Genomic DNA, 71,925 nt, shown 5'->3' with positions numbered 1-71,925 from the left:
GGTTCGGGGTTCGATGGTTTTTTTTGCTTGAATCCGATCGGTGATCAAATGCCCTTCATGGGACATCTTACTTTCCCTTTTACAGGCCAAGGGAAAGCACGGGCTACAGCAAAGGAAAAGAGAAGAATGAGAGGGAGAAGAAGTCCTTTAGGATCGTCGGGTCCTTCTCCTTCATGCGGGTCCCGCCGATCCTATAATTGTCAACAGGGGTAGCTCCATGTCGTGGCCCTATCTGTCACTGGCGCCATGCGCAGGCGTCGTCTACTGGTCATGGCGCTCCACTCCATCCTGGCGGATGTCGTGGTGAACTGACACGCTTGTCAGTGTTCGTACGAGGGTTAGATAGAACAATACCGGTACGCTCGGCGCTATTCTTGATGTGATCCTCAGGTATGGACCGTTGTAGCCGCGGGTTATATCTAGGAGTGCCAGTCTTTTCCCTAGTGTCAAAGTTTTGACCCAGGCCCATACGCCTGGACCTAGAGTGGTTGGCGGTGGTATGGAACCCCATCGGGCGAGATGGAGCGCACACCTGAGGGGTCGGGCGAGGCGAAGCCTACCCCCAGAGGTCAGGCGAGGCGGAGCCTGTGGCCTCGGGGTTGGGGGAGGTGGAGCCTGTCCCTAGAGGTCGGGCAAAGTGGAGCCCGCCCCCAGAGGTCGGATGAGGCAGAGCCCGTGGCCTCGGGGTCAGCGAGGCAGAGCCTGCCCCCAGAGGTCAGGCGAGGTGGAGCCCACGGCCGTGGGGTCGGGCGAGGTAGAGCCTGCCCTCAAAGGTCGGACGAGGCAGAGCCTGCGGCCTCAAGGTCGGACGAGGCGAAGGCTGCCCTAGAGGATGGATGAGGTCGAGCCCGTGGCCTCGGGGTCGGACGAGACGGAGCACGAACCCATGGGCCGGGTGAGGCGGAGTGAAAACCCAAGGGTTGGCACGAGGCGAAGCCACGGCCTTGGGGTCGGGTGGGGCAGAGCCCGTGGCCTCAGGGTCGGGCAAGATGGAGCCCTCGCCCAGAGGTCGGGAGAGGCGGACTTTGCCCCCAGAGGTCGGGCGAGGTGGAGCTTGCGCGCCTAGGGGTCGGTTCGAGCCGTAGTCGCGCTCTTGACTGCTCGGATGAATCAATGTTGATGGTCATTAGTTCCTCCTCTTCGGGTACCCTAGTATTGGTCCCCGACAACTGTGTACTTATCTACTCTCAAAACAAATTATCCCATTGGTTCAAATTTGATCGAAGATTAAAATCCAGACTAAATTCATCCAAGAAATGCTTCTGAAAAGAATAAAAACTAATTCCCAATTAGACTTTTCATGTGGCCCAATGTTGAAATCGGCCCACGGCCTGCCCGCGCGTCGCGCACCCCGCATCCCAGGCCACAACCTAGGCCTAGGCCGGGAAACTCCCTACTCGCCTAGGACGAAAGTTGGCTCGGTCGTCCCTGGCCATCCATCTGGACGGACGGTTGTCCAGCCTTCTCGGTGGAATAAAACCGCGGCCGGTCGGCGTCCCTAAACCCTAGACCTCACTTCTCTTCTCCCCCCCCCCTTTCCCTTAGGGCTGCACCGGAGGCAGGCGATTTGTGCAGTGGTTGCCCGTGGTGGCCAGAGGGAGGTGGCGACGTCTCCCCCAGTCCTGCTCACCGGTGCGCGCGCTCACCGTAGGGTGAACGCGCCACCGTCGAGCGGTCTACCGACGGTGCCCTAAGCGCGCGAGGTGCGACAGAGCGACGATGAGCCGACAGTTCAAGATGTTCTTCCCGTGCGACGGCGGTAGCGACGGTGGCGGAAGGACTCTGGTAGGTCCTTCCTCTTCTCCGTCCTCTTATCTAGGGCTAGGGTTTCATCCGAATCAAAAATTCGAATCACCCCCTTCTATTTTCTTCCCAAACTAGATCTACACGCTAAACCTGGCTCCGATACCATTGTTAGACTGCTAGGATCAACTAGAAGTAGATCTAGCGGGTTTATCTTCACAAAAATTGGGATAAAAGCGAGTTTTTCCTAGAGAGAGAACTAGAGGGAGAGAGGAGGTGCAGAGGGTCAGACCATCGGGCTTGGGGGAGGAAGTGGTCATGGCGACGGTGTCCGGTGATGGCGGTGTCCCGGCGGTGAAGTCCAATGATGGCGGGCTAGTGTTGAGGACAGTGGCAGCGTAAATCCAGAGGCGGTGGAGCTTCCCGTTGCTGTTAGCGCCCCCTCTCGATCGGACTAGGGTTTGTACGTGGGGTTTATGGCGGCGTTGGTGAACCTCGTACTGTGAGCCCTGACCCCCCACCTTCTTTATATGGCGCTGCGCGACTGGGACTCACCAACCATGATTTAGTTGGACGCCCCCGATCAGAACGCGGATCAAAGCCCGACTCGACCGTTGGGCCGAGTCGGAGGAGATTCACACTAACAGTACCAGATCCTGGATATCTTCTATGAAAACAGCTCGTTCGTAGTCACCAACGTCGACCTGTCGTCCGGTGACAAATATACTTATTGCAATCTCACCATCATCGGCAACGCCTCCTCCGATCTGAGCGCTGCGCTGTTCAAAATTAGCAACAGAAACCAGGAGCTGTTCTTCCTCCGCGATTGCCAAGGCCAGGCACGGCAGCTGCCTCCTTCTTGGGCACCAGTGAATTGTGACGCGTAAGACTTGCCCAACTCGTTCGCCTGGCTTGCTGGGAACTACAGTCCCGACGACAATCCGAAGCAGCTGCCAGGGAACTGCACAGTGGCGTCATTTATGCCGGTGCTGGGATACCAAGGGGCGGTGGCGGCCGACTACGACCGCCTAATGAAGGGTGGGTTTCTCCTAGAGCACAGCTACACGGCAGAGGATTGCGCGCCGTGCGCGTAGAACGGCAGCCAGTGCTCGGTCGATGCCGGCGAGGACGTCCTGGTGTGCCAGTGCTCCGATGGCGTCCACGCAGCGGCGGGACCTTGCTGTGAGTTCAATACCATACAAGCTACCTCACCCTCTTGCATTCCTAAAATGTTCCTCGTTTGTTTATTTGTTTGTTAATTGGAAAATTCCCTGCTTTTGCATATTATTCATCTCACATTGTAAGTCTAGATATATTCCTTGTTTTTGCTAAAATTTACCTCGCTAATCTCGAAGTAAATTACGTGAAAACAAACACTGCACACTTGTGCAACTCTATTACAAGATCGCAAGTTCAACAACAAGGCAAATCATTATAGATTGCGTATGGTTGATGCCAGAGATCACCTATTAGTAGAGCCACTATACTAGAGCAGTTATTATGTCCACCACAAATGTGTAAATCAACATCCGCATCCAGATCGTCTACGTACAGTCTATGTGCCTGTAAATTGCATGAAAGTGGCCATAAATGTATAATTAAGAGCTTTTGCCCCCCACCCCAAAAAAAAACAAAAAAAAATCCATTTGCAACTATAGTTTTTTTCCAAGAAAAGCTAATGATCAACCGGTTAATGTACCGGTTGTTATCAACTCTATTTTGGGCCATACGATGCGGAAGCGACAGCCTCCCCACGCCCTGAACCGATGCCACATGCCACCGCCCACCACCTCCACCTCGTCCTCGGCACCTGCCCTCATGGCCGTCCCGTGACTCACCACCTGCTGCAGCTGCACCGCTTCAGCATCAAGCAAGCAATCATGCTGGTGCGTGCGTCCCTGCCAACGTGAGCACTGAACACCCAATCTCTCCTCTCTCACCTCCTTTGTGTGGATTTGTTTTTTTTTTTTTGAAATTTTTGAAGAATTTGTGAACAATTTAACATATATCTCTCCGATGTCTGGATCCATAAAAATAATTTGTAATTTTTTAAAAAAATTGGCATATATTTGTATTATTCCCAAATTACATCACTCTATGCAATAAATTACACCGAAGAAATAATTATAAATATAGTAATAAGGCAGTGTAAATATAGTTGTAAGACAGTGTAAGTGCATGAGAAAAATTTGGTTGATGAGAGGGACTAAAACAACCAGTTGTTGGTTAGACATCTCCGACAATTCTTTCACTCACAAGTAAAGCATACTCCATCCGCACCAAAATAAATAACTTTATAAGGTTTTAAATTTATCTCAAAATAAATAACATTCTACATAAATAGGAAACATTGTCTTGTAATGCGGTAGATATTCATGGATGCATATAAACGATAACTGTCAAATACTTAAAATCCATGAAATGTTCTCCGGGAAAAGAAAGGAGACAACAGTACCTACGTCCTTTTACAATGTTGTTAATCTGTCCAAAAATTTCTAATGCTTAGTTATTTATTATTGGATGGATGGAGTATGTTCCCACCTATGTGGCAAAATAGCTATTTCCAGCTTTGTAAGAACAGATTTCGCTGCTAGGAAATTGACAGAAACACATTCGTTTGAGAGAGAAGATACGAATTAAGTGATTTTTTTTGTGGCAAACACATCAACATAAAGCAATTGTGCAAATTCAGGAGTACATGAGTTCCGTTGAAAAACATGCTAAGTTCTATGTGAGCGGTGGCTAATTGTGTTTTTGTTCCTATGACGGTGGTGTTTGGCATATTTTTCCTTCTTAATTGAGCGGTAGAACTCCTGTCTTTACTTTGAAAGAAAATCTTTTTTAGTGGCCGTACCGTAGCACGCTTTTAGTGGCCTACAGCACAAAAGGGCTGCAGCCGTCCTCTCCTTTCTCCTCTCTTCCATCCCAAGAACAAAGGCGCGCGTTTGGGTCCTTCCCTTCATTGTTAAGGCTGCTCTTCACCATGAAGCTAGCGCTTGGATTTTGAAGAATGGCTTGATCTTTTTGTTTTAAGGTTAGTAACAAACATCTACTTCTTTGATTTTGTTGCTTAATTAGCTTCGCTTTGATGGCTACATTGCTTGATTCTTATTCTAGTTCTTTCTCCATTCTAGAGAGCACTTTTTCAATTGGACATTTGTGCAAGGCTCAAATTGTGGTGAATCCATCATTCAAAATGTTGGTGTCTATGAACACATTTAAATTTCTAGCTAATTATTCCATGGTGGTCAAGATCATCATTGTTAGTATGTGATGCTATAATTGGTTCTTAGAAGTAGAGTAGATTCTTTTACAATTTGTTGAGAAAATTAATATATGTGTCACATAACAACGCATTGTTTAGAACTACATTGTTGTTCATGATCATGCCTCCAATTTTAGACTTTTTTTAAAATTAGTGTCTCCATTTTTACGTGGCATGGAGTAGAATAATTGTTCTTCATTATTGTGCAATAATTTTTTTATGGGGCTGCGTTTTTTAATTTATATGGGCATTGTTTGGAGCTACATTGTTGTCCATAATCATGTCTCCAATTTTAGTCTTTTTTAAAATAAGTGGCTCCATTTTTATGTGGCATGGAGTAGAATAGTTGTTCTTCATTATTGTGCAATAATTATTTTTTACTACGATTTTTAATTTACAGGGCCGGGGCTACCAATTTCAATTTTCCAATAATTAGTGTAAAATAATGTTTTCCAAATATGGTACTTTCGAGCCACAATTGTTGTTCATGAAGCTCGATTTCTTATTAATTCTCTTATAATTAATGTCTCAATATTTTTTTGTGCAGAGATGAATCGAGAGTGGATGCATATGTCCCGAACGGACAAGCGGTATATGCATGTCATCAACTAGTTTATCACCGATGTCAAAGCCCATGCTAGGAATGTGAACCTTGTCTTCGGCCCATGCAAAGATTGCAAGGATCAAAGGAATTTTTGTCAAATTAAGTCTATACGATCGCACTTGATTAAAGGGGGTTCATGCCAAACTATATGATATGGACTATGCATGGTGAGGTTGGTGTGAATGTTCCGCAGGAAAACGATGATGATGTGGACATGCCTGACGTAGACATCCACGATGCTGACAAGGAACCCGGTGTCAACATGGAACCTATATCCACAGTTAATAATGTGTTTAGGAACACGCTAACTGACGACACCGAGGATAACGTTGGCATTTCTCAGCTACTACGTAAAGTAGAGATCGGATCTCTTAGTGAAAGATAACTGAGAAAGTTAAAGAAAATGAGACAATATAACAAAACACCATTGTATAAGAACTGCCCAATGAGCAAACTGGAAGCCGATATGATGTTGTTAGAATTCAAATCGATAAACGGATTGAGCGATAAAGGCTTCGATCAGTTGTTAGGTATAATAAGGAAAATGCTCCAAAAAATGAGTTGCCAGAAAAGACATACTTGGCCAAGCAAATGATCTGCCCCATCAGCCTCGAGGTTGAAAAAATTCACGCGTGTTCCAATGATTGCATATTGTACCATGAAGAAAAATATAAAGACATGGACAAGTGCCTCAAGTGTGAATCTCCACGGTACAAGGAAGGGCCGTTAGATGAGGTTATCAAGACTAGAGGAGGTCCCGTAAAGGTCGTTTGATATTTCCCTATAGCCCCCTGGGTGCATAAGCTGTTTGCATGTGCAAAGTCAGCCAAGCTGTTGCGCTGGCATGGCCAAGAGCGTAAGAAAGAAATAATGATGAGGCACCCCGCCAATGGGCATGACCGGAGGACTGTCAATACTATATTCTATAAAGACATCGGTGAAGAGGTAAGGCACCTTTGGTTTACTTTGAATACAGATGGGATGAATCCTTTCGATCAGGTTAGAAGCAATCATAGCACCTGGCCAGTGACGCTCTGTATATACAACCTTCCACCTTAGGTCTGTATAAAGTGGCCATACATCCATATGCTACTTTCTGATGTTTAATTGAATTTTCCCACGACGTTACCGATTAATTATAGGTTGAACGGAGTCTACCCACGAAAAGATCCAAAATAGTGTCAAACTTCTACATAGGTTCTCATGTGCCCTAGGGATAAGAATTTCGTGGAGGTCGATGAAAAAATCTATTGGGCCCAAGATGAAATTTACCCTCTTTTGTCTCATTCAGCACACAGAAAAATATAATAAATAAATAACTGATTAGAAAAACCTAAGATCCTATGTGGGGTCTTACTTCGGGTGTATATGCTTGCCAAAAAAAATTTAAACCATTTCGACATAGGAATACATATGCTTCTATTTATTCAGTATATAAAAGTATTTTTTTATATATATAAACATCACTTTCGGTTTAAAAAAACAATAGTGATGCTGGTTATCACTGTCGGTTCATTTTGAAAACCGTCAGTGATTTATAAAAAAATTAAAAAATTTGTGACAGCCCTCGGATTCGAGCTTGGGTCTCGAGGACCAAAGTTCTGTATCTTAACCACTGCGCTAGTAAAGGAGGTGTGTCAAGGCTAATTTTATTTTTTCTTTTTGACCTTTTAGAGCGCTTAATAATTTATAAAATTAAACAAAAAAATTGGGTCGCCTGGGACTCGAACACGGGTCTCAGGGGCTATATTGCGCGGTCTTAACCGTTGCATCAGTCGGAGGATTTTAAAAGAAAGGGAAAAGATATGCTACTTAACCCGTAACCGCTGCACCCCCATCACTATCAGGTCCAGGCATGGCCCGATAGTGATGTTGCCTCATCACTATCGGTTTAGACCTTGCAACTGGCAGTGATGAGCCATTGTGATAAAAGCAAGGCACGGGGTGAAATTTTCCAAAGTCATTTCAACCCCGCGCCAACTCCTCCCCCCGCGCCGCCGGAGCACCACCCCACGCCGATGGGCACCACCGCCCCTCGCGCACCCGTCCACCGCCCCCGCGCCGCCATTCCTAGCTCCACACTTCTCTTCTTCGACGTCGACGCCCGTGCGTCCCCTCGATGTGTCCCCATTAGTCCCGTGCCAGCGCCCACGACGCCGTCCACCACCCCATGCCGGAGCACCGCGCCATCCATGCCCTCGTTCCTTGTCCACGACGCCGGCCGTACCCCTCCTCTACGCTTGCACTCCCACCACCGAGGCCTCAGGAGCACACGGACAGTTGCTTCTCCACCCCCCCCCCCCCACAATGAGTGCGTCGCTCACTGCCCACTATGTGTTTGATGAAATGCCCGTTAGGTTAGCCGAGGCCAACCTGGGCTCTGCCCCCCTTCCTTCTTGCATAAGAGCTTCAATTGCATACGAGCTTCAATTGCATACGAGAGTAGATTGTGGTGGAATGAATTGTGCGTGTTTTCATACCGTGGTGTGAATTGAAAATAATAGTTTGTTAAATTTTGTTGCCCGGTTAACATGCACCAGAATTCGAGTACGACAGTTAAATCAAAGCCGCTTGGTATAATATAGAAGGTGTAAATTTGCAGTACATGTATTAATTTGCAGCAGCGTGTGTTATCTCGTGATGGTTTTGTTGATGTTGTATCCTGGTGTCATCAGAAGACTGGATAGGAACTAGTTTTGTACCTTTTTTGTGACTTGGGTGACCACTTGCAATGAGCTAGTTTTCTGTGTAGCTTCCCCAACTAGGTTCCATCTCATTTTTGGAATTGCTGCATCATTTTGGTGTTTGTGTTTGATGCTAAGTTCCTGTTCTCTTTATTTTTGCATATGCTATTAGTAGTTGTCCGGAGCCAAAGAGAGATTGATTGCTGTTTTCGATGAATTCAAGATGAAGAACAAAACCCACATACTTCTAGCCTATAACTGCGAGTATGTGTTCTTGGCTTTTAATTTTATGCTTCTTTTTTTTGTTAAGATTATTCGATAATTAGGATTCTGTGATTGTAGCAACTATTTCGTCTTCATTTGTGTCAATCTTGCTAAAAATCTAATCGATGTGTGGGACTCGAAAAAAAACAATTTCATCATCTGGATGCACCGGTGGCAGTGCTGAATTAGTAAACGATCCTAATAACATATTATTTTCTAATCACACATACCGCTTTCTAATATTTCTTCTTTTAATGTTGCACAGTGTCGAAAGAAGACATATTGGTGGGACGCAGGTTCCATTTAAAGTTGTCGAAATGGAGGGGAAGTACCTAAAACAGCCGACGGGAAACAATAATGCAGGTTTTATGTAATGTAGGCAATGCTTCTCTATATCGGTGGAAAATCGGAAGAAGCAGATAAGTTGATGTGTATAATCTCTATTTCATTTATGTCTATTAATAATTCAACAAAATGATTTACTGATTCCTCTTTAGATATCATCTTTTTTGAACGACAGCGCAAGAAATATAACCACGAAAGGTGTTAGACATGGAGATCGTCACACTGCGATCGGAGCTGGCAAAATTCATCTTAGCCGAGGTTTTGAAAAAAGATAGAGTATTTTCCATTGCACAATCCGAGAAGTTCAAGGACCAGTATGGCCCAGAGCGGCTCGCTAGATTATTGTAAGAAGTCCGAGAAGTATGCTTTATCTTATCGAATAATTTCTTTTTTATTTTGAGGGATCAAGATCTTGATAAGAACATTTGAACTGTAACCATAACATTTGTAATGTTTAATATTGATGGACATGTCGTCTACGTAGCGTATGTAAAGTGAAATCCGATTCCACAACAAAATATAAATTAAAATAAATTATAAAACAATAAAATACGAACAGGCCATCACTGCCGGTTAGCAACAAACCGGCAGTGATGGCTAAAGATGACACTGCCGGCTTGAGCCACAAACCGGCAGTATTGGCTTAGACATCACTGTCGGGTCTTGTTCCAAACCAGCAGTGCTGGTTACGACAACACTACCGGCTAAAGACATAAACTGACAGTGATGTTCGAGGTTACATTGCCGGGTGGTCTCATAAGCCGAGTAGAACTGAACTCTATCGGGTTGTGTAAAGGACCGGCGAAGTTGTAGAACACTGCCAGTTTGTAAGGACCGACAGTGATACTAACCCTCATCAATGTCGGTTTGGTTATACCGCTTCAAAATCCGACAGTGATGGAGTGTTTTGAACCGGTAGTATCGTTGTGATCTGGGGCTGGGGCAGTGGCTGCCTCCTTCTTGGGCCCCAGTGAATTGTGCCGCGTACGACTTGCCCAACTCGTTCGCCTGGCTTGCTGGGAACTACAGTCCCGACGACAATCCGAAGCAGCTGCCCGGGAACTGCACAGTGGCGTCATTTATACCGGTGCTGGGATACCAAGGGCGGTGGCGGCCGACTACGACCGCCTAATGAAGGGTGGGTTTCTCCTAGAGCACAGCAACACGGCAGAGGATTGCGCGCCGTGCGCGCAGAACGGCGGCCAGTGCTCGGTCGATGCCGGCGAGGACGTCCTGGTGCGCCAGTGCTCCGATGGCGTCCACGCAGCGGCGGGACCTTGCAGTTAATTCAATACCATGCAAGCTACCTCACCCTCTTGCATTCCTAAAATGTTCCTCGTTTGTTTATTTGTTTGTTAATTGGAAAATTCCCTGCTTTTGCATATTATTCATCTCACATTGTAAGTCTAGATATATTCCTTGTTTTTGCTAAAATTTACCTCGCTAATCTCGAAGTAAATTACGTGAAAACAAACACTGCACACTTGTGCAACTTTATTACAAGCGGCCTGTTCGTTGGTTGGTTTCTGGGCTGATTTGGGCTGGCTGGTGCTGGTTTGTTGTGAGAGAAAAACACTGTTGGCTGGCTGGTTTGGTCTGGCTGAAACCAATAAGTAAACAGGCTGAAGATCGCAAGTTCAACAAGGCAAAACATTATAGATTGCCTATGGTTGATGCCAGAGATCACCTATTAGTAGAGCCACTGTACTAGAGCAGTTATTATGTCCACCACAAATGCGTAAATCAAAATCCGCATCCAGATCGTCTACAGTCTATGTGCCTGTAAATTGCATGAAAGTGGCCATAAATGTATAGTTCAGAGCTTTTGCCCCCCCCCCCCCCCCCCCCCGCACCTACACACACCCCCCCCCCCTCCCCCTCCCCCACCCCCCAAAAAAGCAAAAAAAAATCCATTCGCAAGTATAGTTTTTTTTTTCTTCAAAAAAGCTATTGATCAACCGGTTAATGTACCGGTTGTTATCAACCCTATTTTGGACCATACGATGTGGAAGCGACAGCCTCCGCGTGCCCTGAACCGATGCCACATGCCGCCGCCCACCACCTCCACCTCGTCCTCGGCACCTCCCCTCGTGGCCATCCCATGACTCATCACCTGCTGCAGCTGCACCACTTCAGCATCAAGCAAGCAATCATGCTGGTGCGTGCGTCCCTGCCTAACACACGAACGCGAGCACTGAACACCCAATCTCTTCTCTCTCACCTCCTTTGTGTGGACTTGTTTTTTTTTTTGAAATTTTTTAAGAATTTGTGAACAATTTGACATATATCTCTCTGATGTCTGGAATCCATAAAAATAATTTGTAATTTATTTTTTAAAAAAATAGCATATATTTGTATTATTCCCAAATTACATCACTCTATGCAATAAATTACACCGAAGAAATAATTGTAAATATAGTAATAAGGCAGTGTAAATATAGCTGTAAGACAGTGTAAGTGCATGAGAAAAATTTGGTTGATGAGAGGGACTAAAACAACCAGTTGTTGGTTAGACATCTCTGACAATTCTTTCACTCATAAGTAAAGCATACTCCCTCCGCACCAAAATAAATAACTTTCTAAGGTTTTAAATTTATCTCAAAATAAATAACATTCTACATAAATAGGAAACACTGTCTTGTAATGTGGCAGATATTCATGGATGCATATAAACGATAACTGTCAAATACTTAAAATCCATGATATATTCTCCGGGAAAAGAAAGGAGATAACAGTACCTGCGTCCTTTTACAATGTTGTTAATCTGTCCAAAAATTTCTAATGCTTATTTATTTATTTATTATTGGATGGATGGAGTATGTTCGCACCTATGTGGCAAAATAGCTATTTCTAGCTTTGCAAGAACAGATTTCGCTGCTAGGAAATCGACAGAAACACATTCGTTTGAGAGAGAAGATACGAATTAAGTGATTTTATTTGTGGCAAACACATCGATATAAAGCAATCGTGCAAATTCAGGAGTACATGAGTTCCGTTGAAAAACATGCTAAGTTCTATGTGAGAGGTGGCTAATTGTGTTTTTGTTCCTACGACGGTGGTGTTTGGCACCATAGGTGCTCTTGTATATCAAACTCTTTTTTCTTCTTAATTGAGCGGTAGAACTTCTGTCTTTACTTTCAAAGAAAATCTTTTTTAGTGGCCATGCCGTAGCACGCTTTTTTCCATTAAGCAGAAGTATAGTTTGGCCCAGGTGGCCACGATAATCCCACGATTACCGAGTCCGCTGAACCTAACAGCACAAAGGTTGCGATTACATAGAACAATCATGCGACAAAGGAAACATCGAAGAATCAGAGCACCGACAAGACCGACCGTAGCTAGCTGTAACTAGCTAGGCACCAATCGTTGGCCTCGTCTCCCGGTCTCCCCGTAGGGGCCTGTTTGGTTGGCAAAGTTTTTTTTTGACGAAATGCTACTGTAATATTTTCATTGTTATTTGGTAATTAGTATTCAATTATAGCATAATTAGACTTAAAAGATTCGTCTCGTGGATTTCGTCTAAACTGTGTAATTAGTTTTATTTTTTATCTATATTTAATGCTTCATGTATGGGTCCAAAAATTCGATGTGACGAAAAATCTTGAAAATTTTAGCAAAATGAAGTGAACTAAACTGGCTCTAGGTATAACAGTTACTCTAGTAGTCAATTCGTTTAAAAAAACAGTTGAGCATATCTAGAGCATCCTGGTCTCCGGGCGCGTGTTTAGTCGTTTGAAGTTTAGAATTTAGGCTAATGTAGTATTTTTTGTTTTTATTTAGCAATTAGTGTTTAATATGAACTAATTAGACTCAAAACGTTTGTCTCGTAATTTCCAATCAAACTGTGCAATTAATTTTTTTTCGTCTACATTTAATGCTCCATGCATATATCACAAGATTTGATGTGATGGGTACTGTAGCACTTTTTGAGAATTTAGTTGGGAAACTAAACACGGGCGCACCCGCGTTCACGTCAGTCGTCGCTTGCCCCGTACTGTTCGTCCATCGGGTATCGATCGGGCACCTCTCGGAAATATCCGATGCGTGGATGACGACAACGGCCCGACCCGAATGCTCCCTAGCCCTCGTTTAGTTGGGCAGAGTCGGTGGCGGCAGATTCACTGTTGCTTCACTGTAGGTACAGTGATGTTTTGTTTTTATTTGGTAATAATTGTCTAAATGTTGATTAATTAGGCTCAAAACGTTCGTCTCGCAAAGTACAACCAAACTGTGCAATTAATTTTTGATTTCGTCAACATTTAGTACTCCATATACCGTAAATTTGATGTGACGAAGAATCTTTTTTTGCATAGTGCCAAATTCTGAAATTTGGGGAACAAACACCCCCTAGTCAAAGTTTCGTCTCTACGCACACGACGACGCGGACTCGCCTTCACCATTTACACTCAGCCCAGCCACCACCAGTGCCTGTGAGCGGTTCACCCTTCTGTTCATCCTGCTAATGCCATCGTCGATCCCCAATCGCCTCCATTATTTCTCGTGCTGGCACCGTCTCCATTAATTCAGTGGATAGCTTGAACGCTTGATGCATCCCACCTTGCTGTTCCTCCCGCTCTTGGCCTCCTTGCTCCTCCTCCTCCTCCATGACCACGCCAGCGCCGACTGCGAGCCGGCGGCATGCGGGAACCTCACCCTCAGGTACCCGTTCTGGCTCGGCAGCGGCACCAATCCGCCTTCTTCTTCCAGCTGTGGCCACCCGGGCTTCGAGGTCTGGTGCAGCGGCGACGGCCGCGTGGCCTCCTTGAAGGGCACCTACATCCACGTCCTCAGCATCAACTACACCGCCAGCTCCCTCGTCGCCTCCGACGCCAGGGTCGCCGGCGACGACGGCGTGTGCCAGACAAACTTCAACGTGTCCTCCAGCATCGCGCTCAGCCTGTTCAATATTAGCCCACACAACCGTGCCCTGTGCTTCCTCTCCGACTGCAACAACGGCACGGCCCCGAGCGGCCCCGAGTACGTGAACACCACCTCCAACTGCAGTACTCCGATCTACGCGTACCTCGGCGGGGCCTACTACTGGGACAAGCCGCCGGCGCCGATCACGACGTGGAGATGCGACTTCGCCTACATGCCGGTGCTCGGGTCGGAGGCGGCGGTGATGACGGCGGCCAACTACAGCTGGCTTCTGAAGGACGGGTTCGTCCTGGACTGGGAGGTGGCCGGCGTCGGCGACTGCCGAGCCTGCAACGCCAGCGGCGGGCAGTGCCGGTACGACAGCAGCGACGCCGCGGAGTTCTGGTGCCACTGCCCCGACGGCAGACGCGCGCGGCCGACATGCGCCGGTGAGTCCCACGCACCTCCCCAACTTGCCCACGCTCTCCGTACACGTATGTGCCTCTCCCTCTACAGTAGTCAGCGTGTGGTGTGTGGACGCCGGCGGCCGTCGCGGACTCGGCACGTACGTGCTGATCGTTTTAGCCGCACGACTTTCTTACTGACACTAATTGCACCAAGCACGTACTAGCTCTCGTGTCACTCTCAGTAACCTTGGCTAGCTCCGCTCAATTCATCGGAAGTTGATATGAAGAGGTGAACCAAGTTAAAAGCATGGACCTGGGATGCTATTAACTTTGATCCATTTTTTTTTTTTTGTGCGAAGTGAGGATGAAAGCGAAAAAGAGTTAATTAGTAGGGGCTCTAGTAGTCAATTCGTTTCAAAAAAAAAAAAACAGTTAGTAGTCAGAGCATATCTAGAGCATCCCGGTCTCCCCGTACGTATAACATCTGGTGGCTCCCGTTGGAGCGTGCCTTTACCGGGGAAATATCCTATGCGTGGATGACGACGACGGCCCGACCCGAATGCCCAAAGTTTCTTCTCTACGCACACGACGACGCGGACTCGCCTTCACCATTTACACTCAGCCCAGCCACCACCAGTGCCTGTGAGCGGTTCACCCTTCTGTTCATCCTGCTAATGCCATCGTCGATCCCCAATCGCCTCAATTATTTCTCGTGCTAGCACCGTCTCCATTAATTCAGTGGATAGCTTGAACGCTTGATGCATCCCACCTTGCTGTTCCTCCCGCTCTTGGCCTCCTTGCTCCTCCTCCTCCATGACCACGCCAGCGCCCACTGCGAGCCGGCGGCATGCGGGAACCTCACCCTCAGGTACCCGTTCTGGCTCGGCAGCAGCACCAGCAGCCAGCCGCCTTCGCCCTGTGGTCACCCGGCCTTCGAGGTCTGGTGCAGCGACGACGGCCGCGTAGCCTCCTTGAAGGGCTCCTTCATCCACGTCCTGAGCATCGACTACACCAACAACTCCCTCGTCGCCTGGGACGCCAAGCTCGCCGGCGACGACGGCGTGTGCAAAATCGGCTTCAACGTGTCCTCCAGCATCGCGCTCAGCCTGTTCAATATTAGCCCACAGAACCGTGCCCTGTGCTTCCTCTACAACTGCAGCGGCACGGCCCCGAGCGGCCCCGAGTACGCGAACGCCACCGCCAACTGCAGCAGTACTCCCAGCTACGCGTACCTCGGCGGGGACTACTACTGGGGCAGGCCACCGGCGCCGATCGCGAGGTGGAGATGCCAGAACGCCTACATGCCGGTGCTCGGGTCGGAGGCGGCGGTCATGACGGCGGCCAACTACAGCCGGCTGTTGAAGGACGGGTTCGTCCTGGACTGGGAGGTGGCCGGCGTCGGCGACTGCCGGACCTGCAACGCCAGCGGCGGGCAGTGCCGGCACGACAGCGCCGCCGAGGAGTTCTGGTGCCTCTGCCCCGACGGCAGGCGCGCGGCGCGGCCGACATGCGCCGGTGAGTCCCACCATGCTCCCCCACTTGCGCCCATGCCCTCCGTACACGTATGTGCATCCATCTACAGTAGTCAGCGTGTGTTTGTGGACGCCGGCGGCCGTCGCGGACTCGGCACATACGTGCTGGTCGTTTTAGCCGCACGACTTTCTTACTGACACTAATTGCACGAAGCACGTAGTAGCTCTCGTGTCACTCTCAGTAACCTTGGCTAGCTTAGCTCCCCTCAATTCACCGGTAGCTCTGGCGCGCGGCAGCTGCAGTGAGTGACATTTGACAAGTTGCCGGGACTGTGTGGTGCGCGCACTGGCCACGCCGCAGGCGCAATCCTATAGGCAAACGCGTGTGAAATCACTGATGCCTTCTTCCCTGCCGGCGCAGCGGAGTGCTCGCCGTCGCCGGGTGTCAACTTCACCTGCTAATGCCATTAGTTAGCTTTCTCGTGTCCTCGTCGCGTATGATTGTTATCGTTAGGGCGCGTTAAGAAGCAAAATTTTTTAGGTTTTGGCTACTGTAGCACTTTCATTTGTATTTGGCAATTAGTGTCTAATTATGGACTAATTCGGTTTGAAAGTTTGGTCTTGCGATTTCTCACCCAACTGTGCAATTAATTTTTTTTTCGTCTATATTTAGTACTCCATGCATATACCGCAAGATTCGATATGATGTGCAGTACTCTGACGACCGAATCAAACGGAAGAATATGAGCACTTGCCTGAAGCTTCGGTGCCTTTGCCGTCCTCCGTACTTTATTGCCATTCCTGTCTAATAGGTTGCCGTTGGCATTGCCAAAATGCTCATTCGAGGAAAGTGGGTCCACAACTTGTGTAGTATGGCTACAGCACTGACGAAGCCAGGGAGGTGGGCCCGGCACCGTCTAACTTTGATGTTTTCCATTATACACTTTAATGATCTAACTAATCCACCATGTAATTAAAGAGTAAATAGACTCCCAATTCGCAAAAAAAAAAAAGAGTAAATAGACTCCCATTGACATTTATCTCTCCTAAACTAAGTTTTGACTCTGCCGCTGGACTATGGTCACAGGTGGCCATCAATTTGGCACTATTTTATGACATGCATGACTCTCATCAAGTAGCTTTAGTTTGAGAGTCGTTGGATTCCAACTCGAATTACAAGTAAATTAAATATTGTCCTGCAGTGTCTCTGTCTCTCTGATTTCGAAATATGGACAAATATCTTTTAGCGAGGTTGAGCCTCACGATAGCATTACAACACTTCCAACCGGGACTGTCAATCCAGAACTAAAGGTCCGGCTTTAGTCCTGGTCTCCTCAATCAAGATTGATTTGGGACTTAGTCCCGGTTGGTAATACCAACTAGAAGTAAAGGCGGCTCCAGCCCGGGCCCCAGGCGCTACCATGTACTGAATGTCTCTTTTTTTTCTTTTCTTTTACAGTTTCTTTGCATTGAATATTGTACGCACATATTAAGAGTGAAACTAATTAAGTAAGATGTTGTATATTACAATGATCATCCATCCCATAATCAAATTTCATATAAATCATAATAAATTTAAACCAAGTCATTACACACTACATGTCCAAGTACTCCCCAAAGTTCATGCAAACATAGTATGTCACCACTACTACTTAATGAAGTTGACTTTCTCGTATTTTCAATTCGGTGAAGTGTAGGTCACTGATATGGTATCCAAAAATATCATTGATGAAGACCAACGCATTAACTAGTGGACTCTCCCCTGCTTCACAACTATGAGCACAAGGTCTACTAACGATGTTTAACGGTGCTCGAGAAGTCAGTGGGTCTCCCCTCTTAGTCGCAAGCAGCTTTGTCTAAAATCCTTCCGTAGTGAGTGTTGGCCATTCATGGGCATATTTCCAATCATAACCCAATTGATACATTGTCTGGTTTAGAATGGCTTCAAAACTGCACCCTTTGTAGGTTAAATCATAGTCCTCAACCTGTAATTGTTGGTAGAAGAAAAGGTTATGAGAACCAAACTTTGCAACATATAACAATTAATTCAAATATAAACTATGAGTTCGACTTCGACTTTACCACATCATTTTGGTTGTTCGGAGCAATGCTTGCACAAAAGCCCACAACATCATGACGCATGTCCGCATTTATAGCTTGTATTAGCACGGAGGATAGTGTAGGCAGGGTGTACCAAATATTCGCAAGATTAGTTACACATGCAATGACAACATAGTTTTGTGTAACAGTCTGTTGGGGTGCCTTTATTCCCATCTCTGAGATTTGTACAACGCCTCTACCCCTTCTAGCGGTGGTGGAAAAGCCAATTCGACATTGGATTAATGGACCATTATCTACATGAAAGGTCTGAACAACCACTTCTTGAACCCTGATATTTGAGAGTGTCTCTTTAAGCCAAATAATTGGGTCAGTACATTTAAGAATCACACATATATATACATATCAGAAAATATATTTATACAAGCGTATTTGACACATTAATTTATTGGAAACATATAGAGTTGCTTACTACGCTTGGATGATTATACGGTATATCCGGCAACACTGGATCGAATCCCATCCACGTTACATAGCCGCTGAGACCTATAACTTCCGACGGAGGGAGACGACGTCCAACCATCTCTTCTCACTAAAGTCAATATATCAAAAATCATATCACCGGAGACAATATTTTTCGTACATGAAAATGCATATCACTAAAGTCAAATTTTTTTCATAAGTCTACAAATATCAAAATTCACATCACTAAACCCTATATATCAAAATTCAAATCATTGTAGTCAATATTTATCATATACCAAAATGCATAAACATTAAAGTTAATATATCAAAATTCATATATGTATATCACTGAAGTCAATTTTTTTATAAGTCTATATATATATATATATATATATATATATATATATATATATATATATATATATATATATATATATATATATAACATCAATAAACCTTATATATCAAAATTCATATCACTAAAGTCAATATATCAAAATGCATAACACGTCAATATATCAAAATTCATACATGTATATCACTGAAGTCAATTTTTTTATAAGTCTATATATACCAAAATTCACATCAATAAACCCTATGTATCAAAATTCAACATCTTTCCAAGCCGGGTTTCACACAGCACGATGGGACAACAAGGGGTTGGCAACGAGTATTACCACATGGCCGTAGACGAAGGTTGAGGCCGAGGCCAGAGACGAAGAAGGAGTCGACGGAGACGATGTCGAGGCCGGAGACGAAGGCGCTGTCGAAGATGAGGGCGAGGCGGGAGACGTGAAGGCGCTGGCCGGAGACAAGGAGGACGATGACGAGGCCCCATCGCACACGTGCCGGAGCCGAGGACGAGCCGTGCGCGGGCCAGAGCCGATGATGAGGACGCTGGCCGGCCGACGAAGGACGAGGATGTGGGCGCCGCTGCGCGCGCCGGAGCCGAGGACGAGGACGAGGACCCGCCATGCGAGCCGAAGAAGAGGGTGAGGTCGGACAGGCGACGCACGGCGGGGCTGGCGGTGCGGATCCGGCAGCGCTTGAAAGGAGAAAAAAGAAGAGAAGAGACGAGTATATGTAAGGTTGGTACCTTTAGTCCTGGGTTGGGCCACCAACCGGGACTAAAAGGCCTCTAGTCCCGGTTGAAGGCCCAACCCGGGCTTGAAGGTTTTGACCTTTAGTCCCGGGTTGGGCGACCAACCGGGACTAGAGGTCTTTTAGTCCCAGTTGGTGGCCCAACCCGTGACTAAAGCCACTACTCGGCAGATTTGTTTCATGTCCATGCAATAGTTTATAGCATATCCTTTAACATAAATAGGCTGAAAATTAGAAATTGCTTAGTAAAAAAATATAACTCCAAAAATTGCAATAAAAATTTGCTTTCATATACAATTTATAATGCTTTTGTCTCATGCTTTAAATGTTTAATAACATATGCTATAAATTATAATTACAATTTAAAAATTCAAATTTCAAATCTCAGAAATTCAAACATAATTTTCTTTGACAAGATGATTTCAAATGAAAAAGTTGTCAACTACAAAGTTACATAACTTTTCGAGATCTACAACTTTCGTTTTTGGTCATTTCTCCATTTGAGGACATTTTAAAAATTCAAATTTTAGAAATTCCATCATAGTTTTCCTTGACAAAATTATTTCAAATCAAAAAGTTGTCAACTACAAAGTTGTGTAATTTTTTGAGATCTGCAACTTTTATTTTGGTTATTTCTTCATTCGACAAAGTGGTACTGCATAGAGATGTAAATTTATGAACAATATAGACTATGACTTTGTCGGACGAAGAAATGACCAAAACAATAATAAAGATTTTAGAGAACCTTACAATCCATACAAATATAATTATGATGTCCATATAAATGAACCTAATGAAACATAATTAACTTGCATACAAACATAATTAAAATATCCATACAAATAAAGCTAATTAAAGTACATAACCGTTTGAATAAACATGATTAAACATAACAGTACGAATAAACCTAGCTAACACATAGATCCTACAAACCGGCTGCAACCCTAATCTGTCTCCACTGCCAGTAGTGTATGTCTCGGATTGTGTAATCACGGTCATTGTCTATGTAATGCAAGGCCCGTACTACAACACTCTCCATTGCCTCACAATGCCGAGGACATGGCATCCCATAGATGTAGCCTACTGACGGACCATCGATGGCCTGGTTCTGCCTAAATCTCACGCAATACTGAATGCCAGCTGTCGTCCTCTGGCCCATCGTTTCCACGAAGTCCCAGGCGTACCCCAGTCACTTAAGAGCTTGCAGCCACATGTAGCATAGGTGAAATCATAGAGCAAAACCTGCAAGCGGACAAACAAAAAATATCAGGAAGCGCTCATATAATAATAAGAATACATAAACATTACTCTCATATCATACACGACGTACCACATCCATATAGTTGAATGTCGCATGCCTCTCGCTTACTCGTGATGCATCCCGACTGTGCTCACGTAAAACTTCTATCTTTAAGGACGAGAAATCAGGCATACGGTAGCCATCGCTCGACTGCTTGCAAAGAAAGCAGCACGGCATCGATCTGGACTGCGTGAGGCGGTAGTGACGGCAGAGGGGAAGCCCTGGTAAGACTTCCCCGGACTGTCCAATTTCTTTAGGGTTAGGGTTATATTTTCTCCGAACCGAAGTTCGTTTCTCTTTCTTTTCTTTCTTCTTTTCTTTGCCCCGATCTAGATCACACGCCTAGGGAACTGGCTCTGATACCAATGTTAAACACTTTGGACCATCTGTGGCGTAGATCAGTGGGGTGATATCTTTACCAATTGAATCAAATAGATCCAGAGTTTGCTTCGGGAGTAGGAGACAGAGAGAGAGAGGGGGATGTAGGAGCATCTGACCGTCGGAGGAGCTCCCTGCCTTCGCTGGTTCGTCGGTGAAGATCTGCGCACGGGCAGCGACGTTTGGTGTAGCTGTGGAGACCGGCGGTGGTGGAGGCAGTGGCGCTTCCCGTTGCTGGCAGTGCCACCCTCTAGATCAGATTAGGGTTAGGACAGTGGGGCTGTGGCGGCGGTGAACCTCGTTCTTTGAGCCGTTTGCCCCACCTCCTCTTTATAGGCACTGTGCGACGGGAGCCCACTAGTCACTAGATGGTTGGACGTCCCCGATCAGGACGTGGTCAAGGGGTCCATCTCTACCGTTGGGTCAAGACGGATGAGATCAATTCTAACATCCCGGTCTCCCCGTAGGTATAACATCTGGTGGCTCTCGTTGGAGCGTGCCTAGACCGGGGAAGCGCGGCGCACCCGTGGTCACGTCAGTCGTCGCCTTGCCCCGTACCGTACTGTACGTCCATCGGGTATCGATCGGGCACCTCGGAAATATCCTATGCGTGGATGACGACGACGGCCCGACCCGAATGCGCCCTAGTCAATGTTTCGTCTCTACGCACACGACGACACGGACTCGCCTTCACCATTTACACTCAGTCCAGCCACCACCAGTGCCTGTGAGCGGTTCACCCTTCTGTTCATCCTGCTAATGCCATCGTCGATCCCCAATCACCTGCATTATTTCTCGTGCTGGCACCGTCTCCATTAATTCAGTGGATAGCTTGAACGCTTGATGCATCCCACCTTGCTGTTCCTCCCGCTCTTGGCCTCCTTGCTCCTCCTCCTCCATGACCACGCCAGCACCGACTGCGAGCCGGCGGCATGCGGGAATCTCACCCTCAGGTACCCGTTCTGACTCGGCAGCAGCACCAGCAGCCAGCCGCCTTCGCCCTGTAGTCACCCGGCCTTCGAGGTCTGGTGCAGCGACGACGGCCGCGTAGCCTCCTTGAAGGGCTCCTCCATCCACGTCCTGAGCATCGACTACACCACCAACTCCCTCGTCGCCTGCGACACCAAGCTCGCCGGCGACGACGGCGTGTGCAAAATCGACTTCAACGTGTCCTCCAGCATCGCGCTTGGCCTGTTCAATATTAGCCCACAGAACCGTGCCCTGTGCTTCCTCTACAACTGCAGCGGCACGGCCCCGAGCGGCCCCGAGTACGCGAACGCCACCACCAACTGCAGCAGTACTCCCAGCTACGCGTACCTCGGCTGGGACTACTACTGGGGCAGGCCACCGGCGCCGATCGCGACGTGGAGATGCCAGAACGCCTACATGCCGGTGCTCGGGTCGGAGGCGGCGGTCATGACGGCGGCCAACTACAGCCGGCTGCTGAAGGACGGGTTCGTCCTGGACTGGGAGGTGGCCGGCGTCGGCGACTGCCGAACCTGCAACGCCAGCGGCGGGCAGTGCCGGTACGACAGCGCCGCCACGGAGTTCTGGTGCCTCTGCCCCGACGGCAGGCGAGCGGCGCGGCCGACATGCGCCGGTGAGTCCCACCATGCTCCCCCACTTGCCCATGCCCTCCGTACACGTATGTGCATCCATCTACAGTAGTCAGCGTGTTTGTGTGGACGCCGGCGGCCGTCGCGGACTCGGCACGTACGTGCTGGTCGTTTTAGCCGCACGACTTTCTTACTGACACTAATTGCACGAAGCACGTAGTAGCTCTCGTGTCACTCTCAGTAACCTTGGCTAGCTCCCCTCAATTCACCGGTAGCTCTGGCGCGCGGCAGCTGCAGTGAGTGACATTTGACAAGTTGCCGGGACTGTGTGGTGCGCGCACTGGCCACGCCGCAGGCGCAATCCTATAGGCAAACGCGTGTGAAATCACTGATGCCTTCTTCCCTGCCGGCGCAGCGGAGTGCTCGCCGTCGCCGGGTGTCAACTTCATCTGCTAATGCCATTAGTAAGCTTTCTCGTGTCCTCGTCGCGTATGATTGTTCTCGTTAGTGCTCTGACGACCGAATCAAACGGAAGAATATGAGCACTTGCCTGAAGCTTCGGCGCCTTTGCCGTCCTCCGTACTTTATTGCCATTCCTGTCTAGTAGGTTGCCGTTGGCATTGCCAAAATGCTCATTTGGGGCAAGTGGGTCCACAACTTGTGTAGTATGGCTACAGCACTGACGAAGCCAGGGAGGTGGGGCCGGCACCGTCTAACTTTGATGTTTTCCATTATACACTTTTATGATCTAACTAATCCACCGTGTAATTAAAGAGTAAATAGACTCCCAATTCGCAAAAAAAGAGTAAATAGACTCCCATTGACATTTGTCTCTCCTAAACTAAGTTTTGACTCTGCCGCTAGACTATGGTCACAGGTGGCCATCAATTTGGCGCTTTGATTTCCTTGTCGAAATTAATCGGAGGCACTATTTTATGACATGCATGACTCTCATCAAGTAGCTTTAGTTTGAAAGTCGTTGGATCCCAACTCGAATTACAAGTAAATTAAATATTGTCCTGCAGTGTCTCTGTCTCTCTGATTTTGAAATATGGACAAATATCTTTTAGTGAGGATGAGCCTCATGATAGCATTACAACACTAGTGCTGGACAACAATAGTGCAGGAGTGGGTTTCAGTCCTGGTTAGGAAACCCCCTCTAGTCCTGGTTTTTCAACCGGGACTGCCAATCTAGGACTAAAGGCCCGGCTTTAGTCCTGGTCTCCTCAACCAAGATTGATTTGGGACTTCCGGCTTTAGTCCCGGTCTCCTCAACCAAGATTGATTTGGGACTTAGTCCCGGTTGGTAATACCTACTGGGAGTAAAGACGACTCCAGTCCGGGCCCAGGCGCTGCCACGTACTGAATGTCTCTTTTTTCTTTTCTTTTACAGTTTCTTTGCATTGAATATTGTACGCACATATTAAGAGTGTATCTAATTAAGTAAGATGTTGTATATTACAATGATCATCCATCCCATAATCAAATTTCATACAAACCATAATAAATTTAAACCAAGTCATTACACACTACATGTCCAAGTACTCCCCAAAGTTCATGCAAACATAGTATGTCACCACTACTACCTAATGAAGTGGACTTTCTCGTATTTTCAATTCAGTGAAGTGTAGGTCACCAATGTGGTATCCAAAGTTATCATTGATGAAGACCAACGCATTAACTAGTGGACTCTCCCCTGCTTCACAACTATGAGCACAAGGTCTACTAACGACGTTTAACGGTGCTCAAGAAGTCGGTGGGTCTCCCCTCTTAGTCGCAAGCAGCTTTGTCTAAAATCCTTCCGTAGTGAGTGTTGGCCATTCATGGGCATATTTCCAATCATAACCCAATTGATACATTGTCTGGTTTAGAATGGCTTCAAAACTGCACCCTTTGTAGGTTAACTCATAGTCCTCAACCTGTAATTGTTGGTAGAAGAAAAGGTTATGAGAACCAAACTTTGCAACATATAACAACAAATTCAGATATAAGCCATGAGTTCGACTTCGACTTTACCACATCATTTCGGTTGTTCGGAGCAATGCTTGCACAAAAGCCCACAACATCATGACGCATGTCCGCATTTATAGCTTGTATTAGCACGGAGGATAGTGTAGGCAGGGTGTACCAAATATTCGCAAGATTAGTTACACATGCAATGACAACATAGTTTTGTGTAACAGTCTGCTGGGGTGCCTTTATTCCCATCTCTGAGATTTGTACAATGCCTCTACCCCTTCTAGCAGCGGTGGAAAAGCCAATTCGACATTGGATTAATGGACCATTATCTACATGAAAGGTCTGAACAACCACTTCTTGAACCCTGATATTTGAGAGTGTCTCTTTAAGCCAAATAATTGGGTCCATTACCTATGGTACATTTAAGAATCACATATATATACATATCAGAAAATATATTTATACAAGCGTATTTGACACATTAATTTATTGGAAACATATAGAGTTGCTTACTACGCTTGGATGATTAAATGGTATATCCGGCAACACTGGATCGAATCCCATCCACGTTACATAGCCGCTGAAACCTATAACTTCCGGCGGAGGGAGACGACGTCCAACCATCACTTTTCACTAAAGTCAATATATCAAAAATCATATCACCGGAGACAATATTTTTCATACACGAAAATGCATATCACTAAAGTCAAAAAAAATTTCATAAGTCTACAAATATCAAAATTCAAATCACTGTAGTCAATATTTATCATAGACCAAAATGCATAAACACTAAAGTTAACATATCAAAATTCATATATGTATATCACTGAAGTCAATTTTTTTATAAGTCTATATATATCAAAATTCGCATCAATAAACCTTATATATCAAAATTCATATCACTAAAGTCAATATATCAAAATGCATAACACGTCAATATATCAAAATTCATACATGTATATCACTGAAGTCAATTTTTTTATAAGTCTATATATACCAAAATTCACATCAATAAACCATATGTATCAAAATTCAACATCTTTCCAAGCCGGGTTTCACACAGCACAAAGAGATGACAAGGGGTTGGCAACGAGTATTACCACCTGGCCGTAGACGAAGGTTGAGGCCGAGGCCGGAGACGAAGAAGGAGCCGGCAGAGACAATGTCGAGGCCTGAGACAAAGGCGCTGCTGGAGATGAGGGCGAGGTGAGAGACGTGAAGGCGCTGACCGGAGACAAGGAGGGCGATGGAGCCGCCGCGCGCACGGGAGAGGAGGACGAGGGCGCCGCGCGCGCTGGAGCAAGCCGAGGACGAGGGCGACACTGGCTGGCCGCTGGAGGATGAGGACGAGGGCATCGCCACGCGCGCCGTGGAGACAATGACGAAGGCCCATCGTGCGCACACCAGAGTCGATGACGAGGACGCTGGCCGGCCGACCAAGGACAAGGACGTGGGCGCTGCCGCGCGCGCCGGAGCGAAGGACGAGGACCCACCGCGCGAGCCAGAGAAGAGGGCGAGGTCGGACGGGTGACGCACGGCGGGGCTGGTGGTGCGGATCCGGCAGCGCTTGAAAGGAGAAAGAAGAAGAGAAAACATGAGTATATGTAGGGTTGGGGCCTTCAGGCCCGGGTTGGGCCTCCAACCGGGACTAGTAGAGGCCTTTTAGTCCCGGTTGGTGGGCCAACCCGTGACTAAAGCCGAATTTTAGCACGCGGCGAAACTGCTGTTTACTCGGCAGATTCGTTTCCTGCCCATGCAATAGTTTATAACATATCCTTTAACATAAATAGGCTAAAAATTATAAATTGCTTAGTAAAAAAAATATAACTAAAAAATTGCAATAAAAATTTGATTTCATATACAATTTATAATGCTTTTGTCTCATGCTTTAAATGTTTAATAACATATGCTATAAATTATAATTACAATTTAAAAATTCAAATTTCAAATCTCTGAAATTCAAGCATAGTTTTCTTTGACAACTTGATTTCAAATGAAAAAGTTGTCAACTATAAAGTTACATAACTTTTCGAGATCTACAACTTTCGTTTTTTGTCATTTCTCCATTTGAGGACATTTTAAAATTTCAAATTTCAAATTTTAGAAATTCAAACATAGTTTTCCTTGACAAAATGAGTACAAATCGAAAAGTTGTCAACTACAAAGTTGTGTAATTTTTTGAGATCTACAACTTTTATTTTGGTCATTTCTTCGTTCGACAAAGTGGTACTGCACAGAGATGTAAATTTATGAACAATATAGATGATGACTTTGTCGGCCGAAGATATGACCAAAATAATAATAAAGATCTTAGAGAACCTTACAATCCATACAAATATAATTATGATGTCCATATAAATAAACCTAATAAAACATAATTAACTTGCATACAAACATAATTAAAATATCCATACAAATAAACCTAATTAAAGTACATACCATTCGAATAAACCTAATTAAACATAACAGTACGAATAAACCTAACTAACACATAGATCCTACAAATCAACTGCAACCCTAGTCTATCTCCACTACCAGTAGTGTATGTCTCGAATTGTGTAACCACGGTCATTGTCTATGTAATGCAAGGCCCGTAATACAACACTCTCCATTGCTTCACAACGCTGAGGACATGGCATTCCATAGATGTAGCATACCGACGGACTATCGATGGCCTGGTTCTACCTAAATCTCACGGAATACTGAATGCCAGATGTCGTCCTCTGGCCCATCGTTTCCACGAAGTCCCAGGCGTACCCCAGTCACTTAAGAGCTTGCAGCCACATGTAGCATAGGTGAAATCATAGAGCAAAACCTGCAAGCGGACAAACAAAAAATATCAGGAAGCGCTCATATAATAATAAGAATACATAAACATTACTCTCATATCATACACGACGTACCACATCTAGACTGTGCTCACGTAAAGCTTCTATCTTCAAGGACGAGAAATCAGGCATACGGTAGCCATTTGGCTCGATTGCCTGCAAAGAAAGCAGCACGGCATTGATATGGACGCCTATCTTGGTTGGCGACCATCGTCCAGTCTGTACGATGTCCTGGCGCACCTCATTATTGTACCTAATGAGGATGTCGAAGGCGAGATTGCATGTCCATAACTCACCTCCTTCATCATTCACGACCTCACGTGTCGTCAGCTCGAAGATGTCCCACGCCCCGAGCAGCCATAGTGCTGCTTCCAACCACTTGACCGATTTTATAGTCTGTGACATTTGCAACAATCATATTATGAATAAATGTATATATGCAAAAATTATATTAGCACGCAAAACTTAAAATATTCTATACTTTGATGGGTCTGGGTAACGCGAAACGGCCCTATCCGGCGATGGCGCGAATGGAAGATCGCCAGGGTGGAAACCTGGTTCCTATGGGTGAGGAAGTCCGACGCCATTCATTGTAACTAAAAAAACTAAAAAACATCCCAATAAATATATAACCCTCATATAAATATACCATGCAATAATATGTATTAGAGAAACATATAAACAATAAATCATCATATATATATATATATATATATATATATATATATATATATATATATATATATATATACATGCCAAGTAAACTTAAACATTTTGCACATAATTTTGTTTAACGATTATTAACTCTCGTCAAGAAATAATGTTGCTAACAAAGATCTAGAAAACAATAAATGTTTAAGGTTATGTAGAAATGATGTATAAATAAAAATAAAATCCACCATTATTATTCCTAATCTAAAAAACCACATATTTGAATATTTCTATGCTTATTGCTAAAGCATGAAACGATCTACATTATTAGCAATGAAAGATTAGAAGAAGTTGCTAACCTTTAGAAGATTGAAGATGAAGCCAGCGGCCGAGAGCAAGAATTTGCTCCCCCAAGCAAGAACACGGATGAACAATAAGCAAAGACCAAGATTTGACATGTGTGTCTTAGGCTTGGGGGATAGTAGAAGCGGGTATATATAGGTGGGGACCTTTAGTCCGAGTTGGTAGAGCCTACCGGGATTAAAGGATCAACCTATAGTCCCGGTTGGAGCCAAAACCCAGGATAAAAGGCCAACGGGACATTTGGTCCCGGTTGGTGGTTTCAACCGGGATTGAAAGGCAACCTTTAGTCCTGGTTTGAACCACAGACCGGGACTAAAGGTCCCTACTGCAAAAGCCTGCTGCACTATCCATTGGGCAGGGGATTCTAGTCCCGGTTGGTGGTTCCAACCGGGACTAAATCTCCTATTACTCCCGGAGCACCACCAACCGGGACTAAATCTCCTATTACTCCCGGGCCAAATTATGGCCGGGAATAAAGCCAAAAACCAAAAGTTTGTTCTCTACTAGTGCAAGTTTGGTGATGCCCTTATGATATTTGCTTAGAGGAGGATCTACTACTTTGCTGGTGCAACTACTCTCTTCTCTCACCAACCCTCTCACCAAAGTGAAAAATTGCACTTCCATATACCAGTTCGATCATGACCTCAACTTTATTTAAGTGTGAGAATTAAAATGATTCAACTAGGGTAGCCATTACTTCAAACTGAACAAAGAAAACTTTCAACTAGCATCCAACTTTCAATGGAGACTTGATTGGAACTTTCAGTCAAAAAACCCAAATTTTGACCTTTCCGCTTTCGTCATCACTTTCAAACTAACTAAAAGTTTGCTTTAAAGTCTCTACATATAAGACAAACTATCAACTTCTTACTTTCAAGTGTTTGATTCAACCCATAATATTATCAAAGAGAAAAAGAGAACTCAAAGGGAAAAGTATTAGTACATACTCCCTCAATTCCAAATTGTAAGTTCTTTTGACTTTTCTAGATATATATTTTTCCTATATATCTAGAAATAGCATATATGTAGATGCATAATAAAACTAATGTACTTGAAAAAAATAAAAAATGACTTGCAATTTAGAGCGCATGGAGTATTTGATATCGTTAAAGTATTAGGGAATTGTCTCTATATTCTCCATCCGCTTAAACACTTAGATTGAACTGGTTAGTGCATGTGACTTAATATCGAATCATGGTTAAAGATACCAAGTTCAATTCTCAGTTATCATAATTGAATAAAATAATTATTGCTCGCTTAGATTCCACCACATACAAGGGCCAGTTTGGCAGAGCTCTCAGTGCATCTTTCAGACTAAATCTAGGAGAAGCTCAGCCAAATAGTTTTTTTTATTGAGAAGTGATTCTTTGCTGATTCTGTTAAGTGATTCTCTGAAATAAACTACAGGCTGGGAACTGAAAAAAGTAGCTTCTCCTAATTCACTCAACGCTCAGAATCACTTGCATAGAGTTTATTCTAGAGAATAGATGAGAATCAATTTCAATCAAAGAATCACTTCTTATAGAGAATCATGGTTTTCACATAAAATCTGAAGCAGGAGGAGCTCTCCTAAATTAGCCCTAACTCCGTAGTATATCTGCTGCCTCAAAAAAACATGCATGCACATAGAAGTCTGGTATTTAGAAATGCTTGCAAATTCTTGAATAATTCAATAGTAACTGCCTTTTCGGAGGAAACATTAAAATTGATTAACACTAGCAAAAGTAAAAGGCTCACACTCTCCAGCCTAGTTTGTTCATTATAATAAATATACAATTCAGAGTTTTTGCCCCAATAAATGACTCGCAAGTAAAGTTTGTCGTGGAAATATAGGAACTGTTGCTGACCGTGACAAGATTCTTTCACTCGCAAGTAAAGTATGTTGGCACCTATCCGCCAAAATAGCTATTGCTATGTTTGCAATAACAGATTCCCCTGCGCTAGAAAATTGACATAAACACTTTTTTTCAATTACACAGTACAACGCACGCAAGCACACTCACCTCTAAGAACGTACGCATGCAAACCTTACCCCTCTGAGCACCTTCGAAGATAGGACCGGTAAATTCTCTAGACGAGATTGATAAAGTCACCACAGACGTCTCGCTATTAACGGGAACGTCGCCTATCATTGCCGTGAAATCCTAGACGTCAGGTGCTACCGTGACTCTTGTAAACTACAGGCCCTCTCACGAAATCAACAAAAACACATTCGACTAAGGGAGAAGATACCAATAAAGAGATTTTGTTTGTGGCAAACACACATCAACATAAATCAACCATGCAAAATCAGGAGTACATGAGTTCCGTTAAAAAACACACCGACACTAGGCTGTTGTAAACTTTGGTAGCTTTTGCAAACATATATATATATATATATATATATATATATATATATATATATATATATATATATATATATATATATATATATATATATATATATATATATGTTCAGGTTGGAACTAGAAGCCAAAATCATATCTAGAGCATTGCGATTGCGATGACCACTTCCAAAGTCTTTCTATAGCTAGTCTCCCCGTAGGAATAGGAATATATATAGTGGCTTGGTGTATGCGTTTGGAAAAAGTGAGAGGTGCTAGGTTGATCTCCACCAGTTGGCCCAATGGTCAATTGGGCCCTTGATCCGCGCCCCGATCGGGGGCGCTCAGCCTTTCTACTGGCTGATGGGCCCCCGTCGCGCAGCACCATAAAAGGAGGGTGGGGGATGGGGCACATGACACGAGGTTCACTGTAGCCGCCAGCGCCCCACCGTGATGTCCTAACCCCAATCCGATCTAGAAGGGAAAGCTATAAGCGACGGGAAGCGCCATCGCCTTCACCGCCACCACCAGCACCGTGCCCGCACTACTGCTACCTACGATGACCTAGTGGGCGCGTCTCTGCTTCCCCTACTACTACGACTCCAGTGGCCATGTCGCGGTGGCGCCGTGGCCGTGGCTTCGCATGGTGAAGTACATCACCAAGTCTCCCATTAAGCTAAGTTTTACCCACTGATTTACGCCTAAAAGTGCTTTCAGTCCTATCAATGGTATCAGAGACATGGTTGCTAGTTTGTAGATCTAGTTTGAGGTAGCAGCAATTAGAAGGAGGTGAGAGATCCGATTCGGATCTAAGCAAAGCGTTCGATGCGAACCCTAACCCTAACCGAGGTGAAGAAAAGAACAACAAAGGGGTCTCGGTTTCGAGAACAACTCGAACCCTAACCCTAACCCACGAAGACAGACGGGGAAGATAAATAGTAGGGCTAACCCTAACCCTAACCCTAAATTGGACCAGCTTAGAGAAGAAAAGAAAGAAGATCCAAACAGAGAAGATTGAGGGGAAAGGGGAAGGGCCAGGGAGGCGGCTTACCTCGTCGGCCTCCACTCACCGGATCACCCTAGGAAGGGCCTCTGCGCCGGTGTACTACGGCCATGCTAGGGCGCCGCGGCTAGGCCGCTCGATGGCGGCGTGCTCACCCATTGGGGAGCGTGCGCCGGCGAGGGGGCCAACGATGGCGCCACCATCCCTTCGTCGTGGGCTCGCTCAGGTGGCTCTCTGCGCTCACTTGCTCGGTGTTGAGCCACTCAGAGAGAGAATGGGGAGAGAGGAGTGAGTTAGGGTTCGGGAGTGGAGCCGTGCGGAGTCAAGGGCACCGTCGCCTAGATCGCTCGACGGCGGCGCACTCAGCCTCGGGCGAGCGAGCTCTCCGGCGAGGGGACCAACAATGGCGCCACTCTGTTGTGCCTCTCGCCTCTCCGCCGCGGCGCTGAGGAAGGAAGAGAGAGAAAGCGAAGTGACGAATTGACCTAGGGTTTCTACGGGAGCGGTCGCGGCATGGTTTTTACTCGGGCAAGAAGCGCGGACGACTGTCGGATGCAGATCAACGGCTGGCAGCACTCGGGCTGGATTTAGCCCAGGCGGGCAAGTGATTTCTCGGCCCAGGCCCAGGTTACGGCCTGGGCGCGGGGACGACGTGGCGCACGCGGCTGGCTGGGCCAGCTTTCGTCGTTGAGCCGCGACAACGCACAACGCGCGAGTGTTTTTGGCCCAAATGCATAGTGACGATTTTTGTTTTGTTTTATTATTTTCAGAAGCAAATTTTTAAAGATTTTTTTGTCTAGTTTGAATCTCTGTCAAAATTTGAACCAAAGGGATAATTTTTTCGGAGAGTAGATGAGTAAAGTAAAATGCTTCTGAAAAGTAGCAAAGTTTGAGGTAGCTGTTAAATCTAATGGCAACTGTCCGTGACGATAAGGCACGCTCTATGCACTGATCTGTGATGGAACAGGAAAAATAAAAAGAAAGTTAAGTTTAAGTCATAAGGTGATCACCAAAATTAGCGATGGACAGTCTGACGCTAAAAGCGGCTACAACGACAGATAGTCTGACGCTAAAAAGTTATAGCGACAGACTTCTGCAGACACGGTAAGTCCTGTCACTAAAAATCTTTAGCGTCAGACAGGACTTTTAGCGTCAGACAGTCCGTTGCCCTAAATTTTTTTAGCGACAGATAGTCTGCTGCTACACTTTAGCGACAGATAGCCTGCCAGGACTCTATAGCGACAGACAATTTGAAGTTTCAAATATTTTTAGCGACAGATGGTTTGACGAGATCATTTAAATGCATTTAAAAAAAATAAAAGGCCATTTGGTTGCAAATTAATACAAAAGTAACATCATTGTGCATATTTCTCATACAAATAGATTCATTCATAAACCTGAAACATAGATCCATCAACAATTATCCACGATAATACAAATGTCACTACACAACTAAGATTCAACTTCAACAAACATACATGCATCTTCACAAATTTGACCAAAAGTTTACAACAACTCACATAGATAAGCTCACCATCTCATCTATTTCCTCTGGAGACAATAAGAACATCCTCCAAAACATAATGATCATAAGAAGGGACAAGAAGAACATCCTCCAAAACTTTACAACAGGTCAAGCTGCTTTAGCTAAGCAGATCATGGATGTAGATATACCTGTCTTGATTTCCACTTGTAATTCCTAAGTCTCTACCTACAGTAAAAATTAATTCTTAGGCCAGAACCATAAAAACCATTCTTGTTCGATGATCCCGCAATAGTAAGGTTGTACATAGCTTAAACGTTAAGTATGTGGAGTAGGGTGAGTGAGATTATATACCTTTGCTTGCATTTGTTTGGTGGATTCAGCGCCAGCTGATGCTGCTTCAGAAGAAGCGATGAAAGCAGTCACAGGATCATCCCCAGCCTCAAGTCTCTGCTCAGCGCAGTAATTTTATCAGATAACCATGGACAATTGTGCAGGAAGATAAAGCAGAATCAAGAAGTAACTTGTTTCAGAACAGCAGAAGCAGGAATTAGGGCATCCAACATTGTGCGGTATCCTGCGCTGGCACCACCATATTTGCTAACAGCAGCAACGGACGCCTCTAAAGCATCAGCCCCTGCAGAAAAGCAGCAAGGTTTATTTAGTATGTAAAATTCATGATATATGGTCAGAAAGATCAAGCACATTGCTTACATTTATTTGCAGTGACAGTTGAGCTCTGCTTTTAAGCTTGCATAGGCAGCCTTGCAGAGTATGTCATACCTGGAGTATATTAGGAAATAGGAACTGTAAGTTTACTCCGTAGTAATCATACATTCAATAAGGAAAAAATGGGCACCGAAAGCACAAATTATCATACAAGATTCCACTTGTTCCACCCATCACCCTTCGGATTGTTGCCCCAATTTCATTTATTGTTCCAGCTGCATCATCGATAGGGTAACTGGAATAGAGAAAAAATGCACTAAATTTTGGTCAAATTTTACATGAAAAAAATGAATTATATCATAAAATTAGCTGACACGATTATAATATCAGGAAAATGATACAGAAAAAGACACTGGTTGGAAATGAAGTGTGATACAGTGATAGAACTAATGAGAATCATCAGCATCATGTATATAATTTCCACTGGACAGGAACTAGCGTTATATACTAAAGCTAGTAAAACCAGGTGGGAGTTCATATATCGTCTTTTTATCACATGTCAGCAGCACAATTATCATATTTCTAATCTACATTTCAAGAATAAAAAACTTCTTGCCAATGATTTGTAGTGCTTTTAACTTACCGCTTTTTCATATCTTCAAGAATAGTTGTTGCACCTCTATACATCTGAAAAGAACAGCAGTGAATTACTCAATCCTAAAATAGCAGTAGTCAAATAAGCATTGAATTGAATTGGTAAACACAATTTAACTCACTGTGGTTCCACAGTCACCATCACCCACTTTACTGTCCCATTCATTTAGGCTATCCTTGAGATTGATAATTGCAGTAGCACTTGCTTCAATAGCAGCCTCCAGGATACACCCTTGCTTGCTCAGCTCCTGAGATGGAGCAAAAATCTGCAGAAGAATAACAAATCATGATAACTGACGGACTGCAAATGCATATGGCAGTGTGATAAAAGACAAAAAAATGCAGAACAGTCTTGAAAGTTCTGTGAAAAGGGACAATGACAACAGAGCCCACGGTTTGCTCTTGCAACGTGCTAAGGAAAACACATTAACTGTGGTTGATATATATTACTATCTAGTTAAATGATTCAGATGAAAGAGACAAGTACTTGGCGACAACTACAAACAATGCCAAAAGAAAAGGGTGAAGGGGGGTGACCCGGAGCTCATCAAACAGTGCTACCTTTTTGTTTGGTTCTTGACATAAGACTGAACAATTCAGTTAAATGCAAGCTATAATTTAGCGAAAAGAAAACAAACAAATAAAATCACTCCATGTTTGTTATAGGCAAAGGAATGAATCAAGTTAGAAAATAAGAGCAGATTCACCCAAGATTCCAGCGCAGGTGTGAACTTAAACATTTTAGTGAAGAGATTGAAGCAAAATAAGGATTCCTAATGTGAATAAGTCTTCAGCAAATTTAAATCCCCACTATGAGCAATTTAAATCATGACGTGGAGCAAAAACTTACTAGTAAGAAATTAAGGTTACAGCAGCTAGATAGAGCAAAAACTTACTAGAAAGAAATTAGAGAGGATTTTATATATGCACATTACATATAAGTATAAGCTGGTGATGCGTGCATATGTATGGGACAAATTAGAGAGGATTTTTACATAGCTAGCTAGCTACCTGCTGAGACTGGTGCACTTACTACTACCGCTATCACTCAAATAAAAAAAGTAACCAATGGCAACAAATGCTAGAACTTACCCTCTACCTTATCTGCTAGTTAAGCGTGTGGATCCAACACCAAGAAACAGGCTGGCATTATTGGTCCAAGGATGTATGGAGAGCTCCAGAATTATTAACATGCTAAAAATTTAGGCAGAAAATGGTTAGTGGAGCAAATTCTGCACAAATTGAATCCTACTGTGAAATTCAGTTACCTGTGTTTACTTAGACAGGTGGCGTCCTGCTTACTCCAAACAAATCAGCAGCAGAAGAATCACATTGCGAGGAAGATATACTTTTCAGCCAACATTCTTTTTCAAAACCATGTAGTGCTTGTTCTATGAGTATGTTCACAGTAACTAGTTTCAGTGACACAGAAGCAAAACTAACACCATCCTAGTTTTAGAACAAAATGGGCTCCCATTAGTAGAACCAAGGTCAGAACATCTATGAGAAGGTATGTGAGAGAATTGAGCTACTTTTCTGCTCTGTAAGATGTCCAGACCATTGTCCTAACAAGAGCGACTACTAAAAAAGTGAACTAGCTCAGGCCAAAAATACCCTTAATCAAACTCACTCAAGCATGACCCAGTTTCAAGCAACCGTCACTAGTGTTTAAGGCAAGCAATAGATGTTGGAACTAGGTAACTAATATTATCAGACTTTTTAAAGCTGAAATAGAAATTTGGGTTTTTTTACTGTAACACAGTCACACATGCTAGTGCTAATTTCTAGACTGAACCTTTACGTGGTCCAAAGACTGATTAATTATGTAGTGCTTCTGTCATGTAGGAGTGCTAAGTTTAGATTGTAGGTTATATGATCTTATAGCCAAGGATAGTAATTTGAATTTGATGCAAGTAAATGTCCCAACTCCGAATCATTTTGTCCTCTATGGGTTAGTTAAGAAAATCTCAACACCAGTTAAATGTTTGTTCTGTTCTCTCGCCACTTCTATCATCTCTCTACTGCCTAACTCCTACAAAAACAACTGTACAAAAAAACAGACAAGGGCCAGGTGGGAAGAGCATTACATATTCTTGTATGACGATGCATTTAATCACAACACCATCCAACAAAGGCTAGCACATAGCAGTCAATTGCAAAACAACAGTTAGCTTGCATTGACATTTCATAAAACACCTAGATTACATGCAGTGGCAGCACAGAGCAGCAAGCATAGAGCAACGAGCAGAGGATTTCCAGCGGCCGAACTCCAGATGCACAGTAGCAGCGACGCTAGGTAGCAGCATGGGGATTGGGGGTGATAGGGAGGACAACCTCACCTAGATTCTCAATGCATGACGGCGCCGGCAGGGTAGAGGTACTCGAGGATGAGGCGGAACCGGTCTCCCTACCACGAGCGGCCATGGATCTAGCCTCCCTCGTACGAGCGGCCGTGGATCTGGCGCACAAGCAGGGCCCCTAATGGCTGCTCAACGCACCACGACTTGGCGGAGGGTGAAGGACGGGACTGGGCGGGGTGGTGCGACGGATGAGACATGGTGCTGCTTGCGGCAAGCCGGGAACCCCAAACCCTAACGAATTTGGTGCCGACACAGAGCTGTAGATGATAAGGTCGACGAGCGGCGTCGGCATCGGCGGAGCGCACCAGCGGCGACCAAGCGGGCAGCGAAGGTGGAGGGTGGGAGCGCGATGCGTGGGTGCGGGATCCAGAGGCGGAGGGGGTCGGAGAGACTATTTGCCTAAGGTGAGATGGGAGAAGAGAGGAGGAGAGAGAGGAGAGGAGCACTGAGCACGTCGGACACAGGACCGAGGGGACGGGACGACCGGTTCCGGACTTGAGTCTGAACTTAACCAATCTACATAATTTTTTTCGGGGTTTTGCGTTTTTTATTTTTTCACTGCCTTTTCTATTCCTAAAGACAGGCGCACCGGGCGCCAATACCAAATGCAAGTGGGCGCGCGAGCTCAATGTAGGTGGGCGCGTGAGCAAGGTGGGGCCCTTTTTTAGCGACAGACGGATTGATGCTATACCTGTTTTCAGCGACAGATAGTTCGACGTTAAAGGTGATTACCTATAGTGACAGACAGTTAATCTCTAAATGGAGAATTAGCGTCAGATTGTCTGTTACTTATCTTTAGCGTCAGATCATCCATCGATAAAACAAAGTTTTAGCGTCAGATGTCTGACGGTGATATGGTGTTGTGGTGTAGTGTGAGATCAAGGAGGAGAATGTTAGGTCGATCTCCACCAATTGGCCCAACGACCAATTGGACCCTTTCCGCACCCTGATCGGGGACGCTCAGTCTTTCCACTGGTTGATGGGCCTCCGTCGCGTAGCACCATAAAAGGATAGTGGAGGATGGAGCACACAACACGAGGTTCACTGTAGCCGTCAGCGCCCCACCGTGATGTTCTAACCCTAATCCGATTTAGAAGGGGAAGCTATAAGTGACGGGAAGCGTCATCGCCTTCGCAGCCGCCACCAGCACCGCGCCCGCACTGCTGCTACCTACGACAACCTAGTGGGCGCGTCTCTGCTTCCCCTACTACTACGACTCCAGTGGGCATGTCGCGGTGACGCTGTGGCTATGGCTGCGTATGATGAAGTACATCACCAAATATCCCATTAAGCTAAGTTTTATCCACTAATCTACGCTAGAAGTGCTTTCAGTCCTATCAAGAGGAGCTCGTTGGTCGGACGGCAGGAGCGTGCCTGCTTACCGGGGGAGCGCGCGTCCACGGTCACGTCAGCCGTCGCCATCGCCGTGCCCCGTCCATCGGGCACCTCGGAAATTCCGTGCTCCGATGACGACGGCCCGAGTCAATGTTTTCGGGTCTACGCACACACGACGACGACGCGGACTCACCTTCACTATTTACTCTGCCACTACCTGTGTGCCTGTGAGGCCAGTGTGAACGGTTCACCCTTCTATTCCCTGCTAATGCCATCTTTGAAGCTTTCCATGGCTCTGGCTCCGTCCTTGTTGCTGCTCTTCCTAGTCTCGTCGTCGGTGTGGGTGGCCTTATCCTTACCATTGCCGGTGGCAGCAGCAGATGGACAAGGAGACTACTGCCCGCCCTTTTTATGCGGCGACGTGACCATCTCCTTCCCGTTTGGGCTCATCCCGGAGGGCGCTGAGCAGACCAACTGCGGTGCCGGCCGAGATTGGGTTCCTGGTTCGTTGCCATAACAGCATCACATACCTCGGATCCTATCAGAGCGAGCACGACATGCAGATCCTCAGCATCTTTTACCACAACCACTCCTTGCTCATCGCCGATAGACCCTGGCCTGCATATTTCAATAGTACTAGCACTGGAAGATGCCACACCTTCTTGTTCGTCCGTTCTCGATCAGCTCCGTAAATCAGAACCTCATCCTCTATAACTGCAACAAGCCGCCGTCGTCGCCTGGTGTGGACCTCGTGGAGACGCTGTGCCACAAGGCCCACAACAACACGTTTGTTCGTGCCGCCGATGGTTCCGACGAGTCAGAAGGCAGCTACTTCTTGGAAAGCTGCACCGCTGCCATGGTGGCGGAGCTTGGAGTGTCTGGCAAGGTGAACGCTAGCAACTACGAGCAACCCGTCAGGGATATGGCTTCCTAGCGACATGGCAGTGGCCACCACCGCTGCCGCCGCCGCCGCCGCCAGGTAACTTCGCTCTTATATATAGATAGACCAAAAGAAGTATTCCTCTTCCTGCTAAGCTGATAGATAGATAGACTCGGTATGAGAGAGAGAGAGAGAGAGAGAGAGAGAGAGAGATACACACACGCTACCATGAAGCTGGCTATAAAATAACTTATTCGGTAGCCACATTGAGTTACGATAATTACTATGTTAATTTACGATATTATAGTAACTCTTTACTAAGTGGTTTACTATAACGTTATGGTAAATATCCCCATGTGTTATAGTAACTCAACTATCGTAAATATGTACTGACATTATCGTAAATTAGTATATAAAATTATCGTAAATGGAGGTGGCTACAGAATAACTTATTTTGTAGCTGGCTACTGACTATACTCTCCCTATATATATATTTACGATAATTATTCGGTAGCCACATTGAGTTACGATAATTACTATGTTAATTTATGAGATTATAGTAACTCCTTACTAAGTGGTTTACTATAATGTTATGGTAAATATCCCCATGTATTATAGTAACACAACTATCGTAAATATGTACTGACATTATCGTAAATTAGTATATAAAATTATCGTAAATGGAGGTGGCTACAGAATAACTTATTTTGTAGCTGGCTACTGAATATACTTTCTATATATACACACACTAGTAGCTTCGAATCAGGGCTGACATAGAAGTGAGAGGACCTCATAGTCATATATATCCTTCGTAGGCCCCATGAATTAGGTCCCCATTTGCACGCAGGAGTAGCTCTCATCTTACCCTGACTGACATTGGCTGCCTTCCCAGTTCCCTCGATCCACCGGTAGTTTTTTTTTTAAAGACATCACTGGAGGGGTGAGAGCCTCACCTAAATGGTTTTCCATTGATTCCGGCAAGCCGGTGGATGGAGGGAGCACCTACAAAGGTCCGTGGACCAAAGTCACATAGATCACATCATATAGGGGAATGGGGAGAGTCTAATGCATTACAAACATTTGGCACCAAACGTCAACTAAATGCCTGTCACGTTGGCGTATCCGGCAACCCCACAGGCGGGCGGCTTCTTTGCAGGCAGCTAGGAGGCGACGTAGAGAAGGTTGTTGATGGCGGAAGACAACATCGTGTCTATGGTTCCAGATGTTCTAGCAGCACAGCAGTAGCATGGTGTTGAAGTGTTTTGGAGGTATCGTTGGTGTCCTGGGCATATCCCAGAGCTGTTAGTTGATGGGAGAGGTAAACCTTGGAAGCCAAGGTGGTTCCAGAACTCTTTTGCCACCTTGCAATGGAAGATGAGGTGATCTGAAGTCTCCGGTTGTTGTCTGCAGAGCTCACAGATGTCGTCGTCGAGGACAGGTTTATAGTACAAATTAGCACGGCACTGGAGGCGTCCGCGCATAAGCAGCCAACCAAAGAAGCGAACCCTCGTAGGCGCCCTGCTTGTCCAGACATAGTTGTAGATCCTGCTGCTGACACCAGAGTAGGTTGATGCTCTATAAATTGCTCTAGTATTAAGCTTGCTGGTCGTGTCGGCGAATTTGCAAGTCCGCCGATCAGGCTGCTGGGTCAAAGTTATATGAAATGCCGAGTTGAATGATCTGCTGAACTGAGACGTCTTTGTTTGTGGAGTGGCTGAGCAAGCAAGGGATTTGGACAGCTAGGGTAAAGGCACCCAGCCATGAGTCCCACCAGGAGGAGGTCGAAGCACCGTCTCCCACCTGCACGCTGGTGATGCATCGGTAAGCAGGTAGAAGTGCCTGAAGCCCTTCCCAGTGGTTACCATCAGCCGGACCCTTCATGGAGATCATGTCAGTGGACCTTCTAGCCCAGATGGCCCAAGCTGAGTCCTCCGGATGGTGCAGCCGATGGAGGAGTTTTAGGAGGAGGCAGGCATTGTGTGTAGCAAGGTCCCGTACACCGAGGCCTCCTTCCTGCTTTGGCTGTTGAGCCACCTCCCAACTTACCAGACATTATCCACCGGTAGCTTTGGCCAATTGGTGGTGATGGTGACATACTGACACCAGCGGCAGCAGCTGTTGAGGCGTGGATTTCTGCTTGAGTACACGGCTGACGACGGCTGCGCCGATTGCACCGAGAGCGAGGAGGCCAGTGCCGTACTAATGTCGCCGACAATTTGTTTGAGTGCCACTGCTACGAGGGTGTCCACTGGGCGAATTGCCGTGAGTTCAATACCTTACGGTCTTGTGCTTTTAAAAAATGCTACTCTTTTGTTTGTTTGTGTTACTTTCCATTCTTTTGCAAATTATTCATTCACATTTTGGGTCTAAATATCTATTCTTTGTTTTTGCAACAATTTACCTTGTTAATCTCCAAGAGAATAAATTACTTGAAAACAAATACTGCAGGCTTGTGCATCTTTTCTACAAGATTGGTACTAGCTCAGTAAAACAAGGCAAATCATAACAGTTGCATTGGTTGATGGTAGAGCTCACCAGCAATGTTTTGGTAAAATTCATTTTTCAATCTCCAACTTGCACAATAGTCTAATTTTTAGGCTGAACTATTAAACTAGGTTACGAACCCTTTAGTGTTGAAACCACTACCGGAGACCGGCGCTTTGCCGAGTGCCTAATGCACTCGGCAAAGGCTACTTTGCCCTCGGCAAAGCCTTTGCCGAGTGCAGCACTCGGCAAAGAGCATCCGGTAAAAAATCCGTCGGCAAAGAATTCTTTGCCGAGTGCCTTTTATCGGGCACTCGGCAAAGTCTTTCCTGAGTGCCCAACACTCGGCAAAGTTGGAACCGAAAAAAAAAACCCGAAAAAAATGAAAAACAAATGAATTTTTTTAATCGGTGGAGGCCCCCACCAGCCAGCGCCCACCCATCTCCGACATTTTTCGCGTAAATTTCGCAGCAACGCGGCCGACGGGATTCGAACCCACGACCTCCCCTACACGCGAACCTCGTCTACCACTACACCACACTGTCACTTGTGTATGGATTCCGTTTTAGTTCCCAACATATTATACTAAATCCAGTGTAAAATGCTTGTTTGAGGCCCTAAACGAATTCAAATAAAAAAGTTGTAAACTACAAAGTTTCATAACTTTTCGAAATCTACACTTTTAGTTTAGGAAGTTTTTCCCTCCGAGGCCGTTTACAATATTTGAATTTCAAAATTTTGAAATTCAAACGCAGTTTTACATGATAAGATGATTTCAAATCAAAAAGTTGCCAACTACAATGTTTCATAACTTTTCGAGATCTACAGAGTTTATTTTGGTTGTTTTTCCATCCGAGGTCGTTTGAAAAGTTCGAATTTTAAAATTTTGAAATTCAAACACAGTTTTGCATGACAAGATGATTTCAAATCAAAAAGTTGCCAACTACAATGTTTCATAACTTTTCGAGATCTACAGAGTTTATTTTGGTTGTTTTTCCATCCGAGGTCGTTTGAAAAGTTCGAATTTTAAATTTTTAAAATTCAAACACAGTTTTGCATGACAAGATGATTTCAAATTAAAAAGTTGACAATTACAAAGTTTCATAACTTTTCGAGATATACAAAGTTTATTTTGGTTGTTTAGTCATCTGTTCATCCGACATGGTCGTTCTAACATTATTCACAAATCTTATATATCTCTTTTATAGTTTCATAAACTACAAGAGAGATATGTTAGATTTGTGAACAAATTTACTTTCACTTTGTCATATGAAGAAAAGACCAAAACAAACATTATACATCTTGATGAGTTATACAACTTTGTAGTTGAAAACTTTTTTATTTGAATTAATTTACTGCTTCAAAATATGCTTTGAAATTTTCTTTGTCGAGTGTAAAAAAAACACTCGGCAAAGAAGCTCTTTGCCGAGTGTAAAAAAAAACACTCGGCAAAGAGCTTCTTTGCCGAGTGTCAAAAAAACACTCGGCAAAGGCGTCTTTGCCGAGTGCCCGAAAAACAACACTCGGCAAAGAGCCGGTCTCCGGTAGTGAACTGGATAAATTTGGTCCTCTAACTGGTTTTAAAGGCGGTTTTCTTTCTCCTAAAAATAATAAATATGGTTTATCTCTAAAAATTCATAGCTAAGTTATCTTAAACCAGAAAAATATTAAACTAGCATGATTTTTTTTTAAAATATATTATTTAGTTGTTGTTGCTCTAACGGGAGGCTGGAGTTAGTTGGATATTATTTGTTCATATTCCTAGTGTTTACTGCTTGTGGTCAGTCTTGTTATTTATTTAAATATCATTTTGTGCTCTACTTTATATAAATTGCATGACTAGTTGATTACATGATGTTTGGGGCACTCCCTTGCTTGAAACCTATAACCTAATAGGTCAATTAACATAAAGTAAAGCACTAGCCATGCAAATACCTAGTGTTTCATGTCGTCTTGGACATATTTCTACATACTCATAGCATGGTAGATCCTTTTGCCAATGATATAGTTCAAACTATATTTAAATAAAAATGAACATGACTTCAAGCCAAAAAAAAGGAACATGAACAAATAAGATCTAAATAATTCTAAATAGGTTACCGAACAGATAAATGACATTTTATAAAAAAAAATGTTACTAGTTTCATATTTTTTTGATTCAAAATAATTAGTTATGAGTTTTTAGAGATCAAATTAAATTTTTATTATTTTTACCAAGATAGAAAATCACCTTTGAAACCAACAAGAGGAGCAAATTTCTTTGGTTTTCAAATCTAGAGGACGTTACTCCGGTATCCAGTTTGTCGTGCAAGTTGGAGGTTGGAAAATACTTCACCCTAAAGCCTGTATACTTGTGCTCATGGTTCCCTTCTTCAGCTGTTGTCCACAAATATGTCCATCAACATCCACAGATGCAGATCGTCCATAGTTTGTGCCTATTAATTATATGAAAGTCAAAACCGTTTGAATAATTTACTTCTTCGATCTGGAGAGATGAGAAATGCCTCCTCGATCCGGTCTTTACTAACTTGTGAGAAGTATCTTCACTTTTATAGTTCTTGTTATCTCCAAAATATTTAAGTTCCAAACATATGCTTCATTTATATACATTATTTGCAAAGACAAAATATAGTAATTTCAACATTACTCTTACGAATGTTAATGGAGCTTATGTGCTACTACAGGAAGCGAGTGGAGTCACGGGAAGACAATACTAATAGGTAAATAATTCGTACAATGGAACCTAATTAAAAAAAATAGGCTAGGAGTGATCTCCTACATGACTATTTCATTTGGAGAAAAATATGGCTTCTTTACAAAAAAAAAAGAATATATATTTATATTTAAAGAAAAATAACATGTGCTTTAATCTCAGTTTTGATGGCAGCAACTGCAAGCTTGCTCTTTCCATGTATTTATGTACTGGTATGGCATCAAAAGGGGCAGAGACTATGGTTTCGCCTAGGAAGAAAGGCTAGCAGCAGCACTGAAAGGAACATTGAGGCTCTAATGGAATCTTATGGATCCCTAGCTCCAAAGAGATACAACTACTCAGAGGTAATGAAGATAACTTCCTTTCTTAATCATAAGCTCGGGGAAGGTGGTTACGGAGTGGTTTACAAAGGGAGGCTACTTGATGGCCGTCTAGTCGCCGTGAAATTTTTGCATGACTGCAAAGGACAAGGGGATGAGTTCGTAAATGAGGTTATGAGCATTGGTAGGACATCTCACGTGAATATTGTAAGCTTATTTGGGTTTTGTTTGGAGCGCTCAAAACGGGCTCTTATATATGAATACATGCCCAATGGTTCTCTGGATCAGTACATTTATTGTGAGAATCCCAAACACATTTTAGGATGGCAAGATCTCTACACTATAGCAATTGGGATTGCTCGTGGCCTCGAATACTTGCACCACAGCTGCAATACACGCATTGTACATTTTGATATCAAGCCCCAAAATATCCTTCTTGATCAAGATTTTTGCCCAAAGATTGCTGATTTTGGTTTAGCTAAATTTTGTCAGACCAAGGAGAGTAAGTTTTCAATGACCGGAACCAGAGGAACAATTGGATTCATTGCTCCAGAAGTTCACTCTCGGACCTTTGGAGTTGTTTCAACAAAATCAGATGTTTATAGTTATGGAATGATGTTGCTAGAGATGGTTGGAGGCAGGAAAAATGTGAAATCAGTAGTTGAAAAGTCAAGTCAGAAGTATTTTCCAGATTGGATTTATGACCATTTTTCCCACGATGATGGGTTAGAAGCTTGTGAAGTCACATGTGAAGTGCAGGAAATTGCTAAAAAGATGATTTTAATTGGTTTGTGGTGCGTGCAAGTACTACCAATGAGTCGCCCTACAATAACAAAGGTTTTGGAAATGTTTGAAAGAGGCTTAGATGAATTGGACATGCCACCAAAGCAAAACTTCAATAACATACCGTAAGATATTTTCTCTACATATTTATGTCCAGTAGAATTTTCAATGAAGATGATACATGCACCTATTTTCTCTTTTTCAGCGAAGAATCAGTACATATTCTAAATACAGAAACCACAAGCTTCAGCAGTCTTACCCAAACTCAAGCTTTTAGTGAAGTTCTAAAGTTTAATCAAATAAGCACTACGAATTCAAAAAACCTACAGCGGCTGCCAACTCTTTGAAAAGGTCATCTACCCTATAGCATCAGAGTTAAGCATTTTATGGTAACTGTTATATCTAAATATGAACCTATGTATATGTACCTTTTGTTCACAGGTGACCAAGTTCTAATATGATGTTAGCCATACTCTCACTGAGAGAAAAAGGGTACTAGCTTACTATAGTGTCCTGCATTCTTGCATTTGAAGTATATAGATTATGGGTCCACCTGGTGGAAGGATACTGTCCAAATATTCCTTGTACTCCGCTCCCACGTGCGGAGGGCCGCTGCCTTTGGCGAACACCATATGCCGACGAGCCTCCATTCTTCTAAGTAGTAAGGAGATGTTTGCGCTGAAACTGCATGTTGCAAGCGTCTATTTCGTGTGTTTTAAATGTTTCAGAGGCACGTTGAAAGTGTTTCATACGGATGTTACAAAAGTAGATTGGGATGTTGCACATGTTGCAATACTTGTACACGTATGTTGCAAGATCCTGTTTCAATGTTTTATCTGTTTTTTCCGACGTATATTGCAAGTGTGTTTATTTGGACATTGCATATATTTTTACATAAATGATGCAAGTGTTTTATATGGATATTGTGTATATTTAAAAAAATTCAAGTGTTTTTTGGAAGTGTTTCAGACGCATGTTTCAAATATTTCATTTGTTTTCAGACGTATGTTGCGTTTTGTTGCATATGGATGCTTCAAAACTAGATCGAGTGTTGCATCTCTCTCCTCGCCTTTCTGCTTTCTCGCCTTGGTGTCAGGCACGTGAAGGTGAAGGCGGGCCCCACATGCTTGCGGACGGGCGCAATAGATGAGACGTGGGTGGACAGGTGTGGAACGCGAGACGAGGAGCAGCGGCGCGAGCATCCAGACTGGGGGCTTGTGTCCGGACGTCCCGGCGCTAGTCGTGCCCTTTCTGGATCCGCCCAAGTAGGACTCACTGGTTACTAGTTTACTACTACTGGTCACGGCCCTCGATAGCGCCAACGCTTCCTCTACTCGTGCTGCCACAGCTGCCGAAACCGTTTGTTCACAGCGCGCCGACACCATTGCCAGGCTCGAGGACATGAACATGCTAGTACGACAAATGCCGCAGCAACGTTGTGCCTTGTGAGAACCTGGTCAGCTGGGCGTGCGCTCAGCCAGCCCACCCGGGTTCAAGTGCTTATACTCGTCCGGGTGCCTCACCTAGGAGACTTATTCCCCGTTAATAATTTCAGTTGCATCGCACCACGATACTACAGCTTGTATGGGAAGGACGAGGCAATAAAAAAAAAAGTTGTGCCTTGTGCCTCGGCGTCAGGTCTCAGGCTGCGCAAGTGGACGAGTACCTGCGGACTTGCCCAAGCTGAAATGCCACGCACTGCTACAGCCTACTCCAGCAGTTAGGCAGGCTGTGTGAACGCGGGTGGCAAAGTCGAACAGCGCGTGCAACCACTGCATCACGCGGATTGAGACATGCCTCTCGTCATTCTCTGTGGTGCACCACTGGCGTCGTGCTAGTGCTTCCGCCCTTTTCATCATTTGGTCTCAATCCCATGAAGACTTTTGTTGTTTGCTGCCCCCATTTGCGTTGTGCGTAGTAGCTCTCACTCTCAGACTCTCCAGTGCCTTGCCCAAAATCCTGGCGCGCGATGGACGGCCAGGGATGATTATTATTGCCCAAATGGTGGTGACATTGACGAGTTGACAAGATTGTGGTGCACCCACTCACCACGTGCAATGCAAAGTAGGACTAGGAGTACAGCACACTCTGGAAGAGTGCAGTCTGCTCGGCCGGCAGCTCGGGTCAACAACTCAACATGTGCCGGTAAGTCTCACACCCGTACTGCTGTTGTGCTGCAACAGGCAGCTAGTGTGAACGCGGATGGACAGATTTATTGCAAGACCTTTTTGGGAGGTCCTATACTTACGGAAAATGAGGGGAAAATTCAGTCGACGAGGCTCCAAATCCATCCTATGATCAAAATCTGGCAATCCATATTGTTCTGCCTCTCTCGTCGCCGGTTTCCATCTCTCTGCCGATCACTCTCTAACCGCTCCTTTTTTTATGTGCTCTCTGCCCCTGGCAGCCCGGCATCATTCACCTAACGTCCACCACAACCGGCAGCGGGTGGCGTACGAGGTTGCAGTTGCGCCACTGCCGTACGCAGGCCGCGGGGGTCTATAAAGAGGTTACATATATTGCATAGGTGTTACCAAAACTTACCACGCGAAAGGTTAATTATACCATAATTTTTTGAGAAAATTAGTTTCATAGCATCCAAAGATTACGACATTCGAAAAATACCACCGAAAAACGTCCGTCACATAAAATACCACCGAAAGAATGGACCGTTACCTAAAAATAGCATTCCGTCACAGTGGCCGCTTTTGCTGTAATCCTTCCGTCGAGACACCTATCTTTCTCAATCCAGTGGCTTGCTCGGACGATACCTCACCATCGTCATCTTCGCCCTCATCCAGCCATCGTGAACTCGTTTGCATGCATACAAACTCGATTGCTCTAGCATGCCGTGAGCTAATCACGCTTGGTGCCGGTGGGCTCCACATGGGCTGTGCGAGCTGGTCACGGGGCTCCAGATGGGCGTGCCTCTCTAGATTGGCATCGGCATGGTCCCCTCCATCGTCGGCATGGCCACCGCAGCCATTTGCGAGCAGATCGAAGCGCCTCGCCGTCGCTGCCTCATCGTCACGTCCGTGCTCACTGCGGAGCACGCTGCATTCGTTGACCGGTGGGGGAAGGTGCTCGAGTGCGTGCACTGTATGGACGTGCTCAACAGCTTAAGTCGATCAAGAGCATCGTGAGCGCAGCCCGCGCGATCCACGTGCTCCAGAGCTACGAGCTGCAGGTGGCGCGGTGCATGAGGCAATACTCTGCCTATCCTTCTTTTTTTGTGTTTGCACGGTGAGGAGCTAAACGGTTGATTCACGGTGTTTTGCTCCAGATTGTTACAGAATGCTAGTTTACGGTAACGGACGATTCTTTCAGTGGTATTTTACGTGCCCGAGGTCTTTCAGTGGTATTTTCCGGAAACATGATTCTTTGAGGGCTATGGAACCAATTTTTTCTAATTTTTTCTGTATCTATTTGGTTCACTGTCACAACTATTGCGTGTCACACCTTCTTAACACTCAGCCTGTTCGCTTGTTGGTTTCAGGCAGCCAACAGTATTTTTCTCTCACAACAAATCAGCACCAGCCAGCCCAAACCAGCCTAGAAACCAACCAGCAAACCAGCCGACTATGTCATAGACTCAGTTTTGTGCCGAACCTTGTTACAAATGTGACTTTAATTTTGCTCGCCACATCTTTTATGGCAGCCATAGTTTGTCGAAGGTGGGACCTGGTGAACTACGGCACCAACCAAATAGGACGATAATTACAGTACCTAATCTATGTGTTTGCCTTGCTGCTCTGCCCGTCTCATCTGTGATGCACCTGCTCCTAAAATTGATGGTCTAACTGCCGTTGTTAATGGCTTAACTATGTCTTGTTGCAGTCCACTTAGTTTCTAGAATTAATTGTTAGGAGATTATAGTTTAGTCCTACGCTACTTAGATATATCAACTAGTAGTTACTCAAGTCGTTCAAGCTTTTCTGTATATATAACTTTTACTATGTATCTAGACATAATGTATATCTAGTCACGTAGCAAAAGCTATATATCTAAAAATGACAAAGCAACTTACGATTTGGTGGAGATTATTAATCTATTTAAATTTTCTTGTATCAACCAGTGAATTGTTAGTTGAGGTATGGACCGGAAACTATTTACGAACTGAACTGAGAGCAACTCCAGTCTCCAAGATTCTCTGTATATCCTTCCTAATTGAGAGTAATAGAGGTTTTGGTGAAAAAAAAACTCTCCAACAGGTTCTCTAATTAAACATCTAAATATTACTATATCCTCTATTCTAAATTTCTCGTTAGTCAAAAATAAAGAGTGAGAATTTCTCTCTAGAATAGAAGAAGATATAGAGAAGCTGTTAGAGGATGAAAAAAAATGAAGAGCGGTTTTTATTCAAATAGCTCTCTAAATGATAATTTAATAAGCAAGTTTAAAAAAAAAACTCTTAACATGCGAGCAATAAAAACCCAACAACGTCCTCCGTCCTCCCCTAAATTAAAAGTTTCAATGACTGTACTCCCTTCATCTCAAAATATGTGTTATTCTAACTTCTCGAGAAATCAAACACATTTAACTTTGACTAATTTTATAAAAAACATTAATTTTATGGTGCACAATAAGTATCATTAGACTAATTGTTGTGTGTGTGTGTGTGTGTGTATATATATATATATTCATAATAAATTTATTTGGAGATAAAAATATTATTAATATTTTCTACAAATGTAACTAATTTTTTTAAAAATAATTACCATGTATGAAACCAAAATTATACTTATTTTGGGACGGAGAGAGTGTACTCCCTCCGTCCCAAAATAGATATCATTCTCACTTTTCGAGAAGTCAAACATTTTTAACTTTGATCAAATATATATATATATATATATTTATTTATTTATAATACATAATTAGTATTATTAGATAGATTTTTGAATATATTTTCATAATAAATTTATTTAGAGATATAAATATTGCACGTATTTTCTATAAATCTAGTCAAAATTGAGAAAGTTTGATCTGCACGTATCCTATAACGACTTCTATTTTGAGACGGAGGTTGAGACGGAGGGAGTAGGAAGCGTGCAGGACTCTCGGGTACGCGCAGGGTAGCCATTTTTTTTTTTTTTGTCTTTTCCTGAACGGTCGATATTGTAATATTGAATTGAAACTACAGAGACGACAAAGTAGATGTGGAAAAAAGGGGTCAAATTGGACTGACTACTACTGATCAGTGCTAGAGACGAAAGCGAAGACTTATCTGACCGCTTCAACACACCATCCAGCACGGCAACAACAGAGACTAGTCGCTGATCGACGGTGATCCAGGCCTCCATGAAATAGCCAGGAGACCCCGGCCCATTCCATCCATGATCTATCTCTTCGATTCTCTCCCTGACACTGACTAGCAACGCACACATGACTGCGGTGCTCTTGCCATCACTTGTTCTCCACACTGTAGCCTTCTTGCTACAGCTACCACTACCAACATTAGTTGCTTCCCAAACAACAGAGCCGCCTGAACAACAAGGTTGCAGCTCGCCCAAGGCATGCGGGAGCCTGAACATCTCGTACCCATTCTGGCTGGAGGAGCCAGGGCAGCCGCCGTGCGGGTCGCCGTCGTTCCAGCTCAAGTGCAACAGCAGCGGCGCGTTCCTGAGCCGCTCCATGTTCCAGGCGTACCGGGTGGTGAACATCTTCTACCAGAACAGCTCCCTGCACGTGGTGGACGAGAACCTCCCGCTTGCCGCCGGCTGCCCGGCGCCGTGCTTCAACCTCTCGCTCAGCATGGGGTTCATGCCGGCGTTCACCAAAGCAGAACTTCAGTCAAATACTGTAAGATGTTCTCTCTAGACATTTCTGCAGTTGTCATTTTTAGTAATTTTATATCTACAACTCCTTTCTCGTTTTTCCAGCGAAGATTCAGTTTACAATTTGAATACAGAAAGCATGAGTCCCAGCAGCTTCAAGGTTCTAGTGAAGGACTGAAGGCTGAGGAGATAAAGCATGTGGATTCAAATGTTATATGACAGTACTCCCCAAGATCGAGAATAAACATCCTGTGAGAGTAATCAACTTTGTGAATTCAAATAAGAAGGTACTATGATAACTTTCAAAGAAAAAAGGCTACTATCTTTATTATAGTATATTGCATAGGACCTCATACATAGTAAAACCCAAAGGGAGCTTTTTTCAGATAAATTACTAAATACTACTATCAATACATGGTAACCCAGTATTAGAATTTTATAAAATACTAATGTGCACATCTATACTTGTATCAAGTTAGGTACGCATATTATTTTTTGCTCAGGCAGACATATTTTTTCACACTAGAGTTATGGAATGATGCGTCTCAGGACGGCCGAGGAGCATCAAGTAAGATACCGGAGCAGAGCTGTCAGAATAAGAAGATGAAACTGAACATGGTCATTCATGTACAATGGGCCAGGAAAGAGGCATATTTTTTTTCTTGGAATTGAGTTTGGTTATTCCCAACAGCACCAGACTCTTCCTCAGAGACAGACGAATATATAAATTGCATAACTACCTTCAAAATTCTCACCGGAGGCCGTCCTGGCAATCCAGGTAGCAGGGCATCATATCTGAAGTCTGGCAATAATAATCCTATGGCTGTACACCCCCGCTCCAAAGGTCGTATAAATGAATCCAGATAAATAAAATCCACCCAATCCAACTGGTAATGGTTCCAATTCAAATCAGAGCACAGTTTCCATAAACTTATAGTCAGATTGAACGCTTACGGCTTACGAGAACTGAAACTGGCAAAATCAGAGCAAAGCCGTAAATCTACTTACTTGGTTCGACGATGCCACTGCTTGCCTGGTCCTGCACGGCCGCGAGTCCAGGCCACACAATCATCCCATGGGTTTGCGACCTTCTTCCATACGCGCCGCCGCCGGGAGTCGAGACGTCTTCCGCCATGGACAGAAGTACCAAGCCCGCGCCGTAGCGGGCGCGGAGGTTGTTCGGCAATCCAGCTAATGCGACGGCACTAGTTGCGATCGCGTGGTAGTGGGACGATGGCTCGCAGTCGCAGTGGTGGTTCGTGCGTTCGCCGCCGCGCGTCACGGCGAGACGGTAGAAGCAGCTGCGCTGCGCGCAGTCGGCCTTCCACGGGTCAACTGGCCCTGTTGGTCCTCCTGTCGCTATTTTGGCGGTGTCGGCTTTTGAGAGGCCGACAGGATGCTATATGTTAAATTTTTGTACAATGGCTTCTAGATTTGCAATTAATCATTAACAAAAAAATATTATTTAAACAAAATTCACCACAATCCCACTTGGCAAATTAAAGCAGTTATTTTCAGAATGGACGTGTTGCCTCGACGTTACGTTAGCTTGTGTGGCGCACAAGTGTGAATCTTATCCTAGGCCCGCACCCACGCGACTCCTGACTCCTGAGTCGATACTGGCAACGCTGCAATTATTTATGTGTTTTACGAAAATGAAGCTTATTACCGCCAGAATAGAAAATGTGGACTATTCAACATTCACACAAAGTTGCTCGCGCAACGGTTCGTGAGCTACATCCAAGGTCCAAAGCTCGATCCCGACCGTTGAAAGCTGCCCGGACGTGTAGGGCTGTGACAAGTCACAAGTCCTCGGCGGAACTGTCCTGGGAAACAAATTCCAGTCCATGTATCTATCTGGCCGTCAGGCCGTGATGCCAACGCCCTTCTTTTTTCACAACCTGCTGCGCAGACGCGAACAAAGAACCACCTGTATTCTTTCTTCTTCTTACGATGCAGCCTGCCGTAGTGGCGCTGCTGCTCCCCCTCTCCACTTTGCTGCGCTTAGGCTTAACCACGGCCGCTTCCGACACGAGCTGCGCGCCGGCGAGATGCGGAGGCCTGAACATCACGTACCCGTTCTCGCTCGTCGGCGTGCATCCGCTGGAGTGCGGCTACCCGGCCTTCGCGCTGACATGCGACGCTGCTGCTGGCAGGGCGTACCTCAGCAGGACGTTCAGGGAGAACCTGTACCTCGTGCAAAGCATACTCTACGGCAATCGCTCCATGCTTGTGGCAGTGGAGACCGCCTTCTCCGGCGACGGGGCGTGTAAAATCCCGGACTTCAACGTGTCCTCTGGCCTCGGCCTCTTCAAGGTCAACGTCAGCGCCACCAACAGGGACGACCTCACCTTCGTCTACAACTGCAAGATTCCTCGCAACGAGCTGCTGACAGGGCCATGTGCCAAGCACGCAGTTGGAGCTTACATCTCCAAGAGGCCCGGCGACGTGGAGAGCAGCCGGCCGCTGTGGGTTCAGGCGAACTGCACCTCCACGAGCGTGCCGGTGCGCGGCTTCCAAGATGGGATGAACCTGACTCGTGAGTCCGTGTACGAGTCATTGATCAGCGATGGTTTCCTCCTGGACTGGCCGACGCTTGGAGACTGCGATGTTATGTTACACGAATACGTCATATCGCGTATCCGATACGGATACGTGTCTGATACTCCTCCGATTCGGACTATCCAATTTTTTCTTTTTTTTCGCGAATATTGGATACGGCAGTCGATGCGTATCTGGCTTGCGGATACGGCCCAGCCCAATAACAGTCGACTCCCTTGTCCCTCTGTCCCCGAGGCCCTAGCCTCGGATGCCCGCAGGCCCGCGTCTCGCGCCGCATCCCCGTGCAGTGATGCCGCATCCCCGCTCGCCGGCCACCGGCCACCTGCGATGAGCCTCTGCTCGCCGGCGACGAGGCCTGCTCGCCCTCACAACACGGTGCCAGGAGGCGGCCATCCGCTGCGCCCGGACGTCGGGAGAGAGATACAAAGGGGAGGGCGGGCAACGCGGAGGCAGTGGCGTGGTGGGAGCGGCGGAGATGTCTAGTGACCTAGGTACGGGAGGAGAAGTATCTGGATTGGGAGGGAGGACGGGGGAGACGTGCGCTGTCGTTGGGAGCCTGGTAAGAGGATAAGGTCGACGGTAGAGTCGGGCAACCAGGACACTTGTGATTTGCGAATTTGATGTCCTGGTTGTTCCTGGGGGCTGGGGGCTGTTGTCGATACGGGACCCACCGGATACCCCATAAGGAAGGAAGAAGATCTAGTCTAACTAGGATTTCTTTCACTGTAAACTTAGTAGTAGTATTATTCTGTAATCCTACTAAACCGACTAGGACTCTGGCCTCCTGACTATATAAAAGAGGGCGGAGTTCCTGGAGAGAGGAGGAACAACACAACGAAACATAATACTTTACGATCAATCCAACGCAAAGGCTAACGCCGACTGGACGTAGGGCTATTACTCGATCACGGTCGAGGGTCCGAACCAGGATAAATCGACTGTCTCTTGCGTTTATCGTCGAGTTCTGCATACGCTGAAGCCCGAACAAACTGCCCCGAGTATCCCCGTGGCAGGCTATCGGTGGTAAAACATCGACAGCTGGCGCGCCAGGTAGGGGCTTTCGGCGAATTTGCATTCGAGAGCTCGACGGACCTCGACAACATGATCTTCTCGACGGGATCAACCTTCATCTTCGGTTCATGGATCTGCGAGACAGGCGACGATGGCAAGATTCAAAGCCGTCTCCTCGAAGATTCGGATCACCTTGAAGACCTTTCTTTTACGGTGACTACGACAGATCAACTCACTGGAAGATTCGCGCGGCTCGTGATGTCCGATCCAACTCAGATTTCGCAGCTTTACGCATCCAACTCAAACTCAGGCTCCGCATTCGAGATGGAGTCTTACCCGAGTTCTTGTGAGAAACCGAGTTCTTTTCCGGCCGGGCTCCAGAACACGGCCTCGGCCTATCAAGAATACAACTCGGAGTATACTCAGAGTTCTTTCAAGAAGTCAGAACCTTTTCCGTTCGGACTCCACAACATGGCAAAATCTTATCAGGCACGGCCCGAAGGATCCCTCGATCCGGTGCTTAGAATGCCACTAAAAGGAGCTCAGGAAGGTCTCGTACTAACTATAACATCTCAAGACTGCATCGTCCACTGGCCAGGTTCTATTCCTTAGGACAGCGGTACCCAACTAGTCGACACGATGACGACAGCAATTCTACCATACCAAGAAGGAGACTCGATCTGCGACCTTGAAGCCTCTACTAAAATCATCAACAACTCCGACAATGTGGAAACCAACACTGATAACAGAACAATTCACGCACGAGAAGTATTCATGGTTCGCCGTCCTCGATCACCATTGGTCCCCCAGAAGCACCCGACATCAGGTCATCAGACGAATCTGAGTCCAACATATCACCCTTTATCCAGGGGCATGATGGTGAGACCGAGAGTCATAGACAAGCCAGAGAAAGAAGAAACAAATTGAAACAAGGACGCCAACGCCGTGCTAGGTAGCGCAAGGAAGCTTGGATCAAATATGAGTCAGATCTGGATGAGTACGACAGGAAAAAATCAGAACAAGAAGTCGAAGAAAGATGTGCGGTGAATACACCCTACAATAAGATCCGAGAAGCACCAGAAGAACTCAGAGCGACATCACTTCCCAGTGAAAAATAGGAATAGCTCCGAGACCTCCTCCAATCAGCAGCCCTAAGGACGCACGACGGAAGGGCCCGCTCAAGACTACCCGCCAGGTCAACATCTCATAGGAAGGAAGATCAAAATCAAAAGAAGTCCGCTTTCGAGAGACTTGGACCAAGCGGAAGTCACAACAGGGAAAGTAGAAGGGACCACAGTCAAAATTACCGAATCGAACAACCAAGAAAGATCAGAAGCGAAGTACCTATTCAGACATCCCCGCAGAACTACTCTCACCAAAACGACAGTTGGCAGGAAGGAGGTGCTGAATCAGAATACAAAGAAGCCGGAACGCACAATAGATTCCCCTGTTTTGCAAACAGACTTGCTTCAATAAGACTGCCTCACAAGTTCAAACCGTCCAACCACTCTAAATATGATGGCAAGACCGAACCAAGGCAGTGGCTTAGAATTTACTCGCAGTCGATTGAACTAGCCGGAGGAGACGATGATATCAAGACCTTATTTTTTCCCATGGCACTGGAAACCATGCCCCTCCAATGGTTCGACAAATTAAATCCAGGATCAATCAGAAATTGGGAAGACCTGCAAAGAGTTTTCTATAGAAATTTCGCGGGTATCATTACGCACCCCATCACCCACGCAGAATTAAAAGGACTCAAGCAGAAAGGAGGCGAAACTCTCAGAAATTACTATCGATGATTTGGCGAACTACGTGCCCAAGTATATGACATCACTGAACGAGAAGTAATCAAAGTTTTCTCTCATGGAATTATGGCTAGGTGCCAATTTCAAGACTTCTGCAAAGAAAACCCGAGAAGCAATGAAGAATTCAGACACACAGTAGAAAAGATGATTACTGCAGAGGAGAAGACACGAGAAAGGTTCCCGGATAAAAACAACCAACCCGGACAAGCGAAATCATCAAAACATCAGACATCAGGAAAGAAAACGTGGACCAGACAACACCGTGGTGATGGCTGATAAATTAAGGAAGTTTTCCAAACCTAGAGGGTATGACGACATTGAAAACATGCGTTGCATTTTGTATCCTAAAGGAAATCACACCACCGGAAATTGCTACACATTCAACAAGCGATACACAAGAAAAGATAATAAGGTGAACACTTAAGAAGACAATCAGAAAAAAGATGAAGACAACCATGAAGACAAGGGATTCCAAAAATCTAGGGGGACAGTAGCAGTGATCTTCGCTGGGACCTTAGATTCTAGAAGCAAACATCAAGAAAAGCTAGCTCTACGAACCATCATGACAACAGAGCCGGCTACTCCAAAATATCTCAACTGGTCACAATATCCAATCCAGTTTTCAAGAGAGGACCAATGGACTAGCGTAGGGAACGCAGGCCATTACCCACTTGTTCTAGATCCAACTATCACTGGAATGACTATCACAAAAGTATTAATCAATGGGGGAGCCGGAATCAACATCATTTTTTTAGAAACGCTAAGGAATATGGGACTACAACTCGCCGGGATGATTACACCAACGAGCACCCCTTTTATGGGATAGTACTCGGCAAGGCAGCCATGCCACTTGGACAAATCACTCTACCGGTTACTTTTGGAACCCCCTCAAACTACCGAATAGAGTTCATCAAGTTTGAAGTTGCAGACTTCGATTCATCATATCACGCAATCCTCAGACGCCTAGCTCTAGCAAAATTCATAGCGATACCGCATTACCTGTATCTATTGCTTAAGATGCCAGGGCCTAATGGTGTACTTTCCCTACGAAGTGATTTGAAGCGCGCTTTTGACTGCGACGTCCATGCAATTCAAATTGCAGCCAAAGCACAATCCGCCAGTATTAGAAAAGAAATAGCCACTATTGCCATAGAAATGAGCCCAAAAGAACTAGAGATACCAGCTAAAAAGCCCAGCATCCTCGCACCACCAAAAGAAGCCGATGTCAAGCAAATCGACCTGGGCACCGGTGATCCCTCCAAAATGGCAACCATCAGTGCCCACCTCTTGGCAAAATAGGAACTCGCGCTCACCAACTTTTTTCAGGACAACAAAGATATCTTTGCTTGGAAGCCGGCCGACATGCCAGGTGTCCCAAGAGAGTTGGCTGAGCACAGAATCGATATCAATGAAGGCTCCAAGCCTGTGAAGCAACGGCTATGACGATTCTCACCTAACAAGAAGGCAACAATTAAAAAAGAAATCACAAAGCTAATGGCAGCCGGATTCATCAGAGAGGTCCTTCATCTAGATTGGCTAGCAAACCCAGTTCTAGTACCAAAAAAGAATACGGACGAGTGGCGCATGTGTGTCGACTACACAGATCTCAACAAACACTGCCCGAAAGATCCATTCGGACTACCACGCATTGATCAGATAGTTGATTCAACAGTAGGATCTGCCCTATTATCCTTTCTTGATTGCTATTCAGGATATCACCAGATTGCATTAAAAGAACAAGACCAAAGCAAGACATCTTTCATCACTCCGTTCGGTGCCTATTGCTACAAGACCATGTCGTTTGGACTCAAGAACGCTAGTGCCACATACCAAAGAGCTATCCAAACATGCCTTGGCAATCAGATCGGCGAAAACATAGAGGCATACGTGGTTGACATAGTAGTAAAAATAAAGAACCCGGACGCACTAATTGAAGACTTAAAGCAAACCTTCAAAAACCTGAAAAGGTGGAGGTGGAAATTGAACCCAAACAAGTGTGTATTTGGAGTTCCTTCAGGACAACTACTCGGATTCTTAGTTAGTCATCGTGGAATCGAAGCCAACGCCAAGCAAATTCGAGCCATAACAGAAATGGGCCCTCCACGAAGCATCAAGGACGTACAGAAACTAACAGGCTGCATGGTGGCCCTCAATCATTTCATATCAAAACTCGGTGAAAAAGGGTTACCTTTCTTTAAACTACTAAAGAAGATAGACAAGTTCGAGTGGACAGAAGAAGCCAACGAAGCTTTCAAAAGACTTAAGGCATACCTCACCTCCTCACCCGTTCTCACACCTCCAAAGAGAAACGAAGACATGATGTTGTACATTGTGGCAACTTCTACTGTGATTAGCACAACAATAGTCGTGGAAAGAGAAGAAGAAGAGCGCATATATAAAGTACAACGCCCCATATACTACATCAGTGAAGTACTGTCAGAATCAAAAATCCGGTACCCGCATGTGCAAAAACTACTCTACGCCCTCTTGATCACTTCACGCAAGCTTCGCCACTATTTTGAAAGCCACAAGATTACCGTGGTGATAGATTTCCCACTCAAAGACATCCTACACAATAAAGGCGCAACAGGGCGCATATCTAAGTGGGCAGTTGAACTTGGTGCTCTCAATATCGATTTCACCCCACAGAAGGCAATTAAATCTCAAGCCCTTGCCGATTTTGTGGCCGAGTGGACAGAGATTCAACAACCCATGCCAAATAACATCCTTGACCATTGGAAGATGTACTTTGATGGATCGCTCAAGCTAGGCGGAGCCGATGCATGCGTTCTCTTTATTTCGCTAGACAGAAAACAACTCAAGTATGTCCTTCAGATACTATGGCAAGCCACAAACAATGAAGCAGAATACGAAGCCCTCATCCATGGACTCTGAGTAGCAATTACCCTCGGAATCAAGCGATTACTCGTATATGGCGATTCGGCGGTAGTCATCAACCAAGTCAACAAAGATTGGGACTGCACCAAAGAAAACATGGGCGCTTACTGCGCTGAAATACGAAAACTCAAAAAACATTTTCAAGGATTGGAAATTCTACATGTCCTGCGCGATTCTAATATTGCAGCAGATGTCCTCGCCAAGCTCGGATCGGATAGGGCGAAGGTCCCACCCGGCGTATTCATAGAGGAGTTATTAGCTCCCTCTATCAAACAACCCGGTGAGATAACCCCTGAACTCCTAGCTAAAGGCACCCAGATCTTGGTAATCACCACCTCATGGACCCAGGTTTTTATCGATTATATCAAAGAGAATAAGTTGCCAGCAGATAAAGCGAAGGCTACCCGAGTTGTCCGTAGAAGCAAGAACTACATCCTAGTAGGGGACAAGCTGTATAGAAGAGCCGCATCATCAGGAGCACTCCTAAAATGTGTCTCGTTCAAAAAAGGCAAAGAGATCTTAGAAGAAATACACTCAGGTTGCTGTGGAAATCATGCAGCTTCAAGAACACTAGTCGACAAAGCATTCTGAACCGGATTCTACTGGCCAACCGCTTTGAAAGACGTAGAAGAACTCGTTAGAAAATGCAAAGGTTGTCAAATGTTCGCAAGACAAGCTCTTGTACCAGCTCACAATCTGATTTGCATCCGCTTGGCTTTTCTCCTGCTAGGTGCCGGATCAAGTAGGACCTCTCAAGAAAGCAAAGGGCGGTTTTGAGTACATCTTTGTAGCAATTGACAAGTTCACCAAGTGGATTGAATACAAACCACTCGCAAAATACAGCGCAGCCAAAGCAGTTGAGTTCATCCAAGACATTATGCACTGCTTCGACATGCCAAATCGAATCATCACAGATTTGGGTTCTCCCTTTACAGCTACAGAATTCCAAAGTTGGGCACAGGATTGCGGTTTCGGCATAGATTACGCGTCAGTCGCACATCCAAAAGCTAATGGATAGGTAGAAAGGGCTAATGGACTTATACTAGCTGGATTAAAACCAAGATTATACGAAGAACTAGTGGAGTATGGATCCAAATGGATTGAAGAATTACCCAAAGTAGTATGGGGGCTACGGACTCAAATAAGCAGAGCCACCGGATACTCACCCTTCTTCCTAGTTTATGGATCAGAAGCAGTACTACCTGCCGACTTAATCTGGACGTCACCAAGGATAGAACAATACGACGAAGGAGAAGTAGAACAGACCCAGAGATTAGAACTCGACAGTACGGAAGAAGTTAGAGTAAATGCTACCCTTCAATCAGCCAGATATCTCCAAGGTTTAAGACGCCACTACAACAAGAATACCCAACCTTGATCACTCCAAATCAGAGATCTAGTACTAAGAAGAATACAAAAAGCTGACGGATTACATAAACTACTCAGTCCATGGGAAGGTCCTTTTATTGTCACAAAAGTCACTGGACCAGGCATGTACAAGTTGATAACTAAAGATGGAAAAGAAATCAACAATACATGGCACATCAGCCAACTAAGGAGATTCTACGCATGAAGACAACACAAGGAAGAACATAAATACAAGCCACAAGAGATCAACGGTCATGATCAGTAAAGATAGCGTTCCTCGACAACATATGTCTCATCATGGCTTTCCCCCAGTTGTTTTCACTAAGCATGTAAACATTCATGATCAATAAAGATGGTATTCCACGACAACAGATGTCTTATTTCGAATCTTCCTGAGTTGTTTTCACTAAGCATACCGGCTGAGAGCAAAAGAGCTGAAAAGATGCTTGAGCCCGCTGATGAGGGTAGCTAATAAGCTAACACCTGATCCAAAAAGCAAAATGGCTAAAATCATGCCTGAGCATACCGGCTCAGAGCAAAAGAGCTGAAAAGATGCTTGAGCCCGCCGATGAGGGTAGCTAATAAGCTAACACCCGATCCATAAAAGCAAAATGGCTGAAATTACGCCTGAGCATACCGGCTGAGAGCAAAAGAGCTGAAAAGATGCTTGAACCCGCGATGAGGGTAGCTAATAAGCTAACACCCGAACCAATCCTAAGATGTTTTCTACAACCAGATGAAAGCCAGACAAGCACTCAACAAATCAAGAAAGTTTGCCAAGACAACGATCTACAAATACCGAGTTGTTTACATGGCACAGATAAAAGCCAGACAAGGACTCGACAAACCATGAAAGTTTATCAAGACAACAATCTACAAAAACTGAGTTGTTTACATGGCGTAGATGAAAGCCAGACATGCACTCGACAAATCAAGAAAGTTTGCCAAGACAACAATCTACAAATACCGAGTTGTTTACACAGCGCAGACAAAAGCATGACAAGCACTTGACAAAATCAAAGACATCCAGGCAAAGAAGACATCAACGAAAAATAAAGGATCTTCATTAAAAAAGAAGTATAATATTCTTATTACAGAGGCTGGAGTAATAAAGTCAAAATACATCAAGCATCGCCATCAAGAGAAGAAATGTCAATATCAAGATTATCTACAATCCTCCTAGCCAAATCTTCAACCTCAGGCTCCATCTTTTCAACAGCATCAAGATATTCTTGACTCTCGGCTTCATCTGCAATCTTGGATAGGGCCATCTCCGGAGCAAGAACTCGGACCTGGGCAAGAACATTTCTGGTACATAGTTGGGCGCATCTCTTCATGAACTCCTGGAAACGGGTCGGAACTTGGGGAATAAATTGACCCAAGATTGACCATCATCTGATGGAGTCCGGAGAAGATCGGCTACTGACCGAAATGATTTCCACAAAGCATTCCAGTTCTCAGTAGCCATCGCCAACTTACCAGTCAAGACTTCAACTATTTTTTGGGCCTGCACAAGATCCCTATCAGCTCCACGCCTAATCAACTTGGCAAGTGCAAGTTCTTCTTCAGCACGAGTAATTACCTCTTCAGCCCTGTTGTGACTATTGCGAGCAAGTGTCTTCATTTCCTTAATACCCTCTGAAAGATTCTGCTTTTCAACTCAGAGAGCTAAACCAGGCACCAAAAACAAGTCATCAGAAAGGAAAATTTGAATACAAGAGGAAACAAAAAGAACACGCAATACCATTGCACTCATTCTTCATGGCCTCCACAGCTGCATCCCTCTGCTTTCCTGCCTCAACCACCTGGGCACGGAGAGCTTTCTCCTCCTTTTGGTGTGGCTTGATCGCTTGGAGCTCATCCACCATCATGGGATTCTTCTCCCATCGATCATTAACCACAGGACCAGAAGAAGAATGGATGGCAAGAGGAGGGATCATATTGGCGGCATAAAATCAGTCGGCACACCAATCCCTCACAGAATCAACCAAATCATAATCAAAGAATCTACCCTTATGACCCTGAAGAAACTGAATCCCGCAGCCACCAAGAACATGGGTGTCATCGCTATGGGGTTGGGGCTTCAGATGGAAGAAGTAACGGAAGAGAGAAAGAGGAGGAATTCTAAGAAAAGTTTCACAAAGATGAACAAAAACAAAAAGATGAAGGACAGCATTGGGAGTAAGATGGTTCAGGATAATCCCAAAATAATTCAGAAAGTGATGAGGAAAAGCAGAGGCAGGAAGGCAAAGACTAGTATGGATAAAGGAGACAAAAAGAACAATCTCACCAGAGCCTAGGGTTGGAACCCGATGCTGGCCTAGAGCTCTCCACTCAGCAATCTCCTTGTCCTGGATCAGGCAATCACTGACCAACTCATGCAACTGATCCTTAGTCGTAGTCGGAGCCAGCCAGACCTTCTGAGCAGCCCTCATGGCCATGAATTCCTGATTTTCAATCATAGAAAGTGAGGCCTCCTCGTCTACAAAGGTTGCCTGGGACTTGCTTGTTGATTTCTTCCTACCCATATACTAGCGAAAGAAATAAGGAACTAAGAAATGATGATGGTCAGGCGGCGGCGCTTAGATGACGGCGACAATGGCGCTGGCGGAGTGAGGATTAGGGTTTCAAGGCAAAAGTAGAGCAGCAAAGAAAAAGAAGAAAGAAGGCCTTTAAATAGATTTTTACAGCAATAAAAATACGACCCACTAGGCCCGTTTAAACATGGCATCAGAATGCAACGGTTCGTTTCCCAACACAACTGACAAAGCTGAAATGACAGACGGTGCACTTCTACACAAAGGTATAGTTCAACGGGAAGATGTCAGACTTATCCATCCAGCACCAAAGCAGAGTTAACATATTGCTATAAGAATAGCTCATCAACCACGAAGCAACGAAGGGTTACCTCAAAAGGAACACAAGAACTCGGTTCTTATAGAAAGAACTCGAGAATCTCTCAAACAACCAGGGCATCAGCAGGAAAAAAGAATGACAACCCAGAAGACAAGATTCTTTCCATTATAAATAGCTTCAAAAATTACAAGATTTCACATCTTACAAGACCCAACAAACTCGGTACTACGACGAGCAAGGTAGCAAAGAGGAACCCGGACACAACTGGGCTCTGGAACGACTACGTGTTCCAAATTGCTACTTGGTAGAACAAACCGCACTCGGCTACACTGTTTTCTTCAAAGGATGGACACAAAACATCTGAGGCGGAAGTCAGCAGCACGGCGGGACAACATGGAACAGGGAAGCCCAGCAGGCATCTGTCTACCCAAGCCCGATGTGACACCAGATCAGGCATTGATCTACACCGGACAGTCGCAGGGCAGGCAAGGGGGATCTACCCAGAACTACTGGATGAAGAAACATACCCCGCATCACAAGACTTCCTCCAACTACCGCCACGTACCTCCTGGTACAATGCCGCTGCGAGATTAGTCTACCTCTAATCTCTATCACAAGACTCCCTCCAGCTACGACAAGATATACAAGAACTACAAGATACGCCCGGGGGCTGCTCTGCTTCAGAAACTATCATATTCATGACTACGGAGATTTTAGACCACACAACACAACGCTCGATGAATCAAAACAGCACACCAGGAGGGTATTTATAGATCAAAGAAGCGGTGCACATGGACCGGGAGCACCAACGGAACAGACCCAACAAAGGACACAGTGAAAAGACAGAGTTCAATGAAAGGCGTGAAGGAACAGTACTCAAGGACAAGCATATTCGAAAAGGATATACCAACACTGTACAACTCGTGAGCAAACAGCATTTACACTCAACCACTACCATACAACCACATCTGACAACAACAGACTACCAGAGAATACGCCAAGACCCTGCACCCAAGTTTTTTTTAGTAAAAGAACCCGGATAGACGTTCAGGGGCTGCAACAGGAGATGTTTTTTCAGCTCTTTTGAACAGCATAAGATTCAAGACCCTCCAGCTCCTTGTTCCAAATAGCAAGAGGCTCGGGGGCTACACTCAGTGAGTGCACTTTTTTTCTTGAAAAAAGCGCACGTCACCAAGAAGATCTCTTCAAGACAAACCACTTTAAGGACTCATGTCAAAAAAAGAACCCGAACCGAGCAATATCTGAGTTCTTTTTGAGTAAAAGAACCCGGGCATATGCTTGGGAGCACTTCGGCGAGGAATCAGAACAATTTCAAGATAAGACCCTCCAGCTCCTTGTTCCAAATAGCAAGAGACTCGGGGGCTACACCCAGACGGATGTATTTTTTCTTCAAAAAAGCACACACCACTCGAAGATCCCAAGAAGCACTATACGGTTTCACTCAGGAAAGCACTCGGACAACGCTTGTTCCTGCTCGGCAAGACCTGGAGGAACAAGATGAGGCTTCCAGAACTCAACCATGAAGTGCTCAGGGGCTTGTCGATACGGGACCCATCGGATACCCCATATGGAAGGAAGAAGATCTAGTCTAACTAGGATTTCTTTCCCTGTAAACTTAGTAGTAGTATTATTCTGTAATCCTACTAAACCAACTAGGACTCTGGCCTCCTGACTATATAAAGGAGGGCAGAGTTCCTGGAGAGAGGAGGAACAACACAACGAAACACAATACTTTACAATCAATCCAACGCAAAGGCTAACGCCGACTGGACGTAGGGCTATTACTCGATCACGGTCGAGGGTCCGAACTAGGATAAATCAACTGTCTCTTGTGTTTACCGTCGAGTTCTGCATACGCTGAAGCCCGAACAAACTGCCTCGGGTACCCCTGTGGCAGGCTATCGGTGGTAAAACATCGACAGTTGTGGGCCTATGGCTGTACCTGTGCTCCTTTGTCCTCTTCCTCTCCTTTCTACTTCAGAGTTCAAGGTGATGTACTGAACTGCTACTTGTACTGATTAGTGGTTATTGAACTACTTTCACAATTTTAATATGTGCCATTGTTTATTTATTTAAAAATAGTAAAACATATCTGAGTATCAGTTTTTTTAGAAAATTGTCGTATCCGCATATCCGTATCCTTTCGATACCGATACGCGTATTCGTATCCGTGATGCGTAGCTGCGATGCGTGCAAACAGAAAGGAGGGCTGTGCAGGTTCTTCAACCTTTCCTTCCAATGCGTCAATTCGTCGACTCCTTCTCGTGGTAAGCATCGTCTACTACCTTGTGCTGCAGACTTGAGTACTTTGGATTGGAGAAGCAAAACATTAATCCGGGATTATATAATGTAAGACTGAATTTGACATTCATAAAGATAAAATTATATGCTAATTAGATATAAAAACTTCAAATAGACCGCACCATTCATTACGTCAAAAAGCATTTCTAGGGGCGGTTGTAGACCATTTGTAGGGGCGGTTTGCCCAGCCACCCCTACGCAAGGGTCTCTACAAATCATGCATTTGTAAGGACGGTTCTCAGGCCGCTCCTACAAATCGATTTGTAGGGGCGGCTAGTGTTTCCAGCCACCCCTATAAATATATTTGTAGGGGCGGCTCTTATTACCAGCCGCCCCTACAAATAGATTTGTAGGGGCGGCTGTAGTACCAGCCGCCCCTACAAACAGGTATTTGTAGGGGCGGTTCAATCTAGAACCGCCCCTACAGTACATTTTCCCGCAAAAAAATAAAATTTTCAATTCAAAATCACTTTGCCGAACGTCCCACAACAACATTCTGAACAGCGTTCGCGTTGTCGAACGCCCCGCGACCAACGTTCCGAACCGCGTTCGCGTTGCCGAACGCCCCGTGACCAACGTTCGCATTGCCGAACACCCCATGACCGCGACTACAAGCATAAGAGTATTCTATAAACTACAATTACAAGTCCAATTCACATGAATATATACAATCCATCATTAAATATATAAATTCCATACACATTGTTATCAACGTCCTAGAGCTAGCCTTTCAGTCTCACGAAGGTGTTGGTACTGAGGATTTGTACCTAAGTCAGACTCTTGGTCATGGTAGGCGCCTCCGACGTGTACAATCTGGTCCAATGTGAAGTTGCAAAGGTCGCCGACGAGCTCTAAGAGTTGGTCATCCTTGTATGGGTCTCTTTTAATTCCTTTCTCTTCTCTCCACTATAAGAAAACAAGTTTCAGTTTAGTATTTCATACCATTTACGAAGTTTTTATACTACGGGTGAAGAGGTTCAAACTTACCCTTAAGGGGTGTCTCCTATAGGCACCGGTGTTACCCATCATAGAACATATATAGTATCCACAATGTACACTCCCAGGCTTCTGCTTGAGGCACTGTGTGTTTTGCATATAAAAATGTTAAGTAATGCTTTTGATAGCCATGTAACGGAGTACTGAAGAAGTAAGTTACACTTACCGCACATAGTGTTTTTATAGCCAGCTTTTTCTTTCTTGCTGGATCATGCCTTCCATGATGATTAGTGACATAGAACCTAAATGCCCTGTTCGAATTATTTTAGCAAATACAACTTGTTAGTATCCAAAAGTGAACGTTACAGGTATATATACAAACATATAAGCTAATGAGGATTGTCGATATGTATACGTCTTGAGAATCGATATGAAGTCTTTGTATGTCACCGTGTCCTTATCTAATGAATCAAAGACCCATGCCATGCTCCTCCCGACGTCGACGGCTATACAAATCCAGTGGTTGCTGCATGGATTTAATCATAGAACTAGATAAGCCCTTTTGCATCAAATGAAATATATCGAACAAAGCTTTAAGTATAGAGTTGAGCTTACTCGAAGTTGTATGGTAGCCATATAGTAGAGTGGTGTTGGAGATTTTTGAAAGCCAAGGCAATATATGTTGCAACCTTAAGGGACTCTTCCCTTAGCTTCGCACTACGGATGCGCTCTTTCTCCCGAAGAGTCTTTGCAGCTGCTAGCTCTTTGGCATCCAGTGTCCACCGTTTAGGGTAATTAAAATTTGTTTGGGCTATAGCTTGAGGGTCTACATACCCGGCTTTCACACTTGGCATTTGTTTGACAATGTGCACTTGCATTCTACAAATCACGGCGTGGGTTAGTTACAATGTGCATTTGTCATGACCACATGTCCGCACTCCACAGCAGCACAGCTTCATCGCAAGTTTACAAAATCAGGAACATTATTAATATTTATTGCTAATAAGAAAACTCAAAAAGATTCCTTTCAGCTTAGTATATTGAATTAGTGTTTACCCTTATAGATATTAGAATTTTCAAGATCTACATCCAGCTGGCATGTGCTTCGCTCTAGTAGCCCTCAGTGGCCCTTCACAAAAGGCGCAAATTATGGAGGATATGTACTATTTTGTCAGTTGTCTATTCAGCTTGTTCCTCTTTGCCCTTTGGATGTATCCATAGGCACTCCAAAGTCTCTCTGCTGATGAACTACTGATAGGTTGGGAAAGAACTGCCGCTGCCACCGCTGCCAAATTTGGGGCCTGGGCACCATAGTTTAACCACCATTTAATTGGTTCTATTGTGCCCGCATCAAGTTTAACAGCAGGGAGTGCAAACATTTCCCCTCATAACAAAATCAATAAATTGTTGACGTAAGATTTGCATACGCACGGTCTGAATCTGCTATTTGACGTAAAGCTTACATTACCCCTTTCATAACATCTAAATCTTCATTTGGCGGTTTCCTTAGAATGCCCCTAGGAGCTTCCTTTTCAAGATATACTCTATCATAGAACCGTGGAGAGAGCATAAGCAAGACACTGAGTATTCATCTTTTCCCAACGTGAAAAAATTACATATTCTATTTCTGAATAGTCAGTTTTGTGCAGGTTATCATCTTTATCCATAATGTCTTTGATCTTTCCAACCATGTTGTTCATTCTCTCGTAGATTTCTCCTATTTTTGGACCTTCTCGATCACAGAATTCTAGCACTGAGAAAATGGGCTCTGTGATGGCTAGGACGATTTCCACCTCATCTAGAAGTTGTCATCATTGATTGCTTTAACAATAGCCTTGGTTTTCATATTCTGATAATTGTTGCAACCTTTCATCTAATTTTTCCATTGCTAGGTGACTACAGTGGTGGGAAGTGCTTCTCTACAAGTAATCAACCTGTCCAACATGATGTATGTTTACACCAAAATTTGGAGAGAAAAACGCGGGAACTCGAAGCTTCCAAAATTGTGTCGATCAAGGAATCGATTGCACAAGGATCGATATCAGCTGATTCAGATACGACTCTGGAATCGGATCTCTTTGGATGACGCCAGCAGATAGCGATGATGGGCTACGGTTGGCGCCAGGAAATTACATATCGAACTCTACAAAATGGAAAAGATTAGGGTCCAAGTTATCTTAAATTAGGAATGTTTTCTTCTATGCCGAAGATTGTAATGAGTCGTGCTTGAATAGGATTTATGGTTAGGCTCCGGGTATAAATATTGAACCCTGGCTACTGTAAAACACACACAATCAATAAAATAAAAGTTCCTTACTTTTTTCGGCTCCGGCCACCCCTTAGGAGTAGGAGTAGAGTAGATCTCGGCGACTTCTTCAGCGAGCAGGGCTGCATCAGTCCGGCCAACCTCCGGCTTGTCTGTAAGTACCGTCATGGCTTATACTTCTGTTTGTACGTCTGCATCGATCTGGTCGACCTCCACTGCGACTCTGGTATAAGCTAGTTATCAACTCTTGTTTAGTTCAAGTACGGCTGCATCGATCCGGTCGACCTCCACTGCTCGAACTAGATTAAGGTCAAGTTATCGGCTCTATCTAAGGGTGGCGTCCTTCGAATAGATTCGTTAAGTTACCGATATTGCTTATTGCTTTCATTATTTATTTAATTACAGCAATATCACTTCGCCCGATTGGGATTGATCTAGATCGGCCTTATATCCTTTTTAACACATCGTTTGTTAATCTAAACTGATCTAATCTGCATCTTAAATGATGAGTTATGTTTTATCGGCTGTTTTGCGTCAATCTTGATCGTGCATAGCGTGCGGTTAAGGCATGTCTGGTCTTGAATAGATCTATTGGCTAGCGAAAACCATTCCGTGGCCGTTATCACGGCCTGTGATTCTGCCTCACACCCCACTGTTAGCACCGTGGAGTGGGGATCGTTATTTGGTAGATTTTTGTTCCTGATAGGGCATGACCTTAACTGTGCGTTATGCCTAAATCGGCTGTTTTAGCCGATATCGAGCGCTTTCACATACGCAGTTTACGTCATGAGACCGTTGAAGTAAACATAGGTTGAAAGATGTATTAGCCCCATAATCTTATTATTGTATTACGGCCTGCATGATTCTGCCTCGTGCCCCCCTGATATTAGTAATAAGTTAGGGTCGTCAAATCTATTATTGTTTCTACGTCCTGCCTGATTCTGCCTCATGCCCCACTGGTCATAACGATAGATGAGATCTAATATGTTCATTAGATTTATCTTTATTAAATGGTTAAATAATGATGGGTTGCTTCTTTTACATAAAAAGGGATTCGGTTACTTGCAGTTATTGGCTTAGCATAAACTGATTATTGTTGACATCCTATTGCCATTGACTAATATTTGTCTAAATAACGATATTCATCCTGAATGATAACCGATTTTTTCTTACACAACCCCATGAGCTTTAACTGATTTATTCTTATGAGTACGCTGGAATCGACTATTTAGTCGATTTCCTTCCACATTGGCTCTCAGAGCCGCACATGCGGGACTGTCCGGTAACATAGGCATGTTCCACCTTAAATTACTGATTAGTTTTCTCTCCTTGTCAATTACAGGGTTAAATTGACTGGCACGTCTCGGGAGGAGTGCGCAGGATCGACCATCCCTGCGTTGAAGCTAGGCGGATCTCCAGCTCCATCGAGCAGACCCTTCCGGCTTGCTCGTGTGCCCTCGGCACGGGATGAAATTTCATGCCGACACACGTTCTTGGCATGCCCAGTGGGACACCACAATCGTCATGGCCATTTACAACAACAACGATATCCTTGTGGTACATTATGAAGACTTACCTGATAGAGATAAAGATGTCATCGGCAAGGCTATAGAAGAATTTTAGAACAAGTGTTTGTTGTCCTACATCAAAACATGTGACAATACAATTGTTCAGAAATATCCACTACCAAGGGTTTTATTGCACGGGCAGACAAATGCAGATGAAGCTGAAGACAGGCATTTCTTCATGGAAGCTATAAACAAATCTGTTCGTGATGTCATATCAAGCCATAATGAAGCTTTCTTGGACACATTCCACAACATCATGAAAGATGTGTTTCATGGGTTTCCAGTTGGTCAGATTAGGCCGGCTTATTATAACATTCCACATCCATCGACTCAAGGGACTAATCAAATTGGTACCAGCCATCAAGAAGCAACACCAGCTAGTAATGATGATGTCCAGGTAGTTCAGAGTTCATCTGAACAAGCTCAAGGTGTTACTACAAATCAGATACAGTATAATCTTGTATCATTAGTGCAGCATGTGCAATAACCGGCGAGGCGAGGTCAAAACTAGATGATTAATTTTGGCATATCAGGCCACATACCATCGTTGGCTCAAAAAATAGCATCATCAATTTAGAGGATCTGTAGAGATATAGATCCAAATGTCTATAACCAGAGACTTCAAGCAGCAAACCAGCAAAGGACCCAACAGATAGAGATTACATAAGGGTATCATTATGGCACAGATTATAACACCCTTCATATGATTCTGAATCCAAGGTATCAAGACACATGAGATTTCAATCCACAGATGGGTCAATAAGTGCAAAGAAATCCAAATTTACATGATGATGAGTTGTTGCTAAAGGTGACCGAGATGATAAAGAATCAGTTCGGTCTGAAGCCAAAAGGGTTGACCTTCTCGTACAAACACCCATATCCAGAATGGTATGATTTGGTCGCTCTCCCTACAAATTACAGGCACCCGGAGTTTGCTAAGTTCACTGGCCCAGACAACACAAGCACAACATGTCAGTCGGTATCTTACACAGTTGGGCGAAGCATCTGTTGAAGAGGCCCATCGAGTTTGTTTCTTCTCCTTGTCCCTGTCAGGGCCAGCCTTGACTTGGTTTTCATTACTGCCAGTCAACTCCATTGCCAACTAGACAGACCTAGAAAAGAAATTTCATACATATTTTTTATACTAGGACTGGAGAAAAGAAGATTACCGATTTGACAACTATAAGGCAGAAAACTAATGAATCGGGCACTGAGTTTCTTCAGAGGTTCTGAGAGACTAGAAATTTG

At 44.8% G+C, this 71,925-nt stretch overlaps 3 protein-coding genes and 1 pseudogene across 8 annotated transcripts; 3 read left to right on the top strand and 1 right to left on the bottom strand.

Annotated features, from left to right (window-relative positions):
* The first annotated feature begins 13,274 nt into the window (after positions 1–13,274).
* LOC136449615 (LEAF RUST 10 DISEASE-RESISTANCE LOCUS RECEPTOR-LIKE PROTEIN KINASE-like 2.1) lies at positions 13,275–46,235 on the top strand. Of its 4 annotated transcripts, XM_066449720.1 has the most exons (6): positions 13,275–14,211; positions 44,177–44,212; positions 44,368–44,549; positions 45,018–45,433; positions 45,514–45,659; positions 45,750–46,228. In XM_066449720.1, the coding sequence occupies exons 1-5, from the start codon at positions 13,452–13,454 to the stop codon at positions 45,653–45,655; spliced, it is 1,536 nt and encodes a 511-aa protein (XP_066305817.1). In that variant the 5' UTR covers positions 13,275–13,451; the 3' UTR covers positions 45,656–45,659; positions 45,750–46,228. The 4 variants fall into 4 exon arrangements, with proteins under 4 accessions (XP_066305817.1, XP_066305815.1, XP_066305816.1 ...); XM_066449718.1 differs by having other exon boundaries at positions 44,368–45,433; XM_066449719.1 differs by lacking the exon at positions 13,275–14,211 and adding an exon at positions 14,712–15,684 and having other exon boundaries at positions 44,368–45,433; positions 45,750–46,232.
* LOC136451168 (putative 3,4-dihydroxy-2-butanone kinase) lies at positions 30,772–37,085 on the bottom strand. The gene is made up of 8 exons (XM_066451925.1): positions 37,047–37,085; positions 34,556–34,699; positions 34,423–34,466; positions 33,991–34,074; positions 33,835–33,893; positions 33,635–33,747; positions 33,465–33,560; positions 30,772–33,338 (listed from the first exon to the last, which is right to left on the bottom strand). The coding sequence occupies exons 1-8, from the start codon at positions 37,083–37,085 to the stop codon at positions 33,327–33,329; spliced, it is 591 nt and encodes a 196-aa protein (XP_066308022.1). The 3' UTR covers positions 30,772–33,326.
* Positions 38,125–39,133, top strand: LOC136451167 (uncharacterized; annotated as a pseudogene).
* A 4,162-nt stretch (positions 46,236–50,397) lies between the features above and the next one.
* LOC136451682 (LEAF RUST 10 DISEASE-RESISTANCE LOCUS RECEPTOR-LIKE PROTEIN KINASE-like 1.2) lies at positions 50,398–51,969 on the top strand. Of its 3 annotated transcripts, none has more exons than XR_010758626.1 (3): positions 50,398–51,107; positions 51,188–51,369; positions 51,632–51,969. XR_010758626.1 is itself a non-coding variant. In XM_066452370.1 (2 exons), the coding sequence occupies exons 1-2, from the start codon at positions 50,691–50,693 to the stop codon at positions 51,299–51,301; spliced, it is 531 nt and encodes a 176-aa protein (XP_066308467.1). In that variant the 5' UTR covers positions 50,399–50,690; the 3' UTR covers positions 51,302–51,969. The 3 variants fall into 3 exon arrangements, 1 of the variants encoding a protein (XP_066308467.1); XR_010758625.1 differs by having other exon boundaries at positions 50,399–51,107; positions 51,609–51,969; XM_066452370.1 differs by having other exon boundaries at positions 50,399–51,107; positions 51,188–51,969.
* The last annotated feature ends 19,956 nt before the right edge of the window (positions 51,970–71,925 follow it).

Source organism: Miscanthus floridulus, chromosome 5, assembly GCF_019320115.1.
Source record: "Miscanthus floridulus cultivar M001 chromosome 5, ASM1932011v1, whole genome shotgun sequence".
In the NCBI taxonomy this organism is placed as follows: Eukaryota; Viridiplantae; Streptophyta; class Magnoliopsida; order Poales; family Poaceae; genus Miscanthus; species Miscanthus floridulus.
The sequence above is the reverse complement of the archived record's forward strand: the minus strand, read 5'-3'. Positions and strand labels throughout refer to the sequence as shown.

Excerpts from the sequence above, each read along its gene's own strand:
- LOC136449615 (XM_066449718.1), top strand. The coding sequence starts at position 13,452 with ATGCATCCCACCTTGCTGTTCCTCCCGCTCTTGGCCTCCTTGCTCCTC. Across the intron at positions 14,212-44,176 it reads CGCGCGGCCGACATGCGCCG|GAAGCGAGTGGAGTCACGGG; the intron begins GTGAGTCCCACG and ends GTGCTACTACAG. Across the intron at positions 44,213-44,367 it reads CGGGAAGACAATACTAATAG|TTTTGATGGCAGCAACTGCA; the intron begins GTAAATAATTCG and ends CTTTAATCTCAG.
- LOC136451168 (XM_066451925.1), bottom strand. The coding sequence starts at position 37,085 with ATGCCGACGCCGCTCGTCGACCTTATCATCTACAGCTCT. Across the intron at positions 34,075-34,422 it reads CTTGAAGATATGAAAAAGCG|TTACCCTATCGATGATGCAG; the intron begins GTAAGTTAAAAG and ends TCTCTATTCCAG. Across the intron at positions 33,561-33,634 it reads CTTCTGCTGTTCTGAAACAA|AGACTTGAGGCTGGGGATGA; the intron begins GTTACTTCTTGA and ends TGCGCTGAGCAG.
- LOC136451682 (XM_066452370.1), top strand. The coding sequence starts at position 50,691 with ATGACTGCGGTGCTCTTGCCATCACTTGTTCTCCACACTGTAGCCTTC. Across the intron at positions 51,108-51,187 it reads CAGAACTTCAGTCAAATACT|CGAAGATTCAGTTTACAATT; the intron begins GTAAGATGTTCT and ends TCGTTTTTCCAG.